The sequence below is a fragment of the Triturus cristatus genome, chromosome 8, assembly GCF_964204655.1.
Source record: "Triturus cristatus chromosome 8, aTriCri1.1, whole genome shotgun sequence".
Lineage (NCBI taxonomy): Eukaryota > Metazoa > Chordata > Amphibia > Caudata > Salamandridae > Triturus > Triturus cristatus.
Genome location: NC_140591.1, coordinates 515,528,779 through 515,600,867, shown reverse-complemented (window position 1 = coordinate 515,600,867; position 72,089 = coordinate 515,528,779).

The following is a 72,089-nucleotide window of genomic DNA, read 5'->3' as shown; positions in this document are numbered from 1 at the left end:
AAATCCTCAAATTTATACGAACTCTTGGAGCCCAAAAATGATACAGTAAGGGTGCCAACATTAGAGGTACGTAGTGCCAAATTCAGGCTCTTCTCTTTGAAGAGCCCTGCCAAGGTCCTGCGGGATAACTCTAAACATACCCTCTCCGGATCACTCCACATATCATGCAAACCCAAGCGTTGGAGTTCTCGTTTTGCAAAAGCCAGCCAAGGTATTTTATCTGGATTACAGAGGCTCAATACCTGCTTCAGCTCCTGTCTATAGTGTGACAATTCCACAGTGGTCCATAGCCTATGCCAGAACCTTAATGGTTTTAGTGCTAATTCATCTCCTATAGGTAGGAGTCCCAGATCTAACCTGAGCGGGAAAAGTGGGGTACTTTGTGGGAGTGACAACAGCCGTCTGACATAATTGGATTCCAATTTAGAAAATTCAGGACAAGCAAAATGACCCCACAGCTCACCACCATAAAGTGCTGCAGCCCTGGCTTGAGTTTTATAAATCTCCAGGGCTGGACTTACAGGCTTGAATGTAGATGAATTTGAGGCCTTCAAAATGCCACCCACCAATTGGGACAACTTTAAACGGGATTTTGCTTGTTGTGGTCCCCAGGAGAAGCTTTCATGTAATGTTACCCCAAGATACTGAAACGTATTAACCCTTTCCAACCCTACAGACCCCAGGGTCGGGTTTAAACATCTAGAAGCCGTAGGATTGAATATCATAAACTTTGTTTAGTCGGCATTTATCTCAAGGCCCCTGGATCTACAAAAATCCCCAAACCCATCCAATATCCGCTGTATACCCATAGGGGATTTGGGGAGCAGGAGGGTATCATCAGCATACATGATTGCTGGTACCCTCCTGCCCACCAACCTTGGTGCGTCATTATTGGGGACACCGTTAAGATATGAAATTACACCATTGACATAGAGGCAAAACAGGGTTGGTGCTAAGACACAACCCTGTCTCACCCCCCTGCCAATCGGGAACCTAGATGACAATGCCCCATTCCTTCCGCATCTGACCTGGGCAAAATTCCCATCATGAAGCCTTATCAATATATGCAAAATTTGTGGTGGGACACCCAACTCCTGAAGAACCCACCACAATTTCTTCCTTGGTACTAGATCGAACGCGGACCTGAGGTCCACAAATACCATGTAGAGGCTGCCACCCTCTATCTTTGCCGTTTTCCAATAAAGGAGAATAAGGCGAAAGACCTGGTCCATGGTAGATGTGTTCCTCCTAAACCCTGCTTGAAGTGGACTTAGGACCTTATGTTCCTCCATCCAATCCAGAAGATGGTCCAATACTAGGCGTGCAAAAAGTTTTTGAGGGACATCGATAAGGCTTCTTGGCCTGTAATTGGCTGGGAGCAGAGGAGAGCCCTTTTTGAAAATTGGCACTATCTCCGCTCCCAGCCATGTACGAGGAATCTCCATACCTCTTGCAATTGCATCAAAGAGAATAAGTAGGTAGGGGGCCCAGATCTCAGGTTCGTGCTTGAATAAGTCCCCAGGAAGTCTATCTAAACCTGGGGCCTTACCCCTCGCAAGTCTCCCTATAGCTTTGTGCACTTCACCCAACGTAAACTCTAAGGGGTCATATTGTGCGTTTGAATCCATTGAGCCAGTAAGAATTTGTGTACAGGGTTCTTCACAATAAAGATCCTTGAAATGGGACTCCCAAATCAAGGCATCAATATTTGGATCTACCACAACTTTAGGTTCCTCTGACCCTGTGTTAATTAAAGACCAGAACCTGCGTGCATCTCTTGAGTCCAGAACTTGTGTTAAATTTTGCCATCTATCCCAGTCCCATTCTCTCTTTGCATGTGTCATCACATCTTTGTGACGCCGTCTGAGATAGTGTATTTTGTTTTTCTCAGTATCGGACTTGACTGCGAGGATCAGCTCAGTCTTAGCTTTTCTACATGCAGAGTTGTACCATGCCGATACAGGAGACTTATTCTTCCTTATGGGTGCCAAGGGATTGAAGACATCTCCTAGCCCAGTAACTAAATTTGCGTGGATAAAAACCTAGTTTCTCATTATATTCTAAAGACTTGGGTTGGCTGATCAGACTGTCTATCTCTGTAAATCGTGAATGGACCAAATCATACATTTTTGCTATTTTCTTTGGTGAGTCGACTATTCTGCCCCAATTACCCTTCGCCTGTTGTTAGATAATACTAGCGTTCCTTCCCCCAAATCCTCCATTCCTGGAGTAAAGGTTGTCTTGGGGCCCGGGAACGCCATATCCAGACAAAGAGCATTGTGGTCACTATCGGCCCTAGAAATTACTCTAAAATCAAGAACCTTAGACCACATGCTCACCTCCACTAGCATATAGTCTATCTGCGATTCCTGCCCCTTCCTATTAAAAGTACACACTGAGGGGCTATCAGACAGGGTACGCCCGTTACAGGCCCTCAAGGAATTATTTAATGTGAGGGACATGATCTGAACTGCCAGGGGAGACCACGATTTTAGACATGGTGATTGATATGGAGGAATCCCCCAATGGTCATCCTCGCCCAAAAGGGCACCCTCACTCACCCCTAATAGCGGCTCAAACTGGCAGTTGACGTCTCCCGCCACTAGAAGGCGACAACTACCAGAAAGTGAGCTAATGAAATGTGACAATTCAGTTATAGTGGGTGAGTCCAAATTCAAACCAACTGGGCGTGAGTACACATTCACAATGGCCAGTTTATAAGCATTTGGCAATTTGAGGAGTATACACTGAAGATCTGCAGAGTGCGTAGTCATAATCTCTGCTGTACAGCCCAAGTGGACAGCTACCCAGATTGCAAGACCACCTGACGGCCGCCCTCTACCAGCCCACCTGGCGGGGACATAGAATGTTGCAAAACCCTCTCTGGAATGTTCCTCCCTGACCCAAGTCTCCTGAAAGAGACAAATATCCTTGTGGTCTACTAAGGATCTCCACTCTGTGCAATTCAACTTATTTGACAAGCCCGCAACATTCCAAGACAATATAGTCATTTTCTTTATCTTTGGAAGGGGCGGGCTACCTAGGTTACCCCCTTCCCCAAAAGTCAGCTGGGGAGATAGTATTTCATGGGATAATGCTAAGCTGTCCGAGTTCTCATTGCCTGTTTCCAGTATAAGTCCCCCTATTTATATGTGTGAATCTATCTGGAAGCTAGGGGGATCCCACTTGAGCATCTCTACCTCTCCACCTCGGCTAGCTTTATGACCCAATGGAATTCTTGTGGCTGCATTCTACTTGCTACAATGCAGTCAATCTATCGCATCCAGGGTACTAAACCTGTTCTGTAGGGTTGGGTAGGTGTGCATAAGTGGCTGACCATGCGTGCCCCTCTCTGGCCTGGGCCCACGACGGTGTGGCACTAAAGTCCACCCGCCATTTCGTTCATTGAAGTTACCCGGAGGATAGAAAAAAGATAAGAAAAGGGGGTATGACCCAATAGTTGACCCAGTACTATGTTGATTCCAGTTGCAAATGTACTCAACAGTGCGAGGGTCCCTAAAATTTACCAAAACGCAGTCACCTGCAATAGTTTTGGGAGAGGGGCCCACCCAGGGAATCCTTCATACCATCAATATTTCGCTTGTAATATGTGGAGGTAGTGGTCTATTGAGATTTAGCCAGTGCGTTACCTTATTTCTTAAAGACCTGTACGATTCCCGGTCTGTTTTACTTAATACGGGGATGCCAGTTAAAACCACCACATACGGGCTAGTTTCCGGTGGTAGGTCAGGTCTAAGGGCCACCCGAGCAAGTGCATCGGGCGGAATTTGGCCGCTCTCATTTAGTTGTCCTGGGCCAAACAGTGTGTGCTTAATCAAGCTAAGATGAGGGGTTTCACAAAAATCCTGGGTTCTCAATGGCAGTGCATTGTTATTATCAATGGCATCTGCAACATTAGAAGGGGGTTTATATACCGGTGCCCCATCAGGTCTAGAAGTAGTTACAAAATTTCCCTGCTCCAAAATATTAGAATTAGTTTTGGACAAAGAGCCCTGTATGTCTTGGTCTAATTGCATAAGCCTTTTTTCAATACAGTCCATTCTTTCCTCTATCGGACCAAGCCAGGCCCTAAATAAGTCACCCATTTTTTCCATGATAAGGTCTAGAATCGCAGTAGTGTTTGACGCGGGGCAGGACACAGCCCCAGGGCTGTGGCCAGTGTCTAAATCTTTCAATAGGCATGATCCCTGAGCAGGCTGATTATTCAGAGCGCAGCCCCCCTTGTCTGCAGTTATTCTGTTGTTATCAGCATGGGCTTTAACACGTTTCGATTTTTTCCCACCAACCACGGTTGTTACAACACGCTTTCGTTTAGAATTATTCCCCTTGATATTTTTCTGTGCTTGATTTATTGGGGACTTCACTGAGGGGACCACCGTGTTAACAGTTTCTTCAGTCAAGGGAGCCTCAGTTACTAGTTGGGAGGCCAGTGGCGAGGAGCAGATCTGTTCAAAAGCTAGGGGCGGAGTATGCACGGTGACTTGGACTAACAATGAACCCTGGGAACAAACGCGATCCGGGGTACGTGCATTGGCGATATGTCCCATTGAAGAACGTTTGGCCAAGGCAAGGTCTTGCGATACACGTCGCTCCATCAGAATTATCCCCTGGTCAATCACAGAGTTTGCCCTGGTAATACAATTATCCAGGGTGCCTGTGATCTGGTTCCTGGGGATCAATGTTTTCTTTCGCAGCTCCCGAGCTGCCATACCAGTATAAGCTATACACTTTTTAGTCGTAGAGGAGCGAATAGGAGCCTACTTACTTACTTACTATAGCCAGAGACTCACAACATAATAGGAGTAAAAGGGCACAGGTAGCAAACCCACAATTGAAGATAAATAGCCCGGTCTGGTCTCTCACGGGCTTGACCGGGCTACAACGGGCCCGCCCTTGAGCCGGGCTTTGCCCGGCTCACACCCCCGCGCGTCCCGCGTTGCGTGCAATGGGCGGGAATTTATTTACAGCCTGGATGCAGGAACCAATCAGGGGGAGAGTCAGCAGCTGTGTGCGAGCTGAGGCTGCTGGACCTCGCAGTCCCTCAGTAAATGCCCAAGCCGACAAAGTCCGTGACACCTTTGCTTCTGCGAACGGCTCCCGCGAAGCGGGGGCCGTGAGTGGTTATATATGCAGGCTGAATACTGGAACCAATCAGGGGAAGGGGCAGCAGCTGTGTGCGAGCTGAGGCTGCTGGACCTCGCAGTCCCTCAGTAAATGCCCAAGCCGACAAAGTCCGTGACACCTTTGCTTCTGCGAACGGCTCCCGTGAAGTGGGGGTCGTGAGTAGTTATATATGCAGGCTGAATACTGGAACCAATCAGGGGAAGAGTCAGCAGCTGTGTGCGAGCTGAGGCTGCTGGACCTTGCAGTCCCTCAGTATATGCCCAAGCCGACAAAGTCCGTGACACCTTTGCTTCTGCGAACGGCTCCCGCGAAGCGGGGGTCGTGAGTAGTTATATATGCAGGCTGAATACTGGAACCAATCGGGGGAAGAGGCAGCAGCTGTGTGCGAGCTGAGGCTGCTGGACCTCGCAGTCCCTCAGTAAATGCCCAAGCCGACAAAGTCCGTGACACCTTTGCTTCTGCGAACGGCTCCCGCGAAGCGGGGGCCGTGAGTAGTTATATATGCAGGCTGAATACTGGAACCAATCAGGGGAAGAGGCAGCAGCTGTGTGCGAGCTGAGGCTGCTGGACCTCGCAGTCCCTCAGTAAATGCCCAAGCCGACAAAGTCCGTGACACCTTTGCTTCTGCGAACGGCTCCCGGGAAGCGGGGGCCGTGAGTAGTTATATATGCAGGCTGAATACTGGAACCAATCAGGGGAAGAGTCAGCAGCTGTGTGCGAGCTGAGGCTGCTGGACCTCGCAGTCCCTCAGTAAATGCCCAAGCCGACAAAGTCCGTGACACCTTTGCTTCTGCGAACGGCTCCCGCGAAGCGGGGGCCGTGAGTAGTTATATATGCAGGCTGAATACTGGAACCAATCAGGGGAAGAGGCAGCAGCTGTGTGCGAGCTGAGGCTGCTGGACCTCGCAGTCCCTCAGTAAATGCCCAAGCCGACAAAGTCCGTGACACCTTTGCTTCTGCGAACGGCTCCCGCGAAGCGGGGGCCGTGAGTAGTTATATATGCAGGCTGAATACTGGAACCAATCAGGGGAAGAGGCAGCAGCTGTGTGCGAGCTGAGGCTGCTGGACCTCGCAGTCCCTCAGTAAATGCCCAAGCCGACAAAGTCCGTGACACCTTTGCTTCTGCGAACGGCTCCCGCGAAGCGGGGGCCGTGAGTAGTTATATATGCAGGCTGAATACTGGAACCAATCGGGGGAAGAGTCAGCAGCTGTGTGCGAGCTGAGGCTGCTGGACCTTGCAGTCCCTCAGTATATGCCCAAGCCGACAAAGTCCGTGACACCTTTGCTTCTGCGAACGGCTCCCGCGAAGCGGGGGTCGTGAGTAGTTATATATGCAGGCTGAATACTGGAACCAATCGGGGGAAGAGGCAGCAGCTGTGTGCGAGCTGAGGCTGCTGGACCTCGCAGTCCCTCAGTAAATGCCCAAGCCGACAAAGTCCGTGACACCTTTGCTTCTGCGAACGGCTCCCGCGAAGCGGGGGCCGTGAGTAGTTATATATGCAGGCTGAATACTGGAACCAATCAGGGGAAGAGTCAGCAGCTGTGTGCGAGCTGAGGCTGCTGGACCTCGCAGTCCCTCAGTAAATGCCCAAGCCGACAAAGTCCGTGACACCTTTGCTTCTGCGAACGGCTCCCGCGAAGCGGGGGCCGTGAGTAGTTATATATGCAGGCTGAATACTGGAACCAATCAGGGGAAGAGTCAGCAGCTGTGTGCGAGCTGAGGCTGCTGGACCTCGCAGTCCCTCAGTAAATGCCCAAGCCGACAAAGTCCGTGACACCTTTGCTTCTGCGAACGGCAAGAGAGCAAAAAAGATGCACATTGGTAGAATTATTCATTAGTGTCGACTGTTTTAGTCCCTATTAGCAGACTAATAATCTCAATAGATTACATACACTGTGAAATTCATTGAGCATAACCGTTCGTTTAAAATGAAAAACACGGGATGGTAACCATAACGTAATCATGCATCCTTTGCAAAGCGTGAACAATGCTATTTGCAGAAATAGCAATGTTTAGCTCCGCACTGCCTTCAAAGCAAGGATGAGTCATTCATATGCATCGATAGTCAGTCGTAGGGCCCAGCCGTCTGTTAAAACATGTGCCATGTTTTTGTTAATTCCACATCAGCAGCAAATAGTGGAGAAGATAGCACGACGTATTTAGCTATAAATCTGAGATCAGCGAAAATAATTTTCTATTTGCCTTTCATTGTCACATCTCCGATAACCATAGTAATTTACTTGAAACCAATGAAGGTTTATATTGTGAAATGGAGCAAAATTATTCCAAGAGCACATTACCCTTGAGCAGTGTGCTCATAAAGGGGCTGATTCACTCAAAAAGGATAATTCTCGAAATTGTAGACTTCGGATGAAAACTCATTTACGTAGAACTGCTTCTTGTTTGGAATGTACAAAACCGATAGTCAGAAGTGTAGGTAAACTACGACTTCACGTTTTCCAAGACATACCCCTGTCAATTACTTGAATGAAGCACAATCTGCAGTGGGAGCGTTGGCATGAATGTGAGGTGCACCTTTTGTTACCCTGTGGAGAGAACCCGTCATCGTCACTACAGTGATAAAATCGGGTGTCCCTTTTCATTTTGAAATTTGGGTTTCCCTGTCCTTCCTTAGTCAGTGCCTTTTTATTCCTCAAATAAATTTGTGAGGCTGCTTTTGGCAGATGGCACCAGCACCACAAACTTTGGGAATGAAAAATAGATACACAGAAGGCTTGAATATAAATACAAAAATAATAATAATCACAGGGAACAGTTTTAACGGCACAGAGACACTTTTCACAAGGGCACTTAAAGGTTGCACTTTTGTAAGTGCCTGTGTTTGCATGTGTTACCACAGTAAAAAGCCAACCCTGTTTACTTTATCTAACCTTATTGTCAATGTCTTTGAGATCACTTGATTTTACCATTTGAATCTTTGATTTAGCTTCTCTAGGGTTTGTTAAAGTCAGAATTTTGAAAGTAATAAAGAAGTGGTTTGATCTTTCAATCTGGAAAGTCTTAAATATTTTCATATGGTGTTTTCAAATGGTGTTTTTATTTGGTGTTTTCTTTTACAGATCGAGACGTAGGTAGATCCCTTATTGTCTGTAGGAATGTGCAATATGTTTTTTTTTTTTAAAGAACGTGGGGGAATGTGTTTGCCTTTCTCTTTATGAAGACTGGCAGCTCTGTAGACAAGCAAACTACCTGCAACACTTCTTGTTTCCAGGTGAGAGACCTCAGTGTTCAGTATGGTGTATGTGTTCTCCACAGTGAGGCAATAGGTCAACGAGACTTTTATTGAATTATTCAATTTGTTTTTAGGGGACTCACTGTACATAAAGATTACGCCCTACTAACTTTGTCTGTCCTACCGTAGTCACAATATAATAATAGCAATTGTAAGCAGAAATACGTTTCTGTAGGTGCAATAAAAAGAACGTCAGTCTTAGATGAAGGCAGATATGACAGTTTCATTAGACTATCCTTGCCCAGAGTTCAGGAGGATAACATTGATGTAAAGTGTGAAGATGGAACACAGGGGTCAAAGGTGGAAATTCCAATAATAGGCAGACAGATTCATCTTTCTGTTTAGAAAGTGTATCTTTGGAATTTACTATAATATGTGCTGTGGGATAAGTGATCACAGACTACTTGGGCGAGTTGGGTACTTTAGGGCAACATATGTAAAAGAATGCGGCAAAACATTAGGGTGTGCATCTTGGACTTTTTAGGTGCAGCTGTGTTGAGTGAGGTGTCCCAAAGAGAACAGAAGTCCCTGGAGAATTGTTCTCCTAAAAGAGAGATGGGGAATTTTGTTTGCAGGCTTTGGGGCATATTTGTGAGAGGCTTGCTTCACGTTTCCACCAGGCAATGTGGTACATGTGCGGCGCAAACCTCTAAGCCAGATTGACGGCTCTAAGTGGCTTCATAAATGTGGAGTAATACAATTCAGCATAAATTGCTGAGTTGCGTTACTCTGTCCTGGGAAGGCGTTCCATGTCATTGCGTGGGTGTTCCCATATAAAAGAACTTGTAAACCTGGGAATGCACCAGAATCTTAGGCCTTCCCAGGGGAGATGTAACAATGTGAAATATCTCCATTTCTCCTCGCTTGCTCCTCTTTCTATGTCTGCTTCAGAATGCAGCACACATAGAAAGAGGTATATTCCTCCCAGGATTGTTTCTGTGCAGAAAGATATCCCTTCCTGCACAAAAACAATCCTGTATGCAACACAGGCACCCTTGCACTATGGTGCAAGGGTGCCTGCTTTATACAGCGCCTGGGAAAGTAAAAGAATGAGCTGTATTCCATTAAATATTGTGCATTCCTGCTCTTTACTTGTCACGCAGTGCAAAGCAGCGCAGCAAGGTGACTTGCTGCTCTGTATGACATATTCATAAATCTACCCCGTTATATCATCTTATGCCTGTGATCCAGCTTCAGTCTGATATAAAGCAGTTTATTTTTTAGAGTATTTAAGAAATTTTAGGGGATTTGTTCTCTGGTCAGCGTTAGGTGGCTGTAATGATTTATGTGGTGAGTATCGCATTGTTCCCATCAATCATGCCTGTGGGTTGTTTAGTCTTTTTGTGGAGATCCAGTTTGTATGCTTTTGTTTGGGTGTCATTGGGCTGGACTGGAGGGTTGGTTGACAGAGGAAGGCTGTATTGAAGGCTGTGGGTTTGATTCATGTCTGTTTTTGGTCTGTGTTACTGTAAGGGAAGCTTTGTTCCAAGTTATAAACCAGACTACCTTGATTTATGTTGCCAATAAACCATCTAGTTTCATTCCCAGGTTGGTGGTAGGTTATAATGGGGAAATGGGGGAAGTGGAGGAAGGTGTGTGATTGTTGTTGTAGTGCATTGCGGCAACAAGTTGCCTTTGTCAAAATTGCGTATATTATGTTGGCATAGACAACTTGTTGACAAAATGCGTCCAAGGTTATTTTCTGCTGAAGCCAAGCATTAAATTAATTTATATATGCATTCTGAGTACCGACCTTCTTTTCAGCACAGAGTACGTTGTACGTTTTGTTTGGTTGAGTTACGGCTACCCAGCAGTGTGACACATCATATGGCACCTCCCACTGTCAGACTCTGACTGGCAGAGCCATATCAGGAAGTAAAATGAATGTGCGTCCAGGCACAGAAACAGACACAGACCTCAGTGGATGCTTAATAAGTTTATTGCTGTTGCGTGGTCATATATATACACACACACATATTAAAAAAACATAAAGGCTTAAAATTAGTTACAGTTAGGAAGACAAAGTCGATTATTTCTATTCAGAACCTACTTAAACTACACAGTGTTGCCAAGCTCCTAGCCACGCATTGGCCCATATGTATGAAGGCATTTTGAATTTCATATGGTGCCATTCGTAGTTGCAGGCTGTTCGGAGAAGCAAAATGCCATTTTGGTATAAACTAAAGGCATTTTCAGTAGTGCAAAATCTGTTTTCCATCATGTATAAATCCCATTTTGGGAATCCCTAAATAGGGCATCTCGAATTGTGATTTCCAAATAGCAAATCTCTAACACTATATACAAAGTATTTCCTAATTGCGAATAATTGCAAAATGGCCATTTTGGAAATGCAATTACCATCAATGTGTAACAGGTGGTAACCAAGTGTAAACTATTAAAAGTCCCCCGAAATGCATCTGCTCATTCAGAATGGCCGCTCTGTATATCTTGGAGACGAGAATGAGGATTTTGGCTGCAAGGAAGAGAGGGAGGAGAAGACAGGAGAGGATATTTTGGGTGAGGGTCACCCTTTTTGAACAGACTGAGGAAAAGATATATGAGAAGTACAGACTCAGTACTGAGGTAATTCTGGAATTAATTGCTAAGTTACAACCCCAGTTACAGACCCCAAAATTCAGAAGCAATGCACATGTGCAGGTATTGAGTTGGCTACACCTTTTAGCTTCTGGAAGTTACCATGCTGTCATAGCTGTGGGACTGTCATACCATTCATTTTCCAGGTTTTTTCACAGATTTCTCAACATCATGTTTAGCAGAGGGCACCAATATATAATTTTTCCAAATAATCCCCAATATTTGCAACAGGTCGAATTAACGTTTTTACCGGGTAGCACAGTTTCCCAATATAATTGCCAGTGTTGATAGCACACAAAGTGCCACATCTCCCCCCTCTGCAAATGAATTAATTATAGAAATAGGAAAATCATCCATCCACTGAATGCACAGCAGCTCATGTGTGATGCCTTATGCATAATAACTGACCTTGTAGCCAGATTCCAAGAGAGCACACATGACGTCTTTATGTTTCGTCACAGTGGAATACATAACTCCACTCCACATAACAGTCTGCCTCAGGGTGATTTTGGCAATGACTTTTCAGTTGGCAAGAGAATTGCAAACTCAATTTATACAGTGTCCAAAAGTGTGTTTGTAATATGACCTAATAGTTTTGCCTTCTCATAGTCTTTAAAGTGAAAGTGCATATGCCTTGAACCCTTGGATACCGACACCAGACTTGAATCCGAGAAGCAGACGCTAAAGGCAGGGCACATAAGACAACATGATCAATAATAGAATGTAACTTGGGAATACTCAAGTCTCAATTCAGTTGTCTCCACAAAACTGGTGGAGCGCTACTGTACAAGCCTGAGACATGTTGTAAAATCATTGCCACATGTGCCACTTTCCACTACATAGCCATGAGGAAAAGTCTGAACGCCAGCATAGAGAGAGAATCAAACTCATATGAGGAACTTCCAGCACTCAAGATTTAGCAGAAGTGGACATGTGCAGCAAAGGGTCGGGCTCTACGCACAAAGATCACCAACAACATACAACATCTTGGTAACAGTGCCCCAGGCCATTTTGGATATTGACAGTTCTCCTAGCAAGTGGTTGTGGCTACTGCCAAATCAATTAATCGATTTCATGAAAGCATCATAGCGTGTCATGTGCTGCCTGCGTCTTTGCAAATATTGGTCATTCTCCATGGCTGCAAGCCAATGGTCTTGTCCTTTCTGCAATTGCAGCATTGACAATGGCATGCTTTGTAGATGCCTATTAACAGTTTTTATCTGTTTGGCTTGCAGGTGCTGTACTGTGTTGATGGATTTTTTTCTGGCCACCAAACAATGGAGAACTGTCTGCCATGTTATTAGAGACATTATCACTGTGGACTGTTGGTTGTTGGACTTCATGGTGTCTGTGCGTCCTGCACACAAATGTAGTTGTGGTCCTGCTTTGTGATAGCTCATCATCACCTTTCGCAAAGTCTGGTAGTGGTGACACGTTTGCTGTCCTATAAGTTGGAGTAGAAGTAATGGGTGTGAGAGCTGTAATTGTGCTGTCATTCATTTACACATGTGTGTCAATAGTTTCAGACAGGTACTGGGTCTGATCTTTGGAAATGTATGTATATAGTTTATGTAAATAAATGGTTAATTAATTTGTGGAATATTGTTGAAAACTGCTTTTTATGTATTTGTGACATGGAGATTATATATAGGTATGTGTAGTTTAACCATAAGCACACAGTACACCATGTAACTTAGATGTACTATAACTTCCATAAGGCATTTCCAGAGAACAGCAAACATCTCACTAGAGTTTTATTAGCTAAGATGTTGTATTTGAGGACTTACAAACAACGTGTTATGGTTAGAAATTAACAGGAAAATTACTTACCTTGGCTGGAGCCTGCAGGACTGGAGGTGTCAATGTCTTACAGTTGAATGATTGAATGAAATAGTTTTGTATAGCGTGCAATACCCTAAGGTGTGTCAGCGTTGAGGCGATCCAAACCAGGTTCTAAACACGGATGGCCATCAGGTCAGGGGGCTACCTTTGGCATAGCTCAGTTACCTATTGTAAAAACAACCAGGTCTTCAGCTGTCTCCTATATTGCTGCAAGATCGGTTGGGAGCGTAGTGCATTGGGCAGGGATTTCCATAACTTTCAACCACAGAACTGAATCGTTCTACTGCCCCATTTTGCTTTGCTGACTCTTGGGACGGTGACCATTTGCACGGAGCTCGATCTGAGGTGTCTGCTAGGAGTGAACCAAGAAAACCGATCCTGAAAGAAGGACGGACCGGCTCTATAAAGAGCCTTGTGTATTATACACAGAGCCTTGAAAGAAATCCTCTTCTGCACCGGCAACCTGTGCAGGTCATGCATTAAATGAGAAATGGGTTTAAACTCGGGGACCTTCAACAGCGTTCTAGCTGCCGCATTTTGTACGGACTGAAGTTTCTTTATCACGTATTTAGATGCACCCATTTAGAGGGCATTGCAGTAGTCTAACTTTGAGAAGATGAGGGCCATCATCAATGTTTTCTGACGCTCAAACGGGATGAACGGAAGAATTTTCTTGAGCATATGAAAACCTGCCGAGTTTACAGTGTTAATTTGGGCAGAGAAACATAATTTGGTGTAAGAGATAACTCCCAGGTTTTTTGGCTTTTGCACTGGTTTTGGTAGTGAACCCAGCTCAAGTTCTTTGGAATAGTTTTCAGGAAAAAAACAGAATTGCAGAAAAGATGGTGGACTGGACAGATGGAATTCTTCAGGGATTGGATTAGCCATTGTCACTTATCACTTGTTATTATGCATTACAAAGCTGACTTCTAACCACCAGTCATTCAGAAAATAACTGGACCTGAGTATGAAAAAGAATCCAAAGGGGTGTTATATCTGGATCTGCCTGTAAAAAGGACTGGTGTGGGACCTCTCTACAACCGTGCCCTGTGACTGGAAGCTCACTACAAGTATTGTTTGTCTGGCAACCTGTTAAGCTTAGGGACGGAAGAGCTCCCCAGCTGGAGCTTCACCTGAAATACTAAGAAATGCAGGAAAGCCCAGAAGTACATTTAGTAAAACCTGCAGAAAGGTGGGTCTTTGTTATATTTGGAACTCTGGTGGACCTGAGTAAGGTGCTAAGATTACTGGGGAAAGACACAACCTCATAAGGCCAGATTTCCAGATTCATACCTGTTCAATGGGTTTGACTTTGCTGCAAAGAAACCTTTGCTGTGTCCCATGGTGAAGGATTCTGGCTTTGTTGAGCACTGTCTTTCTACAGCAATCAAATTTGTCTTGCTGAAGGATTGCAAACTCCAAATATGACTAACTCCGTATGTAAAACTTGACAGTAAATGACTGAAACAACCTTGCTTTCTTTAGAATGTGGCTTTGTCCAGCAAGGAGCTTCTAATTTGAACATTGAAGGTCTTCAGCAGGAACCTGGGAAAATGTAAGTGACTCTACACTGGCTACAGCATGATGCCTAGATAGGTTATGCCTTGATGAGTGGGGTAATAAGACCTCCAAAAAAGAATAAGGGCCCTATTTAGAGTATGATGGCTGGTCCACTAGGACAGCAAAGAGACCTAGTAGAAGACCCACTGCAATAATTTAAAATCTTCACCAGGCAGGTGAAGATATCTGGGCGTTCAGGAGAGCTTTTGTTGCAATGGCTCAGCATTACAGCTTTTTAAGTGAGCTGTGTTTAAAGCAAACACTCAGCAAAGTGATGTGCTCTTCATCCGGTGAAGTCAGTATGAGTTACGCCAACATAAACATAGCAGATACTCTGACTCTAAGTACAGCTGGCAAATCATGAGTTTGGCGTATGGGACATCCACTGCACTTCTGCCAGTTTTTTTTGGGATGACCCACAGCGACAAAACTCAACATGAAGCCAAACCCAAAGGTAAAACATTTGGGGGCAGATTTACAAGCCCCGTACGCCACATTTGTGCCGCCGTTGCGTCACTTTTGTGACGCAGCGGTGGCGCAAAGCCAGCGCCATGCTACGGGGTATTTACAACGTGACGCATCTAGGGAGATGCGTCACGTTGTAAAGCCCTGCGCCATATGTGGGCGTTCCAGCGCATTGGGGGGCGTTCCAGCGCAGGAACGCCTCCTAAAAGTGGCTGAGTGAAATCTACAAGATTAACTTTTACAGCCATGCTGCGTCAAAACCCTGCGCCTGCTTGAAGCAGGCGTAACGATTGACGCAGCATGTTAGGCATAGGGGCACCCCGAGCCTTGCTGGAGCTGCTTCACGCTCGCGACGCGACTCCAGCAATGCGTCCCCTTTACGGCAGCAGATGCGTCTCTCATCTGTCTATTCTTGCATCCATGGTGGCGCAAGAGGTGTCTGCCGTGACGCAAAATAACTGGCGCATCCCTGCTGATATGCAGGGATGCACCAGTTATTGTAAATCTGCCCCTTGATGACGACAACCAGCAAGACTTACTTAACTCATCCACCATCAGTTTGAAATCATGCTAAAGGCATAGCTAGTAAACAAAACCATAGATTTTTATTGGCTATTAATGTTTTTCTGGGGCTTTTTCACCCAACCTTTAAACACTTTTATCTCTTGATCCCTCCAATTCGATTTTAACCATTTTTGTGTCTTTGCTTTATTTGAAAATGTATTTTTTTCCCAAGTTCATTTTTGATTTTTTTGATAATGTTTCATTATTGTTTTGCGCATGATTACTTAAAATTCATTTCTCCGGGGAAAATGCCTGCTGCTTTCTGTCTAGGGTTAAGCCTCTCTTTTGCAGTGAACTGTGTTTTGATCTAGCAAAATACATTTGACCTGTTTTGAACTAGCAAAACATTTGTTTTTAAATCGGAGGGGTCACTTCCCCCAAATTAATAGTCAAATAAATACATAAACTCCCAAAATGCAAGTACACCAACACTAGATTCTTTTACACATCATCTGATGTCTGAAACCAATGGAAGACTGCCAATAGTGAATCAGATGAAAGCCAATGTTGCCTTCTAGAAGATGTTTCCTGTACCCCTGCTTAAGATCTTTAAGATATGGCTGACAGTTTCCTGCTGTATGATGAGGATAACAAAATTCCCCAATGTCTGGTACTACATGCAATATTTATTTGAGGATATTTATGCTGCTAAATCCCAGAAACCATTCACCTTTGAAAATAGGCTCTATTTATGTCCTTGGTCGTTGGTGCAAACACATTTACTAACATGTTTACCAACATGTATGCAACAGGTTTGTGGAGGTGGTAATGTGTGACAAGAATTTTATGTACATATTTGTTGAGTGGCATCTTGTTGCTATGCATATAATATTTGGTAGGTTTTGTTGTTTACTCTCGATAAGTCAACAATTGCTGCCACATTTCAGGCCAAGGGCAGAAAATGCCCCTAATGTTCTCTATACAGGCAACAAATTGACTACTGCCTAAGGTGGCAAACTCACTCTTCTCCAGCTCTTGAACTATTTAAGACACCTGTCAGATGAGTACTCTGGCAGAGACCTGTCTTAAATGAGCACTTGTAGAGTTTATTTGTGATACAGCCCTTAAAAGTCTTTAGACCTGCTGGTCATGATGGATTATTAAATGTGTTTTGAAGGCATGCCCACAATGTACAACTATTCTTCTTTCTTCTTTGATACACGTAAATGAGATGCCAATGCTACCAGCAGAATGGAAAGCATTATTTCCAAGTCCCCAATTTTATCCTGCAAATCAGTTCTATGCTAAACCCTGTTGGTAATATGTTGGAAGGCAAGCTTCATACCATCTGGACTACTGAGCGATCATAAAGTATCTCCACTATGCACGATGTGGCATTGGCTACTATTGTCAGTAATCCAAAGAAATGGTAGTATTATCAATGCATTGTTCATTTATGGACCTTTAAATGCTATTTGACAAATCAGACAGAAACCAATTCTGGAAGAATTTACATACTGGGTCATTTTAAAAGAGCTGTGGATGCTCACAAATAATTTAGACAATAATATTAGGCAACAGCATTAGTCATGCCTAGGAAGTGGATGTGTGTTAGTAAGTTGCAATGTCAGGAAAGGATCTTAGCTTCTCCCTGAAGCAGTGTTGGCTCTTCTTCATAAGCATCTTTTGCTGTAAAAGAAGTGCTACATTATCACTATATGTTCTGCACGTAAGAAAGGTTTTTGAAAGTGCTACTTTCTGAACTCTCAAGTTTCCCAGTTAATGTGTAAGTAGTTTATTCAGTACAAGTGTTTTTCTTTGCATTCTTAGATATGTAGTCCTGCCCGTCCATGATGCAATCAAGACAAAAAGTCCCAGAATGCAAATAAAAATACAAACCTTTAAAATGTTGGAATGCTGCCGTTTTTTCCCTGTAGCTTGTGCCTTTTTGTTGACCTGTTTCAGTTAGGTTTTGGCTTTTTATAGAGTTCACGTTCAACAACCGTTTCTTGGCGCTTCAATAGTCGCATTTAGACCATTATGGGCTGAATGTACGAAGCATTTTTGCTGTTGGAAACGGACGACTGAGTCATTTCCGACTGCAAAAATGATTTTACAAATGTGCAAAACTCAAATTGCGTATCGGTGGCTTGTTACCAAATCGCAATTTGTGTTTGTAATTCACTATTTGCAAAGGGCGTGTTTAGGGCGTCACTTACAAAAACCAAATTTGAATGGGATGTATGAATGTTTTGCGACCGAATTACGGTCACAAATTATTCATATTTTACTGACTCCTTGAGGGAGGTGCTAACCCATTCGCAAATGGGAAGGGGTCCACAGGGGACCCCTTCCCTTTTCAGAGCAGCACTGCCTAATCTTTTCCATGCATCCCATTTTCTTTTGAGGAAAACAGACTGCAATAATTAAACAAAAAAGATTATTTTATTAAACAGCAATCACAGACATGGTGGTCTGGTGACCTCAGAAGCCCACCATCCCTCTGAGGTCTGTGATTCCTAATGAGGAGAAAATTGCCACCGACCTCATTAGTATGCATGAGGTAGGTATATTTGAGACCTACTAGGAATCGTTAATGAAACTCAAAACAGTTTCATACATTAGGATTACCATTTTCCTAAATGTGATTCAGAGAGAATAGCAATCAGGAAATCGGTATTCCTAATGTTAGTACATCTGGCCTGATGTTGGTTGATATCCATGGATAATTATATCTGGTGATGCAATTTGCTAGCCATGTTGTTCTGTTTGTTAAAAGTATCACTTCTTCCAGACGGCCTTAAAAGTGAAACATTACATTCAATAATTAGTTAACCAGCAAGTATTAAATGTTATAATTAATAAAATATGGAAGTCAAATGCATTTCTTTTGCCCCACCGGTTATGTTTTTCAAAGCTTCACAATGAATACCTCTTGAGGACAGATGTGCTTTTCGAATTTCTCCTCTGGTTATGTTTGACTCCTCTGACTCTCAAAGTGAAACTCAAAGCTTAGTGAGATATATATATTTTGTTGTTGTGATTTGCTTTGCCATTCTGTGAACTCTTTTGCCTACTGAAGGACAGCCCTTTGTGCACAGTAATAAAATGCACTCTACCTTAAGCAATGCGTTTGTATGAGCTGAGGCCATTAAGTTTCATTTAGAACAGAGGGGAAACTGAAATGGATGAGGACCAAGAATGCAGTTTCTGCAGCTTTCTCTGTAAAACCTAGTCTCTTGAAATGGATACCCTTGCCAAAGCCTTTACCTCCTGGTCCTTTTATTACTTCATTGTATATTCTGATAAATACATTTCTAATCAATCTGTTAACTGCAATAAGCATTTGAGAACAATAACTGTACCAGTTGTAGGGAGAGGAAAGAAGCATCATTTCAAAAGTTGTTCTTCTGTTAAAAGCAGAAAAAGTGGGGTCATATGGCTCCTGTGTTTGGTGGAACATTTAGGGTCAGATGCACAAAGCATTTTACCTCTCTCAAATAGCCCATTGTGCCGTTTGTGACAGCTAAAACACTTTTTGTCATGTACCAACCATATTTTGTGAGTTGGTAACCTACTACCGACTTGCAAAATAGGGTTTTTGAGACGCTTTTGGAAGGGACCTGTTATGAGCATCCCTTCCTTATAGTGAGAAGGACTGGTATGTAGGAATGTATTGCTACCGGGAATGCAGTGGAAAATCATTCACAGTTACCACCAACTTCAAGTTGGTGGTAACCCATTGGCAAACTGGAAGTGGTCCCAATGGACCCCTTCCCCTTTGTGAATTTGGGTGCCACCATTTATTAAGAGCAGGTAGTGGTCCCACAGAAAAAAATAGCTTTATTTAATATGCAATCACAGACATGGTCATCTGCTGACCCCAGCAGGCTCCCATTCCTGTGAATGGAGCCATTTACAATGGGTTGCAAATTGCAACCGGCCTCATGAATATTGATGAGGCTGTTCCATGTGGGACCGACTTTGTATTGTTAACAGTGTCAAACATACTGTTGTACATTGCAGTTTGCAATTTTCTAAAAGCGAGTCACTAAAATTAGCTATTAGGAAATCGCAAACACACAGTTTTGTACATCTAGCCCTTAGTGAGGACATGTGAGTTTGTACAGCGGACTAAATTCTGACTTTTGCAAGTAATATGCACTGTGCAATTTTCCCCTGACAAATTCGGCCTGTCGAACTTACCAAAATGAATCATGGGAAAATGTGTGGAAACCAGAAACTTCTGTGAGAACCACTAAACATTTACATTTGTGACACTCCCACTGTCACTGGTATGACACCCTGGTAACTGGCAGAAGCTAGAAGGTGTAGACAAAACAATACCTGCACATGTGGTGGGATGCACATTGCTTCTGAGTGTTTGAGTCTGACGCTGAGGCTGTAACTCAGCAATAAATTCCAGGATTACCTCACTACTGAGTCTGTACTGTATTCTGTACTATCTCCTCCTGCTTCTCTGCCTGCCAAACAAAATTCTCATCCTCCTCACCAAGACATACAGAGTCGTCATTCTGAAAGAGCCTCATGCATTTTGGGTACCTTTTTATAGTTTGCAAGGTTACCACCTATTTCAGATTGATGGTAATTGCATTTACTAAATGGCCACTTTGTGACTATTTGCAATGAGGAAATCCTTTGGACATGGTGTTTGCGAATCGCTATTTGTAAATTCCTATTTGGGATTTCCTATTTAGCAAATTCCAAATTGAGAGTTCTAGGAGATATAAATTGTATTTGCACCACCAAAAAATGCCTTTTGTACATTCCAAAATGGCATTTTGCTTTTCCTAATGACCTGGAATTGCGAATCGCACAGTTCAGAAATGCAAAATGCCCCCGTACATATGGCTCCACATCCTCAGATTACCAGAAACCTTTCTCAGATCATTAAGACAGAAACAGATTCTGGGTAACAGTACAGATATATCAGTAAGGTGTATCGCCCAGTTACAGTGGATCCTACCATCAAATTAGCTGCATGTACTGTGGGCAACTTGGAGAAATAAACCTAAGCTAGAAGTATATATTTCATAATGATAAATCAACAATGGTTTTCATTTACCATTGAAGTTCAGTGAAGTAGGAAAATTTGCTTTGGAAAAGGTAATGATATTTCCCAACTTTGCCATCCATGCCCCATTGACCTTGCTGTTTCCAGCTTCAGGAAGTGCTGTACATGAAGGATGGGCCATCCTGCTTTTAGGAAGGCCCAGCGACACATGGCAAGAAAGGGGATAGTGCAGTGGATAAAAGATATGGTTTCCGGGGGTGTGGGGCTTGAAATCAGAGATGGTCACGGCAGAGCAGATCAGGAGAAATCCATGAACCATCAAAGTGAAAAAAAAACTTGTCTATCCCCAATCAGCGCCAATAAAACCAGATAAGACACTAGAAGGGCGGGTCATATCATTTGTTTTTCCACGTCCATATTGTCACTGACATAAAATGTAGGGATTCATTTTTTCCAGCATAGGGGTGGGCCACAGCTCCTCATGGGTGTACAATAACTCTCCTCTCTCAAAGAACACTTCTACAGCCACTGACATGACCATAGAACATAAACACTACAAATTCCACTGAAAGAGCACAGAATAATACATTTCACGTATCTTAAAATTTACTTAGCTTAACAGACCATGGCTGGCAAATGTTAGGAGTTTGAAAACATAGCACAGATTTAAATGGATTTATTAGATGTTCAGTTTGTCATTCTTAGTATTTATTACACGGGAAGAGATAGTTCCTATTCAAAGAGATTTTTCTTTTCTTATTAACTGTGGCACTGTTTGACCAATCTGCACCAAACTTTCTAAAGAAAAATCCACTTTGGGTTATTATGGCAAGGTTTGAGCATCTCCATTAAGCAGGGCCTAAAAATAGGGGGTCTCAATAAAGACATTCCCATTTTAACCCCCATAGAATTCTTTGCTCCCCGATACAGGAAAAAATGGCTGAACTGAATCACACCAAACTTGACCCTTTACTCATGGACATGTGCTTAGTTTGGTGTAAATCTGTTTTTCTAGCATAAAGAAAGTAGCTCTGAAAAAGGTCATAAAGATGTTACATTTTAGATTAGATTTTAGGTTAAAGTTTCAATATACCTGCATCGAATGAGTGAAATCAGTCAAGTGAGAGCAATTACTCTGGAAGGCCAGCATAGTCCTACCCCTTATTATAGACTGCTGTAAAAAAAATTGTTGTCAGGAGATTTTCATTTTGATTTGTGTTTTTGTATCATTAGAGAAGTAATTTTGCTTGGGTAGACATTGCTAATCCGGGCTGAATTTTTCTGGACAACATTTTTAAAAATGGCAGATGTGTTGCAGTGATTATGTACTATTTCAGGAACCATGAGACTATATACTTAATTTTGGTGTCAAAACATAGGTTTTGGGATTCAAGTATTCATAAAGAGACAGAAAATAAAGTAAACCTTCTGCAACTTTCCTAAATGGCAGCTCTATAATGATGTGTTTTAGCCATCATATTGCTAATTAATTTTAATATTGTTTTTGTTTCAGATTTTCCATTGATTCAAATTCATAAACATGAGTGAAGCAGGTAGTAGCAGAGGATCTTTACCTCCTGACAGAGTGTTGCTAACATCAGCTGCAGGCTAAACGGAAGAGAGTTTGAAATGCTACAGAAATAAAGCAAAACAAAGTTCACAAAAGATTGAAACTGATGGGTGAAGAGGATCAAATACTTTATTATTAAAACAGCAAGTGCTGCAAGTCGTGTACGATGGAAAAAAGCCTAAAAAAAATTATTTAAAAAAAAATAGGAAACCAGTGAATTTCAACAAGAAATCTGAGTATTCTTAGAAAGCAAAGACAACCAAATTCAATGCCCATCCATTTGGAAGATCGATAGCTAGACCTCATCCACCTCCAACAACTGATCAGAAAGCAAAGGATCTTCAATGTGTTATCTGTGGTTTAGCCAGAGCACTGCCCAAAGGGATTGAGGAAAGAACAATGTACAGAGTATGTGAGTCTCAAAGGGCAAATATGTTTGTATCTGCAGCTAGTTTGTCCCAAGATGGCGTTTTCAGCTGAGTAGCTGATTTAAACAGCAAGGTGAATGTATTGGCAGTGGATTTGTATGCCCACCCGAGCTGCGTGTATGTAAGCATTAGAAAATATGAATGTACAATGAGCTTCCAACAGCAATGTAAACAACTGTGATAGAGCATGGATGTTATCTTTCGTCTAGCTCTAAGAATTAACCCTGGAAAAATTATTTGGGACATTCATTTACAAACATGACAAATGTGTGTTAGGTAACCACGTTTTAAAAAATGCACAAATTAAGTTTGATTTAGATACTGCATTGTAAAACCATGCAGAATGTTAGACGTGGGTTTGTGATAATATTTAACTGCAAACAAGCTAATTTAAAGTTTAACAATTACATTGATATATGTTTCTCTATGCATGAATGAATGTAATAAACACATGATAACAGAAATTTCTATATATAATTTAAACTCATTTTATGTGTTAGGAAGATGGTCATAAACATTAGAAGGTGTAATGTGAGCACTGACATTGCTGAGAAAAAACTGCTAAAAAAATTTGTGCTTTGTAAAAGCTTATTTTAAATGTGCTTTCGAATCCTGAATGATGTATTAACCTATAATGTGAAAAGATGCTTGCTAATTACTATTTGAAATAATAATGAAGTGTTAAAATAGTTTTTTAGGGGTACTTTATACTTACATGATGTAGATGCAAATCATTATTCTGCCTGATTGAAGAACTAATGCATTGTATTGAAAAGTATGAGATTCATATTGTAGCACAAATTCATCATGCACAGGCTGTGTTTCATGGCGGCCTCAAAACCTTTTTTCCTATCATGAACTTATAAACTGAACAGTCTAAAGCCTATGGGAACCTTTCATAAAGTTTCTTCTTGTGCTCTACACTCAATAATTCTTTCACATTTGTAGCATACTTGACTGAACTTGCAACAAAATTGTTACTTCCTAGAGCACATGCTTGAGAAAGAACTGACAAAGGAGGTGGACATGAACTCGCCTATTTCATAAATGCACAATAAATCATATGACAAAGTACAGTGGTCCTAAGGAAAATGCAAAGCACTGGATTACTTAACTATTCTGGCTTTGTATCCTTTTACCAACGACATCATCTCATCCTTACTGAAACTGACCAATGGGACAGAGTGGTCTGATAAATTTGGTGATGTCAAAGGGTGTAAACTAAATAACCATGGAGTATAATTGCCCAAACTCTGGACAAGGGCGGTTCTACCATGTCTACTCCTCCCATATTGCTGTACAGAGACTGACGAATTGGACTTTCAGAAATAATGCTAACTGTGATAAAATACTGCGCTTGCTGCTTGCGTATCTTTCCGGCTAAAAGGTTCCCAACAACAGCTGTGGCATTGACGCTGCAGTACAGATAGGTGCTACCATCCTACTTAGGGTGAAAAGTGCTACGCAAACAAATGATGGACGGAATGCTGAATAAATCATACATTCACCCCGAGTCAAGAGATCTGGGTTAAATCCATCTTTCTTTTGCTCACCATACTACCCCAATTTAGACCCAGCCATATGCAAATCAGTCTTGACCCTGTGCCTCATGGGAACAGTCCAGACCGAACTGCCAAGCCAGGTCCTTCCTGGACCGGAAACAAGCATCCTGGGACCGGTTTCTGGGTATTACCCTTTAGCAGCCAGGCTAGCTTGAATCCAGTGGCACAGTGAGCAAGGGACCCATGTCTGGTCATACCCATCCCACATAGGGTGAAAAGTGCTACGCAAATAAATAATGGACGGAATGCTGAATAAATCATACATTCACCCCCAGTCAAGAGATCTGGGTTAAATCCATTGTTTTTTTGCTCACCATGCCACCCCAGTTTACACCCAGCCATATGCAAATCAGCCTTGACTCTGTGTCTCATGTGAACAGTCCAGACCAAACTGCCAAGCTAGGTCCTCCCTGGGCCGGAAACAAGCATCCTGGGACCGGTTTCTGGGTATTACCCTTCATCAGCCAGACTAGCTTGAATCCACTGGCACAGTGAGAAAGGGACTCACGTCTTGGCATACCCATCCCACATAGGGAAAAAAATGCTAGGCAAAAAAATGATGGACGAAATGCTGAATAAATCATACATTCACCACCAGTCAAGAGATCTGCATTAAATCCATCGTTATTTTGCTCCCCATGCCACCCCAGTTTAGACCCAGTCATATGCAAATCAGTCTTGACCCTGTGCCTCATGGGAACAGTCCAGACCGAACTGCCAAGCCAGGTCCTCCCTTGATCGGAAACAAGCATCCTGGGACCTGTTCCTGGGTATTGCCCTTCATCAGCCAGGCTAGCTTGAATCCAGTATCACAGTGAGCAAGGGATCCACATCTGGGCATACCCATCCCACTTAGGGTGAAAAGTGCTACGCAAACAAATGATGGACAGAATGCTGAATAAATTATAAATTCACCCCCAGTCAAGAGATCTGGGTTAAATCCATCGCTTTTTTTGCTCACCATGCCACCCCAGTTTAGACCCAGCCATAGGCAAATCAGTCTTGACTCTGTGCCTCATGGGAACAGTCCCAGACCCAACTGCCAAGCTAGGTCCTCCCTGGGCCGGAAACAAGCATCCTGGGACCGGTTTCTGGGTATTACCCTTCATCAGCCAGATTAGCTTGAATCCACTGGCACAGTGAGCAAGGGACCCATGTCTTGGCATACCCATCCCACATAGGGTAAAACATGCTATGCAAAAAAATGATGGACGAAATGCTGAATAAATCACACATTCACCACCAGTCAAGAGATCTGGGTTAAATCCATTGTTCTTTTGCTCACCATGCCACCCCAGTTTAGACCCAGTCATATGCAAATCAGTCTTGACCCTGTGCCTCAAGGGAGCAGTCCAGACCAAACTGCCAAGCCAGGTCCTCCCTTGACCAGAAGCAAGCATCCTGAGACCTGTTCCTGGGTATTACCCTTCATCAGCCAGGCTAGCTTGAAGCCAGTGGCACAGTGAGCAAGGGACCCACATCTGGGATACACATCGCACTTAGGGTGAAAAGTGCTATGCAAACAAATGATGGATGACATGCTGAATAAATCATACATTCATCCCCAGTCAAGAGATTAGGGTTAAATCCATCTTTCTTTTAATCACCATGCCACCTGTTTACACTCAGCCATATGCAAATCAGTCTGGACCCTGTGCCTCCTGGGAACAGTCCAGGCTGAACTACTAAGCCAGGTCCTACCTGGACCGGAAACAAGCATCCTGGCACCGGTTTCTGGGTATTACCCTTCATCAGCCAGACTAGCTTGAATCCAGTGGCAGAGTGAGCAAGGGACCCACATCTGGGCATACCCATCCCACTTAGGGTGAAAAGTGCTACACAAACAAATGATGGACTAAATGCTGAATAAATCATACATTCAACCCCAGTCAAGAGATCTGGGTTAAATCCATTGTTCTTTTGCTCACCATGCCAACCCAGTTTAGACCCAGTCATATGCAAATCAGTCTTGACCCTGTGCCTCATTGGAACAGTCCAGACCGAACTGCCAAGCCAGGTCCTCCCTGGACCGGAAACAAGCATTCTGGGACCAGTTTCTTGGTATTACCCTTCATCAGCCAGGCTAGCTTGAATCCACTTGCAGAGTGAGCAAGGGACCCACGTCTTGGCATACCCTTCCCACTGAGGGTGAAAAGTGCTACGCAAACACCTGATGGATGGAATGCTGAATAAATCATACATTCACCCCCAGTCAAGAGATTTGGGTGAAATCCATATTTCTTTTTCTCACCATGCCACCCCAGTTTAGACCCAGCCATATGCAAATCAGTCTTGACCCTGTGCCTCATGGAAACAGCCCAGACCGAACTGCTGAGCCAGGTCCTCCCTTGACCGGAAACAAACATCCTGGGACAGGTTTCTTGGTATTACCCTTCATCAGCCAGGCTAGCTTGAATCCAGTGGCACAGTGAGCAAGGGACCCACGTCTTGGCATACCCATCCCACTTAGGATGAAAAGTTCTACACAAACAAATGATGGAGGGCATGCTGAATCAATCAATCAATCAATCAATCAATCAATCAGGGGTTTGTATAGCGTGCTACTCACCTGTGAGGATCTCAAGGTGCTCTGGGGGGGGGAGACGGATCCCGATAAGTCGAATAGCCAGGTCTTGAGGTCCTTCCTGAACATGTTTAGGGTTGGGGAGCCTCTGATGTTCACCAGGAGTTCGTTCCAGGTCTTGGCTGCGATGTATGAGACGGCTCGTCCTCCTGTTTTGTTTCTGCGGATGCGGGGGACCGCTGCCAGGGTGAGGTCGGTGGAGTGGAGCTTTCTCTTGGGTGCGTGGAAGGAGACTCTCTCGTTGAGGTATTCGGGTATGATATTGTTGAGGGCTTTGTAGGCGTGGATGAGGAGTTTGAAAGTGACTCTCTTCTCTACGGGGAGCCAGTGGAGGCCGCGTAGGTGTTGGGTCATGTGCTTGTGCCGTGGGGTTCCGAGTACGAGTCTGGCTGCGGCGTTCTGGATGGTTTGGAGTCTGTGTAGAAGAGTTCTGTTGATTCCGGCGTAGAGGGCATTGCCATAGTCAAGTCTGCTGGTTATGAGTGCGTGTGTGACGGTCCTTCTACAGTCGGGAGGGATCCATTTGAATAAATCATACATTCACCTCCAGTCAAGAGATCTGGGTTAAATCCATCTTTCTTTTGCTCACCATGCCACCCCAGTTTAGACCGAGCCATATGCAAATAAGTCTTGACCCTGTGCCTCATGGGAACAGTCCAGACCGAACTGCCAAGCCAGGTCCACTCTGGAACGGAAACAAGCATCCTGGGACCGGTTTCTGTGTATTACCCATCATTAGCCAGGCTAGCTTGAATCCCGTGGCACAGTGAGCAAGGGACCCACGTCTGGGGATACCCGTCCCACTTAGGGTGCAAAGTGCTAAGCAAACAAATGATGGACGGAATGCTGAATATATCATACATTCACCCCCAGTCAAGAGATCAGTGTTAAATCCATCAATTCATCGTTCCATTGGACAGGGGCAGACAATCCTGTACATGAACTGGAACTGGTCATTTTGTGATTTACGAAGCTTTCCTCAATAGGGTTTGTATGAGAAGATTATTGCTTTCCTATAGACTCTTTTCCTCAGGCTAAAATCTCCCTCGGCTGAGAAAGATAGCATCCCTCAGATTGAAACATCTAAATTGTTAATGCTTTTCAAATCTGTTCAATTCTTACATTTCGATTTTATGCTAATCATTTTGAAATTGAATAAAGGTAGAATTTGAGATAAAAATACTCAGCAGATCCTGTTTCATTATTTGTTGTTGCCAATAAATCTGTTTCATAATTTACTGACCTAAATGTAAATTGAATCTGGTAAATTCCATCAGTAATAAATGAATGAAAACAATTATTTTATTCCAGGTCCTCATATGATAATTGTTCATCCCCTAAGAATTCTGGTCCCTTTGAGCACAGAGCGAGATCCATAGGAGGACTTAATGAGATTAGTGTGGTAGCTGAGATTGTTCTGAGATAGATAATTGATCAACTAAAATTATTTATATTGCCCAACCTGTTTACGCAACAACAGTTTTTCTAATAGTGTGTCGAATGGTTTACTCTCTGAAATAATTTGATTTAGGGGGTATTTGTAATGAGGTTACCGCAGATTTTGCCAAATCCAGAGTTCTGTGATCTCTTGACCAAAATGCCAGTTCTGAAGAGGACGAGACAAGTGGTGTGAGTATTAATAGGGTTGTGCAAATATTATGTTTATATGCATTACTAAGGATAACCAGTAAAGGGTATGTTTTAGAGTTTGATGTTGAATAGAGTTGATGTTGCATTGAAGTTGTTATCAGGTCTGAATTGGACTAAGATCCTGGTATATACACCTAAGGGTGGTATCAGTTTGGCATACACTGAGTACGTTTGTCTGCTGTTTCGAAGGTGCTGTACGTGAGACATCATCGGCACTGCCACCAGAGAAAGGAAATCTTTGGGATTTTTCTTGAGTGCTCAGATATTAATCGTAAGGATTTTCTTTTTCCAGGTGAAGTCGCACTTGTCGAGATTTTGCTTAGGTTAGATGAATGATTCTTGGTTGTAAGGAGATCTATAATTCCTTTAAGTGGAGCACACAAGAGCTTATCTGTATTTTTTGTTATTTATTTACCATTTTCATCCATATTCGCAACAATACAAGGCATATTCACAAGGTATCTACATAGTATCAGTGGTACTAAAGAACAGCAATTGGCTTACGAGGGAACATATATATTGCAGAATGGAACACATGCATGGCATTTGCTGTGAGCCTTGCCATCTGTCTCCAACTTTAATTAACCCAGTATCTTACACCGATCAGTACCAATGCATTACCGAGTAGCTCACTGGTTAGAGTAGGCAGACCTGGAAGCAGAGGTCAGCCCGGGACCAGGGTTCAATTCCCGGCTCAGCTGGGTCTTGAGTCCATAAATTGTCCATGGACTCGATAATTCTCGCTCCAGTGCATACTCGATTCATGGGTTCACACTCTGCGACTCTGGGCAATAGCTTGCTTAATCTCCACAATGGCCCCTCGCGGCGGGATGCCTGGCTTTCACCTTGTGGATGCCCTGCTGGGTTGTCTCACAGGGGAATACCAGGACGGGTTCCCTAAGCAAGCGCTTAGAGACCGGTTGGTGATTTGCGCTATATAAATATCTGCACATTTACATTTACATTTAAGCGCAGGAAGGGTTCATCCAACTACAGTGGGGACCACTCTGGCAGGAGGCAGTAGTGGGCTGGCAGAATTCAACTCCATCATGTACGCTTTCAAAGGTTCCCAAATATCCTTGGGCCTTGATGTAACAGGTGAAGTTGATGCAAACAGCTCACATTTAGTATTACAATTTAACCAAGCTTTAGTGGTGGGTTGCCCCAATTAAGTGCTATTTCACGTTTAGCCAACAACATCGATATTGCAGCAAATCGACGGGTCTGTTTGGGGATGTTGTGTACATATCCTAATAGAGCCACCTCCGGGGTGGGATGGAGATCAAGGCATGTCACAGTTGAAAGAATTGCATATACTGCTCTCCAGTACGCACCTATCTTCTCACTGTTACAATTTATCTGTATTTAGCAGATTTTTTAAGATTGAAGTTGAAAAAGCTGGATTGTAAGGGAGGGTCAGTTGCTGTGAGGAGTTGGTCTGAAGTCATAAAGTGCCACGCTGTCATAGGATGGGTGGTGTAGTGCCGCACTTCGTTTTTGAAGGTGTCGGAAAAAGCTGCGCAGTGATTGGAAGCTAGAACGATAAAAATTAAGTGAATTTCTCTCACAAACGAGTGGAATAATTATAAAGGACATTAGAATAATTTGATTGGAAAATATAAAAATCCTAAAAGGGTTTAAAAACATTGATATATGCGGATGTGCCTGTACCCACTAGAGAAGGAGTACCAGTAGCACCTGAAGGAACACCTACACTGTACTTGTCTTTAGAGAAAGGATAACATATATGTACATGGTTAGTAAATTGGATGAAATATACTGAAAAATATGGACCTTTAGCTTTCCCTTAATATGGTACCTTTAATGTACGAATATTTGAAAATTTTAGGAGACAAATTAATGATTATAAGCCATCACCTAGACCTATGCAATTTGAAGCCGTTGAAGAATGGGAACATGTGGCTCATCAGAAAGAGAAGGAGAAGTATTGAGGATGATATAAAAATGCTTTGAACAAGTACGTGGAGGCAAAAAGGGATCCACAACAAAAAATGTGGAGAAAAGATATTGCAGAGGGAGGTGGAATTTATCATGTATTCTTCGCCAAAAAGAATGAGGGAGAAAAATGCAAAGGAAAATAGAAACATTTAGAGAACCCTAAATCTCTCATGTTAACCGAGGAGAGTGATGATAAGATAGATGATGAGTTTCTGGGTGAATTACTAATGAATCGATCACCACCATATAATGAGGAACAGTCAAAAACAGGGTCATATTCATTTGTGGGCATTCAATCAGATGCATCTGCGTTGCCAATTAGTCTAAATTCAGTAAATCCCTTGTTTACTGAAGAGCAAATGCCCAGAGGAGTAGGGTTTAATAACCCCATAATACCTAATTCTCTAGATGCTCTTTCCGTACCAGAAACTATAGGGCTGATAGTTCCTCCATATCAGACAGGCATGGGAGGACAGCAAAAACGCACGTTAACCGTTTACCTTCCCAATATGTTAATAGGAGCAAATACTGTATACCAAGAATTGAATAAGAGTCAAACAAATTTGAATTTAACATTTCCAAATTAAGGTACCTCACAACAAGGGAATGAATCAGGAGTTAGTGAAGGGGCCATACAGACTACTGTACCCCCTAATGAAGAGAGAACAAACCTATAATCTAGTACTACAGAAAGACTCATGGAAACTCCCACTAGAGGACCACAGGCCCAGACAGCTAAAAATGTACTATTGGGAACTCGAGGTTCTGAAACTCATGTAACTCCCCAAATGGAGGGAGTTTGTGGCAGGTGACAATAGGGTGTGTTGAATCAGGCAGTAGGTCCTACCCCACAGGAACATGATGACCAGATTAAGGATATAGCTCCTTCCACCTTTGAAAGAGGTGCTGCAGGAAGGGTAAATTCAAACATAGGACATTTAAATGAAAACACACTTAACTTAACTACTAAACTTAAGGTGGAATTGGAAGCAATGATTTTAAGAACTGTTAGTCCAGGAAGGATTGCTAATTACCATGACAACTAATCATTGTTCATATGTAAGGATATTACTAGGAGAGCTAAAACTACACACAAGAAATTTGCTAAAATGGCTCAAAAATACGGAGTGGATATACGAAGTCAAAAGCATTGCAAAAAAAGTATCGATTGGATTTTAGTGACAAGGATCTAGAGAGTTTAAACCCATCAGGAAAGGGATTACTTATTAAAAAATGACTATCAACACTTAGGAAATGAGGTGAGTTACAAATATGGGAAGGCAGATGGGCTAAAATGATGTAAATGATAAAGGCAACCGTGCCAATGTACCAAATGTTCAAAGGGGAAACTGAAAATGTAGAAACAAAAGTTTTTCCAATGAGGGAAGTGCCAGTAAGAGGGTATGTTTATGTTTCTTGGACTAGACCAGACATATTGTCCTTTACAATTGATTTCCTGGAGCTGGGAGGGAAACTAGTCGAATGGTATAGCCAAGTGGAGAGATAAAGGATTTGTTTAAAGATTTAGATACATTGTTTGACATTGTGGTTCCAAGTAATTTATGGACTGAATGTAAGATTGCAGTAGGTTGGCCAGACACAAAACATGCTAGAGATATGAGAACTGGTGCACTATCACCTGAAGTAAAGAGAAAATATAATCAGGTAATTACTTATTTAAAGGGCAAAATTTCCCCAAAGGGGTCGGATTGGGTAACAATTGACCGGACGACACAAGAATAGTAGGAGACAGTGCATGTGAATTATGAGATACTTCTGCAGGCATTTAAACAATATAGTGGAATGGAGAATGTGACTGCTAAAGATATGGGACATTTTGTATATAGATTTGTGTATGGATTACGACTCAAAATTAGTGCAATGACACAGCAGCATTGGATTTGCTGGCAGAGCAAGCCCAGAGATGAGATTCTTCAGTATGCAAAGTAATGTGGAGATGAAGTGGATTCTAAGCATAGAGGATTGAAGGAAAAATTCATGCTGGAACAGATGAGGGCAGCGAAGAAAGGTTATATAGGAGTTTTTACCAATTGTTCTACTGTAGTACAGGGAAATGAGCAAACAAACACTGGTATGCGAGGAGTAGCCAGAGGACAGCAGCAAAATGTGACAGCGCAAGGAAGAGGAACAGGAGTTTCAATAGGAATGTTGAAAAAGACTAACTTGTCTCATATTTATGGAAAGTTCAGTCATTGGAAGCACAAGTGCAGGTTCAATCCATTGAATCAGATGAATGGGCAAGTAGCACAAGGTAAAATTACACAGGCCCAAGCAGGTGATATGATGCAGAATCAGCAGATTCAAAGGCAGAAACATTTAAACTTGACTATGCCACAAGCCCCTGTGCCTCAGTTGAATTGCCAGATGCAAAAGTATACCGTGAACAAGGGATTTCACCCAAATCATCAAATAGATACAAATAAAATGTAATAATACCTAATACAGGTTGGAGACAGTGATTCTGATTTGTCCCAGTGATGGTGCCTGAGGGGGGATGAGGAAGGCATACTTGACGCATCCTCAGAGGTAGTCCAGAGTGGTCCTTACCTGGATGGCAAGGTAATTGAAACACCTATTTCATTTCTTGTCGACACCCGTGCTATCCATTCCACTGTTATAGCAGCAGAAGTTTCAAACCTACCCTTTTCAGGAAAAAGGATCCAAGTTGTAGGAGATTCAAACCAATTAATGCCAACACCTGTATTCAAACCTGTTAAACTACACATTGGATCATTTGAGGATCTGCACAAATTTGTGATATGTGATTCCAGCCCAGTGAATCTTTTAGGTCGAGACCTACTACGCAAAAGGAATTGTTCTATCTATTGTACTCCGAAAGGAATATAATTCCATGCCAATGATGAGGATATTGTATTCAAAATGTCAAAAAAAGGACAGGAGTTTAGGGGTTATTTCCATTAAGAACAAGTAATGATTTACCTCTAGAATTGAGAGACACCATGCTCCCAGGGGTTTGGGATTTCACAGGAAAGGATAATGGGCTTATTAAAGGAATAGCTTCAATATGAATCACTTTGAAACCAAATGCAGAATTTCCTTGAACCCCATCATATAATCTGAGTCCTGGGGCCATCGCAGGTATAACACCTTTGATTTGAGTCGTTGTTCAAACAAGGAATTTTGAGAGAAATCATGGGAAGTCTATGTAATTCACCTATTATGGGAATTCAGAAACCAAACAGAAAGTATAAGATTGTGCAGGATTTGCGTAAAATTAACCAGAGTGGGATAATATGTTCTCCACTGGTGCCATTTGATGCTATACAGATTCCTTGTGAAGCTGATTGGTTTTCTGTAACTTCATTTGTGTCAAGCCTTCTTTTCCATCCCTTTGAACCCGGATAGCCATTTTTTATTTGCTTTCTGGTTCAGAAACCATGTCTTGGCATGGTGCTGAGTTCTGCAAGGGTATACAGAGAGTCCTTCCATTTTCAATCAAATATTGAAAAGGAATTTGGTGTCATTGGTAATGCCAACCCACTGTGGTCTGGTACAGTACATTGATGACTTATTGGTAGTGTCAGGTACGCATGAGGCTTGCATATGTGATACTATAGCATTACTGAATCATCTGGCAGTGAGTGGGCAGTTTTGAAGGAGGGAGGTCCTTTAACTAGGACATCACAGTGAGAAGGAAGTCAGAAATGAGTTACAAGATCGGATTACTGCTATTTTGCAGATGATCCCTCCAAGAACTCAAAAAGAGGATCGATGTTTCTGAGAATGGTTGGCTATTGACACCAGTGGATTCCAAATTTCTCATTTAGTGCTAAGCTACTTCAGAGGCTAACAAAAAAGGATGTGCCAGATCCAGTTCCATTGAGTGATGAATGCATGTGCTCTTTTAACAAACTGCAAGAGAGTCTGTGTCTAGCTCCAGCATTGGGAATGCCAAATTTAACAAAAGCTTCACTCTAGTCTGCAGTGAGCACGAAGGCTGTGCATTGTCAGTTCTAACTCAGATGCATGGAACTGACAGCAGACTTGTTGCATACATCTCAGCTACATTAGATCCTGTAGCTGCAGCATTGCCTGGATGTTTAAAAGCATATGCTGCCACAAGTGTGAGTTTGGAGCAGTATGAGAGCATTGTGATGGGTCACCCACTGTTGGGATTTTGTTTACTCTTACTCGGACACAACATCTCACGACTAGCTGGTAAACGAAGTATGAGCAGGTGATATTGGGTGCTGAGACTGTAACTTTGATGAGATGCATGAGTCTAATCCCAGCTATGCCATTTGTACGGTTTTGGGGGTGGTGGAAGCATCATGGTTGCATGGAGCGTATTTGGTCAGGTAGCCGAGCTGATTGCATTGACCCAGGCTTGCAGCATTACTGAACAGTCGAGAGTTACCATCTTCACCGATAACCAATATGGATTTTGGGTTGTCCATGATTTTTGGCAGTTGTGGTCTCAGCATGGGTTCCTGGCCTCTTTGGGTCCACGTTTCCAAAATGAAGAGAGCGTGGAAAACATACTGCTGTCATTAGAATTGCTAGCCCAAAGTGCAGTGGTGAAGTGCCCAGCCCACCGACAAGAAAATGAATATGTGATGGTCGGCAACGGCTATGAGGATGAGACTGCACGCTATTGCACCCTAAATTCTTACACCTTCAATCGGGATTAATTAAAAGAACAAGCAGATGTCGCAGAATGCAGGCTGATGCTTTCAGTTGTGGAAATATGGGAGGAGAAAAAAGCATTACAGGATAAAGTTTTAGAAACCAAAAGACAGGGGTGGATCAAAGCAAGTTGCAGACAAAGACAAGAGGATGAGGTGTGATTATACACAGATGGGAGACCAGTCTTGCCTGATACTTTGCTGTCACCAACAGCAAGAAACTTCCATGGACCTGCACATGTTGGGAGAGATGCTATGATGCATCTTTTCCGACAGACATAGTTCAACCCCTGATTCCGAGCTGTTGCAGAGGTGTTGTGCCAGAGGTGTGTAATATGCCAACAACAACACATGGGAAAGAAAACACTAGTCACAATAAGTCATGTAGGGAAATCTGGAGGACCTTTTAATAGAATGCAGATCAATTGCATTGAGATGCCCCCTTGCAACAAACTAAAATATGTTTTAGTGATAGTGTGTCTGTTCTCTCGTTGGGTGGAAGCCTATCCAACCAGGTGTAATGACAGTCTAATTGTAGCAGAACTACTCCTTAAAGAGCTTATACCACGGTTTGGATTTCTGACCTCTTTGGAATCAGATAGGGGGACAAATTTCAGTAATGAGGTGATACGAATGCTTTGGGCAGCATTACAAATTAAACGGAAGTTACACTGTGCATCTCGACCAGAGGCGTCTTGAGTGGTCAAACAAGTAAATGGAACACTAAAGTCTTGTTGGGCAAAGTTGTGTGCGTCCAGGTCTCTGAAATGGCAGGATGATTTTCCCTTGGTGTTGATGAGTTTGAGAAGTATCCCAGACAGAAGAACTGGACTGTCTCCACATGAGATCATAATGGGGAGGGCTATGAGACAGCCTGCAGTCCCTGCCAAGCAGCTAGTGAAGATAACTGATGGTGTGGTACATGATTACTGTAAAGGATTAGCTAGTGTGGTCCATTCTGTATCTCACCAGGTTGGGGAAGCTGCCAACTCACCACAACTCTCCCTTTGAAAATACAGTACCTGCAGTGGATGTGCCGGTGTTTACAGAGTGACGTCCAATTCAGGTCAGTCACAGAGTAGAGGGGGTACCAGCTTTTGAGTCTCGAAGCACTGGTTCAAAAGAGGATCCAAGAGAGTTAGTCCCTCTAGGTAACAAGAGTCATGTGCAGAGGACCCTGGCTAAGTGAAGTGATGACTTAGCTGTTGTAAACATTGCCAGCAAAAAGGAAGTGATAAATGGAGACCATTGGCCCAGAAGAACTGGCAGGTCGAGACGCATCTTGACGGAAGGCAAAATACCTTCAACTGTAATCAAAGCCTCAAGTCAAACTGACCAAGGTGACACAGATGATGATGAGACTACAGTGAGAAAATTGAAAAGAGCTAAAGTACCATGTCAGAGATAGGACTCATTTAGCAGCAGCTAATGAATGGGAAAGAGCATTTCAAGCTTTTTGCTTCAAGAATTTGAACTCACAAAAACCACTTTCAGGAAATGGTACGAAAAGAGACATTTTTGCAAAGCAAAAGAATAAAAGGAAATGGCTTATGAATAACAGAAGAGACAAAATACGCTAGATTATTCCAAACCTGGAAACTTGTGAACTGTGGCCATGGGAGAAGCAAAGAAAAGGTTGCTTCCCAAGCTTAAATATTCTTGCTGCAAAATCCTACGTTATAAAGCATTCCCAATATTCAACAGAAAATATGAATGCCTTTTTTGGAGAGATGGGAGATCCAAACCTGGTATCGTTAAAACGTAAAAGTATATGTGCGTGCTTTTTAGCTGCTTTTTCTACAAATTATCTTATTGTTACTTATTGTTCTAAACCTTCCTCATCATGTTTATGTGAAGCATGACATTAACCCTACCCCTGTTACTAAACCACCGGTAGAAAATAATGATGGAATTGAAACTAATGACCTAACTGACAAGACTTTGCTCCATGAACAATCAATTAATTACTTTTCTTTAAATGTCTTTACTAAACTTGTATATGAGTATGTGGACACTATTGATGCTAGAGATTGTTATGTATACATGCAACTACCTACCTCAGTATCAGAGGGAGTGGCCTACCATCACTTATCTCTTATTTATGGCATTTCTTGCAGTGCACTAACCAGTTTGTACTATTGCAAAGGGCAATTTCAATATTATTACTCAAATTATGGTTTGATCTTTTCGGAAATACCTATTAGGAAAAATCTAAATATTGTACTAGATACACAAACTACTGGAAATAATGGATGAATTCTTCCAACCTATACAAAGCATAGATACAGTATATCTACATAGACATAATTCAACTTTTTCTTAACATAATGTAGACAACGATTTTATAAATTCAGTTGAGGATAGATGTGGGGAAATTAAGAAAAACTGAAATACAATCAAAAATCCCACCTTGGGCACACCGAGAGGAGGAAATAATAAATGGTGAAACACACTCTGCCATGGCTTTGGATTGGCAACATAAAGGGAAGCTACGCATATTTAGACACAAAACTGCATTTAACAAAACATTTGTTGGTTCCAGTAAATGTGATCAAACTTTCCAAATTGTGGGAAGTTGGGGTTTATATCTCGGAATTTCTAATCCGGTTTTACCAGGAGTGTAATATATTTGTGGGAGAAATGTCTATTATAGGTTGCCAAAACATTGGTACCGATGTTGTCATATGGGAATCTTATTTCCAAAAACGTATCATGTGGGTCAAGCTAGTGGAACCAAAGAATTTAAACACACTTGTTTAAGAAGGGGAATAAGTGCTGCTGAAATAAATAGGGATGTTTTTAGTGCAAAAATATTGTCAGTTGGGGTAATTCTAAATTCTCACAAAATTTGAAAACCCTCTACTGTAGTTGATTGTTTATCAACTGATATAGCAGTATAGCAGTAGGGTTCTTTGTCATAGATACTGAAATGGTCGCTATGAGACGTATGGTATTTCAAAACAGACTTGCATTAGACATCCTACTCGCAAAAATGGCTGGCATCTGTTGCATGCTAAAAGTCCAACAGTGCTGTACTTATATCCCTGACAGAAGTAAAGATTTATGGGGATACATATTAGCAACATTACTAAACTGGAAAAGGATTTGACTGAATTGAAAGCTGATGGTGCCTGGGAATCAATTGGTGAGGGATTCAGATCTGTTGGAAAATGTTTTGAGACACTGGGATGTAGTTTAGTGGGAAAATATTAACACCTATACTGACTATTGCTATTGGCATATTAATAATAATTATGATTTTTAGATATTGCAAACATACAAAATTTGAGAAAGAAACTAGGGTAATAAAGCAAAAGAAAGCAGAAATTTAACTAGAAGATAGACACTATGGATACTATGATGAATTAAAAGCCTTAGAAAAACTAGGCTAAAACTATTGAAGACATCTGCCTTATAAATATGACATCAGATAAAAAACTAAGAATGTGATAGCTCGATTAGACTTCAAGGGCAGAATTGATAGAGCATGGATATTATCTTTCGTGTTACTTCCTAGAGCACATGCTTGTGGAAGAACTGACATAGGATGAGAACATGAACATGCCTATTTCCTAAATTTCACAACCAATCATATGACAAAGTGCAGTGGTCTTAAGGAACACAAAAAGTAATTGATTACTTAATTCTTCTGGCTTTGTATACTTTTAGCTACTACATCATCTCATCCTACTGAAACTGACCAATGGGACAGAGTGGTCTAACAAATGTGCTGATGTCAAGGGATGTAAATCAGAGATAAATGGCATATAATTGCCCAAACTCTGGACAAGGGTAGTTCCTATCTTGTCCATCTCTCCTCTACCCATCTTGCAGTACAAATACTGATGATTTGGACTTCCAAAAACAATGCAAACTGTGACGTAGTGGAATCTATCCAACTTGAAGGTTCCTGACAAAAGCTGTGGCATTACTGCAGTACAGATGGGGCAGACAAGCCTGTCCATGAACTTGAACTGGTCATTTGGTGATTTACTGAACTTTCCTCAATAAGAGAAATAACTTCTTTCCTATAGACTTACTTACTTACGATAAAATCTCCATTCGGCTGAGGAAGATAGCTCCCCTCAGATTTAAACATCCAAGGGTATATTTACAAGCAGGCGATAAAAAATTATTGCCGCTTTTGCGGCCGTTTTCGGCCGAAAAGCGGCGACAATTTTTATCGCCTAATTAGCAGAGCCACGCTAACGCATGAAACCTTGCTTTAGCGTGGGGATTCTTTACGCCCATCTTTGCATCTCTAATGAGATGCAAAGTGGGCGTTCCTGACCTAACATGACAGGAGAAATGTCGCTAAGTGACATTTCTCCTATCATCAAACCCCACGCTATGAAGCATAGCATCAGGAAAAGTAGCGATAACCCCTGTTATCGCTACTTTCCTTACGCCTGCTTCAGGACTGACTTAGCCATGATATCCTATGGAGGGTGGATATCATGGCTAAGTTTGTGAGTCCCTATCAGCAAGCTAACGCCACATTGCGTGAGATTATCGCTGGGTTTCCAGCGATAATCTCATGTTAGGCAGTTAGCGTGAGGATTTTTATCGCTGAGGAGATAAGCGTTGCTAATAGCACGCTATCTCAGCGATAAAAATCCACGTTACCCGGCGATAATTATCCTCACGCTAAGAGCGCTGAGCGATAATTATCGCCGGGTGTTGCTGATATGCCCCTAAATTGTTAATGGATATTAAATCTGTTTAATTCTTAAATTTAGAACTGTATCCTTATCATTTTGAAGTTTGATAAAGGTACATTTTGAGATAAAAATACTCTTCTGATCCTATTTCATTATTTTGTTATGCCCAATTAATCTAAAGGTTTATGTAATCTGGGAAAATTCCAACAGTAATAAATGAATGTTAACAATTATCTTATTCCAGGTCCTCATATGACAATTGTTCCTTCTCTAAGTATTCTGGTCCCTTTCAGCACAGAGCAAGATCCATCGGAGGACCTAATGGGATTAGTGTGGTAGCTGAGGTTATTCTGAGATAGAAAATTGATCAACTAAAACAATTTATGAGGCCCGACATGTTTACAGTACGACACCTGCCTTCAGTTAAGTTTGCACTCTTTGATCAAGCAAATTAAGTTTTAAAGTCACCCTTGAGTGCTGGCTACAGGTTCACACTCAGTGAGATCAGAGAAATAATGGTCAACATTGATGAAACTGTACTTAGCCATAATAATCAAATTAAGATTTTTCTGGTGAGAATGTACAGCGACAGAATTCATTTTTGTCAGTCTAACAAAAAGAATGAGCCACCTATGATGTTCTCACCTATTTTGAAGTTCTTGCTGCCAAAATAATAAATCACAGGATGCAGTAAAATCAGCAAGAACCGCTTTAAGAAATGTCCTGAAAGATTTACTTTTTGGACTTAATGACAAATTTCGTGATTCCACAGGAGCTCCGCAAATCATCGGAGTCAACAAGAATGCCTGATGTTGTCTTAACATTTTTCACATCATTGTATTGGCAAAGCAAAACGGTTACAATCTAAAGTTCTTGTGTTCGAAACAGAAGCCGACAACATTGATGATGGCTTTGAAGATATAAGCAAAGAAGTAGAAGACAATCCCATGAACACACCGGCTTATGCTGTGCAAATGTACTCTTTTCCAGATCATGTTTAATTAATTACATCATGGCAAAAAGAGAATTCTCCTACACATGATACCTGCCCAAACAATCTATGACAAGTGCAAAAGTAGAGAGCTAATCACGTCAATGCAAAGGATTGGTGTATCAACAAGTTATAATTACATAGTACTGAGCAGGAACTTGTTAGCAGCTCATGCTGTAAAGTTTTGTGAAAAAGACAGCATACCACTTCCAAGTCACTTTACCACGAAGGGACTTACAATTGCTGCTCTTGATAATTTTGATTTTAAAGACAGTAGAACATCCAGCACACATGATGCTGCCATGGTGCTTTTTCAAGACTGTACCAATGAAGTAGCTGCTGGTATACAAGCTGTGTCAGCTGTAAGCATAAACAAACAAAGCTTCAAACTTATAACCCTACCAGGGCCGGACTGAGAACCAAAACCGGCCCTGGCAAAGTGATCGGCTGGCCCCTCCCGGGGTTGGGGGGGTTGAGAGGGGAGGGTTGGTGGGGGGCGGCTGAGCTCTTTGCCAGGGCCAGTTCGGCCAATTTTGTTACAGGGCCGATATTGCAGCTATGCTGCAAAAATGTACCTGTAGCAAAATCGGCCCCCCAGAGGCCCAAAACTGGCCCCCACCCTGGCGGCCTACCGGGGAAACGCCCGGGGCCCGCCACAGCCAGTCCGGCCCTGAACCCAACTGCCTTGCCAACCTATCCAAATCACTACAAGCCATCAACACGTCCCAGTCTACCAGAAAGTTTTCAAGTGGCTGAGGACATGTATCTTCTTCTACCTGATACTGAAGTCTGCAAAACTGATTTAACTGAATTTATCATATTGCATATTTGGAGCGGACTGAAAGATGAAGAAAAGCCAGTTCCTCTGTGGGCTGGAATTCATGCTCTAATCTGCCAGAATACTGTCCCACTGAAGAACTTTTTACCAGTAATACCATCTCTAGTCACAAACTATGAAACAGTATACACAGCTCTAAGAATTGTCCAAAACGTGCATACTCAGCTTGATGACCAATCCATCCAGCCAATTGTCTGCGATGAAGGTGTTTTTCTTATTGTCGCTGACAATATTTGAGCAATCCGTTGATGCTCTTTATCCAATGATGGGCATTTTCAACATGACAAAAGTCGCATTGTGATGTGCAGGGTTTCTACTGTTGTAGCTGACGCTCTTTTTTTGGTCCCAGCTACTCGACGCCTTACTCTGGTGGGACCGTAGTCCCAGGGTATCCATTTGCCTCCAACACTGCCGTTTCCCGCATTATCACCCTGGTGAGAACTCCAGCGTCCAGGGTGCAACGCGAGTACCATCAGGTGTTGCTGACGAGGGGGAGGCACCGGAACATCCCCGTGCATAAAGCGCAGCCTCTACCCCCGCAACGCGGGACGTGTGCGACATGTGCCGGGCGATGCGCAGGCCAAGGGCGGGCCCGTCAGAGACCGAAGGAGACCGGGCTGGGCCACCGTCCTGACATTGTACACATTGCGTAAGCCGCTTAGTTGCTTGTGTAATTTTTTTATCTGTATTTTTTTCTCCTACTTAAAGTCAGGGGATAATGAGTAAGAACAAGCTTAAGGGGTGTGGGGGTTCAGGAGTAGTGGGGACTTTGGATGCGTTTCCTTCCCAGGCTGAATCTGCGTTAATTCATCAGATTCAACTCACAGAACGCAGACTTTTGCTAGAACCCCCACAACTCCTCACTGCAACGGCACTAACTCCTGTACCTGAACAAAATGCAACAGCTGACTGTACTTACCAACAAAGTCACACACCCTCGGTGCATTTGCAACCTGGGCTATCCATAGTATCCAGTTTGGATAGCACTTCTTCTACATTGCCTGCCTTCCCAGCCAAGGTACTCACCGGGCGGCAATGGTCTACTCAGGCTCTTGGTGGCGAACTTCCACAAAAAAAGAGGAAAGCACGTGGTCTACCTAAGTCTTGCTACCAGGCTTCCAAAATTGTGAAACGTAAGTCCGCCACAACAGGAAGCGAGGGGGGTCCTACATCTGCACCTATACTTACAAATTTGGGTGCTGGTCAGATTAACACCATTGTTACAGAGGAACAGCCATCCCGTAATATTGAAGCTGTTTTTTTAAATCAGGTGGAAAAGAAGCTCATAGCCCTGATTGATCCCCTGATGCTGAAATTGTCATCAATAGATTTGAGCCTAGCCAAAATAGAGCAGTATATTTTTAATGCCCCTCAACCTTCTTGTGGGGATCGGCAGGAAGGAATCGTAGACATTCGACAGGAGAGTAGTTCTGATAATAGATCACTTACCAATTTAGTATTATGTCCTCCCCCTCCGGTGGTAGTAGTTTCTGTGGCCATCCCTTTGGTAAACCCCCTACAAGGTGGCATATTGGCACATTCTGTGGGGCCAGTGGGTCCTCGGGCTTCATTGCAAAGTATTGGTGGTGTCACGAATACCCATATGTCGCCCCACCTCCCCCCTGAAGCAACACCATACACAATTGTATTGGCAAATGTTCCAGTGCTCCCAGTTAATGCCCAGGAACCTTGGTCTTCCTTAAAGAATTAGGCATTACACCTGTTGAGTACTAGTACTGGAGTAAGGGACCATCTTTTTTTCAGAATTTAAGACGGTATGAAGAATATCTTGGATTGGTAAATCCCACAAGGCTCTTAGCAGAGACTGCGTGGTTTTAGGTTTTAGGTCCCCAGGCCTGGTCCAGCTTATATTAGATAGGGCAGGGTCCGGTCACCTAAGCAAGGATGACATCAACATACTTCCGCTGGGCTTTTTTTATCAAACATTTGTTAACCGCGGAAGGGGAGTATTGAGGGAACCTGCTTTAGATTCAGGTCCCTACAGCTATGCGGTCCCTACTTTTAATAGGTTTGAAGCCTTTGCCTCACTGGATGGAATTTATTGACTCAGATTAAACTCCAGTTCCATTAGTTTCGGTACACATGCACAAAGGGTGGTCTGTGTAGCCGATCCTGAAGTAGATAATCATAAACTAGGAGTCTCCCAATTATCAAAGGCAACTGTTCAGAGGGGAGTTAGTAATGGGGGCGACAATACTGTGGGCGAAGTTAGGGATGGCAGGCTCTCTCAGACCAATGTTCTTTTTGGTGAGGGAGACTTGGGCTATGTCCATGTAATTAATGGCCAGTATACCCCCCACAGCATAAATAAGAGTTCCCTCAAACCAAATCTACTGCTAGTATCTTGGAACATAGCAGGGTTATTGTCAAAGTTACCCTCAGTAGAGTGGTCCACATTTATTGAAGGCCATGATATTATGGCCTTTCAGGAAACCTGGTCCATGGATCACGTTTGTCGACAGGGTTTTTAAAAATGTTCTAAAATAGCTCAGGGCGATCAGAGGGGAAGACCCATGGGGGGCCTAACCACTTGGGTAAGACAGTCAGCTTGTTACAAGGTAGAGGAACTGTATATCGATAGCAGGGATATTTTAATAATTAAATTACAGATGCCCAATGTCCCTGATCTGTTGATTATCAATGTATACGCTAGAGGGCTGCCTGGTGGAAAAGCTTCTAGTACTGTTGCGCTCTTAGACACTTTTTTAGATCAGCATAAAGGCGTAAGTTACTCGATTACTTCTGGGGACTTCAATTGTTCTTTTGAACCATTAGACAATAATGACGTCAATCTTAGTTCAGAGGAGGAGGCTCAGTGGGACATTCCGTCCCTGGACCTTCCTCCAATAAAAAAATGGACCGGAGCAGCGTTGCAGCTAAAAGTGTTGTGTTTGGAACGGGGGGTTAGGGCTGTTAACGGGAGGTCCGTTTCCGATAGGCAGGGCTCGCATACTTATAATAATGGCTTGAGAAGCAGTCGTATAGACTTCATTTTTCTCAATAAGGAATTCTGGCCCTATCTAGTAGATATGGTAGTTCAGGAGCGGACTGAAAGTGATCACAACCCCCTAGTACTATCCATGCAGCTTAAAGGATCTCCTGTTGATGATTGTCAGGCATCTGAGCATGCCTTCGTAGAAGTGCAGCTTACTAACGATACAAGGAGAGTCAAATGTACTAAAGTTATTAATAACGAAAAAAACTTGGAGCAGATGAGGGAGCTGGTGGCACGTGCAATACCTACCATTCAAAATTGTGTTACACAAGAAGAAGTTAATTTAATGGTTTTACAGGCCCACAATGAATTGTTTAATAAGTTTAAAGGTTTTTTTATTACAAAGGTTAAAAACTTTCAGAAAAATCCTGGCCCTAAGGTGGCCGCATGGTACGGGAAATCCTGTAGAGAGGCTTATAGAACCCTAGCCAAGGCAATTAGATTAAAGAACATGGAAGACATCAAAATGGCAAGGGCTAGGTATAAGTTAGCCCAACAGCAAGCTAAAAGGGACTAGGATGAGCAACATTGGGATGAGTTGCTCAAGGCCAGCAAAGGGAGAAACATGGTTATTTGTTGGCATCTTGTGAAATGGGGCAGTAGCAATTTGAGCCAAGCTCCAGTTAACCATGTAGCCCTCGAGATGTGGGTATCACACTTTAAGGCCCAGTTTGCCGTTGCGGAACATGACTTAGAACAGTTTAAAATGCCTCTCTTTAATTCCTCTCTGAATTTTACAAAGCAAGAGGTGGAAATAGCATTAAAGTCAGTTCCGAGAGGTAGGCCATCTGGGTTGGGTTGTATTCCAGCTGACCTGTTTCTGCACGACAAATCGAACTGGGTAACATATATCCAGCTACTTGCAAATGCCATTGCTAGTGGTATCCCTATGCCAGACACATGGTCAGGAGTGGAAATTCTCCCAATGTTTAAGAAAGGGGACCGTTCCAACCCAGGCAACTACAGGCCTATAAGCCTCATTGATTGTATTAAAAAAGTCACAGCTAGGCTGGTATTAAGTCAAATCCAGGCCTGGATAGATGAATTAGACATGTTGTCTCCAATGCAGGTGGTGTTTCAATCACACACCAGTACTATTGACCAGGTTTTTAGGTTTATTTTAATTTACTGGCGAGTGGTAATTATAGGAGGGGGTACCATTTATGCGGCTTTTATTGATCTTAAGTCGGCTTTCGATCTTGTCCCACGCACCAAGATGTGGAGAGCATTTGCGGAACAGGGCATGCCATTGTAATTATTGGCCATTTTAGTTACATTACATGACTCTAATTATGCACAGGTACGTTGGGGCCTGCAGGGGAGCGTCACCGATAGGTTTCCCATTGCAAAGGGGGTTCGACAGGGGTGCATTTTAGCACCAACCCTCTTCTCTTTACTCATCAATAGGGTAGTGCTGTACTTCCAGAATCATCCCACTGATGCTCCTACCCTAGCAGGCATGAAGATTCCTTTGCTCATGTTTGCGGATGATACTTTGATAATCTCCAAGACACACAAAGGACTCCAGTCAGCTATTGTTAGATTTGAGGAGTTTTGTCAGGACCACGACCTTGTAGTTAATGTGGAGAAAACAAAAGTTATGATTCTACACAAATACTAGGTTATAAAAGGTAGAGTTGCTATGAATGAAGTTACCCTAGAGCAGACTCACGTATTTACATATTTGGGGATTACATTAGGTAGAAAACTTAATTGGAAGCCCCACATTGATTTATTGGTCCTTAAACATACCCAACGTCCGGTGCCCTATTGAAGGAACAGCGTCTCTCCTATACCAAACCTGTTGCACCTGTCCTAAAAATATATAATTCTAAAATGAGTGCCTCGGTTTTATATGGGGCAGAATTATTGGGATTTGACAACTTAGTTCCCCTGGTTATAGCCCAAAACAAATTCCTGAGGGCAATTACTGGTCTTCCTCAATCAACACCTTTATTGCCCCTCTTCTTAGATTTGGGTTGCTATTCAATTGAGGTCACGGCACGATTTAGACCAGTGGCTTATTGGAGAAGGTTCTGGGTTACACCAGAGTTGTCCCTGTACGCTCAGGCTCTTCTTGAAGTCAGGGAGGTAGACCGTATGTGTAAAATCCCCTGGCTGAGACGGGTAATTGATACTTTGAGCAAGATGGGGATGAGTAGACTGTGGGAGAATCCCTTTGATAATCCTTTCCCTTCAAAGAAGGAATTTAAGGCGGTGTACTGGAACATGGTTAAAATGAAGCGCTTTTCCTCTCTAACAAGGCCATCACTAACAAGGGAATTCTTAGAGTATAAACATGACATAGAGTATGAGAACTATTGGAATTTTATTACTGTCTTTATTGATAGGAAACTCTATCATCAATTTAGAGTGGGTTCCCTTCCGTTTAATTTGTTTGTTAGTAAATGGTATGCCCTGAACCATAGCAAATGCCCCTTCTGTCTAACACAGAACGAATCCTTAGCTCACATTTTATTTGTATGCCCTGATTATAAAATTCCTAGGCACAAATGGCTCAATCCAATTTGTTTGATTTTGGGCATTAGTTCCGGCAACAAAGCAATCAGGATTTAAAAAAATGACACTAATGAAACCATAGTGATTGCAGTTGCCAAATTTTTAAGTTGGATGTGGGCCATACGTGCAAAGAAGATGAGGCCAAGTTAGTTGTTTTTTGAAAAAATAAAACAAAGTTTTAGATGAATTTAATAAAGAGGGAGTAGTACACATTGTTTTGTTTTGTACTAGAATTTAGTGTACTTACCTGGTTACTTTTATATATAAGATGACATTCACTGGTATTGATTTCTGTGGCACAATGGTCAGAATTTGTATTAGTTTTAATTATTTATTACATACTAAGCTACTTCAACATTGTGGATCTACCTTTTTTTATGACTGTTATTCTATTGTATAAATATGTAAAAATCTATGAAAATGAAATGATTATTATGTTTTAAATGTAAATGTATTTTATGATTTTTAATCGAAATAAACACATATTGAATTGAATTGATGTGCAGGAAGATGTCTCTGTGTATGTGGCATAGATGATGCACTTATTGAGGCTGAAATCATTGGAAGCAAAGCTGTCCAGTCATTATTGAGCTGAACTCATTTTTTTAATTCATTACAAGGTATGCTCATCAAATCTGAGGCTATAGAAACATTGCATTGGAGTGATTTCTATAACAAGAATGACAGATGAGGCTTTGTATATCATATCTCAGACGTGAACAAGACACAGGGTACACTTCATTCAAAAGACATAATGAAAAGCCAGGCAATGTTCAATACAGTCAGTTCAAAATTAAAACACCTGAAAACCAGGTTCGTAGAGTTTGCCAAAGAATGTGATGAAAAATCAGAACTTTGTAAGTACTGGGAAAATGTTTACACTTGATAGCTCGAGTGAAAAACTTGGTGAATGCCGATCAGGAAGATGATTGAGAGCTGCACATGAAGACTTTGAAGTTACTGATTACTGTGTTTCATGAATTCGGTTGCATAAACTACCTGAGATATGGTTCCTGGTATTTGGAAAGAGTGAAGAAGCTAGAGATGGAGACACCATACCGATACACAAAATTCATGCAAAGGCATTTTGTGGTGTAAGACAGAGAGAGAAGGTTCAATGCTGTGTTTCATATATGAACCTGCAGCAGATGATCCCGAGATCACAGAAAAGCTCCAAGGGAATTGTTGGTCAGACACGTAAAAGTGAACATGTTGTTAATGGCAGCTAGTTTAACATGAAGTCCTTTATATTTGCAATGTTTTCAGAGAGATGACAAATTCAAAATTAATGGACCATTGTGAAACTCTTCCTTACCATAAACTTGCGGGAAAGAGAGGGAAACGTTTTAATAAACATGTTGACATGAAGATAGCAACACTGCAAGTAGCCCAGAACACTGCAGCTCGCTTGGTATCCAATGCTCCCCTCGAAGAGCCTCCCTCCCACTTTTGCTACAGCTACATTGGCTTCCAGTGCGGAAGCGGATTAGTTTTAAGATCTGTTGCATAGTGCAAAAAACTCTGAATGGTGAAGGTCCAAGTTATTTAGCAGATATATATGCCAAATATATACTGCCCAGGTCTCTTCGATCAGGGTCCAAATCTCTACTTTCTGTTCCTTGTTACAAAAAATCTTGCTTAGGTGGTAAAGCTTTTTCCCACCTGGCCCGCTTCTTTTGGAATGCACTCCCTATCCACTTGCGACAATACCCAGATCACCTGCAGTTTAAAACCGTACTGTTCTAATTTGTCTCTTTTCTGTGGCTGGCAGGAGCAATCCTACAGAGTGGAGATACCCCTTGATGGGTGATTCAAGCGCTTTACAAATAAATAAATCAGATCAAATCAAACACGTTAGGTAGATGATCAACCATTGCGTAGTTTGCAGACTATTAACTGCGTTTGTGTTTTTGAAACACCCAAAATTAGCCTCTGCAGTCCTTGAAACAGGATGGTGTAATAAAAGAGCCATTTTATTCTGTGGACGTTTTTGGGGTCTGAAATATCTAATATGGCACTTGGGTTCTCAGCGAAGTATAAGCAAACAGAGGTGTTTTAGAATTACGGACCCCAAAAACATTCTAAACCATTCCTGATATGATTTAATGTTCAATTGCAAAAATGCCAACACATTTGCTTGAGAAGTCTGACTTCACTGGTATTGATGTATCCTGTATTTATCTATTGTTACATCTAAGGGTTATGTTTGAAGATGGTATGTTTTCTTGTCAAAATGTGTTACAACGATGAGGCCACACCAGCAAATCACCCTTGGAGTGTGGGGTTACTTTTTCCAGTCTCAGGAATGGTTTTGCAACTATGACAGGTTCTTCTCCCACCTGCCCACAACCACCACTGGAGGTTGAGCACCGTTGCACCGAAAAGGCCTTGGTCATGAACGTACAACCTAAATATATATATATATATATTTCCATCCACATCGTTTTGGGTTTTGAGGAATGGCTGGAATGTATGGCAGGGCTTGCCTGGCAGCTGCAACATATGTGTGACTGAAATACTTCCAAACACAGTCATGGCAGGGCTGTGGCAGACCAATAAACATGATGCAATATAAGAATAGACCAACATCAGGAGCATGCCAACAGTTGTGTAATCTGCAATTGAGGTAAGCAGAACATTCAAAGTAAAAAAAGCTCCACAGAAGCTGCTCCTCCTTTTTATTGCCAATCATGACAGAGGGAGGCTATTATAACTGTCCAATTTAGGCCCTTGACTGCAACTTATGATTCACATAGCAGTTTAGGCTGGAAAGTTGCCAAACATATGGCCACTTTCTCGCAGGAATAGAGGACCGTATGAGGAGGTCTTTCCTCCTCTGCCCCTAAAAGAAGAAACAATAATGAAAACCAAGGGCAAATATATTCAGAAGAATTCCCTGTTGTGATTATGTATCATGCCGTTAAAAAAGTGAGACCAGAAGAGATGGGGTCATCAGCTGAAAATGTTTCCATAAGTCAGTACCTTTGTTGGTGCCGTCAAAGAGACGTTAGTGCATGAATGAAAGGTCCTACGCCAGCTGTTAATACCCAGTAATATGTTCTGGTTGCATCCAGGGTAATAGGTAACCTAAGTGTCTTCAAAATTACTTTTTGTAAATTTGGCAGAGAACTCAACTTTGGTTACGTAGAACTCGGTACCATGCGCTTTAGTGGTAAAAAGTGTACAATTGAAAAAAGCTATACTGTGTTCTACACAGCCATCCTTTCTGATACATATGATATATATATAGCTCTGACCTGCAAACAGTGGCGTAGCTAGAGGTTCTGGTGCCCGGGGCTATCCCTTAGATTCCTGCCCATGGCCAGGGGGCTGGGGAAAAAGGACGGCGAGCAGCGGGGGTTGATTGGCAGGGTTCAAGTTACAACGCCACTCTCTACTCCACTGCAGGTGAAAGCAAAAGTCGGAGCGGAGGTGCTGCGTGGGTCCACCCACTATTTTCACAGGGTGAACGCCATCCACCCTGCCAAGAAGTTGGGCCACACATAAATATGCTGAACTTGTCCCTGTGTCATTTTCAGACGTTCAGCAGCACCTGCACATTGTCTGCTTTTCATTCCCATCAGCAACGTGCTGGCAGCGATGGGGGATTTTTTATCTTCACCTCCAGCTGGGCCAAAGATAAAGGCCAAGTTAAGGGACCATTAGGCCTCCTTTTGATGGAGTGGCCTGGAACCTCACACTTAAATGTAAATGCAACAGAGGGAAGTAAAAGCACACAGCTTGTTATCTCTTCACATGTACTTAAGAGAGGCATGCTTTTGACTTTGTTAGGTCCCTTTATGTAAGTGCATGAACTGTAAGAATGTCATATGTGTTGGTCTGTCCCAATATTTACACACATTTTAAATAGCACTATTTTTATGCAAGTGTGTAAATCAGTGTACAAGATGTGTTGCATGAGTAAGTGAGGGTTAAAAGGTGTAGCAGTCACATATCCTACATAGCTCACTGTGCTATATTGAAAGGCTTACTATTTATGAACTGCAAGTAACAAAAGGATATGTGTTCAAAGCAGTAACCCACTTACCTTGCTACATTAAAAAAACATTCTATCATCTATGTTATGCCCTGCATAGTATTTTCATATCTTGCAGTTTACCAGTTCACCTGCTGTTCAGCCACAGTGTGTGTTTGGAGTAGAATGTTGAGAATGCTGTGATGCATAGAACGTTGGGAGTCTGACTGGGTGAGGTATGACAGTTACAGATGGGCTGAGCAGCAGGCAGGCTGCTCCTGGTGGGGTTTGCTGTGGCATGTTACCAAGGACTGACTACTGGGCTAACCTACTTTACCTTAACCTGTTACCTGTACTACCTGTTGGATGTACCAGTAAACCAACTTGCTGTACAACTGGAATAAAGGTACTAAAGAACTTACATGACTATCAGCGTCTACTTCATGTAAGAGTACAACAATCTGCATATTACATGATGTGCTTTGCAAGCACATTAACCATCTATTCTACTTCGAGTCAGATCTGGGACTACACAAAACAGAAATCTCTCCAAGAAATACTTTAACCGCCTGGGTTATCTCAACAATTATTATTCCATGATATAAACTGGGCACCTCTGCAGATGTCTTTCCCCATAAAAATATTAGAAAACGCAGAATTTGTAACCAAATAAGCATAAAAGATCTACCAACATGCTTCTCCTTGCGGCCAATTTCTTTCAGGCAGGGTTTTCGAAAATGTGTAAAATTAGTTGAGGCATCAGGATTGGTCCACTTTGTTTTAGCAGAACCCCAAAGCAAAATCTAAATTGTTAAATCTCATAATGAGATTAAATGCACTCATGATATGTGATGTCACTTACTGTGATGCCACATGTGAGGTCATGCATTGTAATATCACAGGCTGAGATGGCACACACTATGATGTTTCTTGCATACTGACTAAGTAGGTTAGTCCCCCCCCCACATGCTGGAGCTGCAAGAAAGTCCATAGCGTAAATAAATACAATTTACATATTATTCCCCACAGCGCAGGCAGTTTCATGTCTCTCATCCACCACATGCATTCCAAAAGGCCTGTCCCGGGCCCTTGCCTCCGGGTAACTTAATGTGGTGTTAGTCAGCCAGAACTGCAGTCCAGCAGTCATTCGAGACTCCTTTGAAAAGCCCCACCACCGACCCATTTGTTGCCGCCAGGTCAAAACTAGAGAACCTTCCAACTGTCAGTCTCACCCATATCCAACAAGTGATACCTTAAACTGACAGCCACCCTTAAGTTAAGTTCCTACTGCTGCTGTATAGAACAGAGGAATACAAATTCTAATTTTATTCATTTTCACTTACCTTATTTAGGCTGTCAGTGTCATAGCTGCCAAGGTTTCAGATTGCTATGTGTGACATTTTCACAATTTCAGTGTAATTATGAGTGACATTTCAACGACTAGGAGTGACACTTTCTCCCGAGCAAAATCCAGCAATGAAGAGGGAAATATATTAAATTAAATTAGAGCAACAAGAAAATCGTAAAAATGTTGCAAAGCATCAGAAATGCATTAAGCTTCAGGCTCTGAGACAGAGAAGTCTAAGGCATAGCCAGCAGCTAAGGCACTGTAGTGTTTATCATTTTAAAAACGATTCTCTCTCAACACTTACACAGTTGTTTTGAAGTTCTTCAAGGAATGGCTGGTTCAACTTAAGACCGCCAGCATGAATTAGTTAATATACAGATAAAAACGTCCTGCTCCACTTTCCATCCGCGTGCTCCAATAACTAGCGTATTTTTGATGCGCTTCAACTGCAGTTTAGTTAGCCATTCACAAACATGGGCACCACCTTCAAGAGACACACACCAGCCTCTCCTGAGCCGCATTTAATTGCCTATCATGACTAAAGTAAAGCACAGTTGTTGGCTGGCCCACCGCGAAGTGAAAGCGAATTGTGGCAGACTGCAGCATGCATGCTGGGCATCTGGGACAAGGGAGCCTCGAGCGAGTGGGCAATTATATGGAAGATTATGTGTAGTGGCATTAGTAGATGTTAAGTGACTGTTTAGGCCAGCACAGAGAAATCATGTTACATTAGCTGAACCGCCTGAGAGAGGTGTCATGTCGTGCATGTTGTGCGTGTTCGCAAGCATCACTGACTGGCCGCTATTTGCAAGTCACTCTTAGTCATTGAATGTCACTCATATTACACAAAAATTATTAAAAAGTCACACAAAAGTAATCTGAAACCTTGGCAGCTAAGCATTATTGCCAGCAAGGACTCTTATTTTAAGCTGTTCTTTAACTTCCAGGGCAGCTAAGCACACACTTACTTGAAAATAAATTGTAGCTGTGGCCATCTCGAGAGCAGCTCCATTTCACAAGATGCCGACCGCCTGGCTCGCCTCTCTCCCCCTGCAGCGACGGGCCACCCACATCAGGCTCACTCTGGCCGGAGGCTCAGCTGCACAGGCCATCATGGTGGGACAGGCTGGGTCTTAGGGTGCAGGTGATGCAGCGAGCCATTTCCGAGTTCAGCTGCTGCCCAACTGAACGAAAGTGAAAGCAGTGACTCTCGAGTCGACTTGAGGTGTCACTGTAGTAGCGCGTGGGCTGGCCAAAAAAAGATGCCCAGAGCCGTCATTGGCAGCACTTTCGCACGCTACAAGATTGACGGCCCTGGGACCCACATACACTGTACGGCGCATGGCGCACCGGCGCCGCACCACCACTATGCTAGGTGGTGCAGGACTTGCTTGCAAGCAGGTGCTCTTGCACTTTCAGATACACGTGCATAGTGGCTGCTCAGCAACAGCTGCCACACATGTGCCCGCTGCCCCCTAAATAGTTCCACCTTGGAAAAATAGGGTGTTAGGGGCACGCATAAAAGAGGTCAACCACCTCCCGGGGCACATCTCAGGCCACTCAGAAATTACTGTTTTTTTGTTTACATTTTTGTATTGAATTTTAACACTTTAGATACAGTGAATCATGGAAAATGGTTCCGATCTCAAGGTACATGCATAGGCAGACAGATATTTTTTGTCATTCAGGTGTACATAAGTATATATTGACTCTCACAGCTGTCATAATATATCAATACAATCCCAGCATTACACATAGATGGAAGTAATCAGTGTGAGACTTATGGGTCCTTGGATATGGTTGCTAATCAAAATATTGGTGACGAAGCTAGGTCTGCCCATGGTTCTCATGGGAGCTTTGAGCCTGCTACTATTACTATGTTATTACAATCTCCTGGAAATAGGCCCAATTTAGGGTGGACCCTAAAACGCACTATTCATTTGGATAATGTGGTGGCGCTTCTGCTAAAAAGGCCCACAGCTGAACTTTTTGGGGATAATACATGCACAGCCCCCCGCCCCCCAGGAGTTGTGTGGGGCACATATAAAGCATTTAATCAGGGTGTATTGAAACGCCAGGTGTGTTCAAAGAATAGGGAGGAGAGGGTGGAACAGGCAAAACTGAAGCAAGTTGTTGGGGCTTTGGAGGCCACCTTACAGATGCCGAGTGGATGGGAGGATAAGGAAACAGTATTAACACAGCATGAAGAGGCACAGCTAAAGTATAAAATCAAGCTGGATTCCAAATGTAGGGAGAGGTGGCAGGCTGGATGCATGAAGCAGTTTGAGTATGGGGAGCGAGCTGGGGCCGAAAGATGGTCAGGTTATTCGCTTTAGTTCATCACATTTTAATAATGAAATCACATTGTACACAAATGATTTCATACTTTATACCTCAGATCCTACTCATACTATTCCTAGGGTGGAAATCGCAGTGAAGAAATTTGGGGCCCTTTTGGGATATTTAGTAAACTTTTTGAAGTCGCAGGTGATATGTTGGAATGTAACAGATTGAAAGGGGGAAGTACAAGCAGAGATCAGGCACCTTGGCATTACATTTTAATCTACTGGAGGAAACACCACTGTATAACTTGGGGAGGGTGGCCGAGGTGGTAGATGCTTTGCTCATTAGATGGAGGAACCTACCCCTGATAATACACAGGTGAGTAAATTTGATCAAGATGGTGATATGACCAAAATTGACATATATTTTTTAATTGCATACATTTGACATTCCCAAGATTTGCAAAAGGTTAGATTCAGGGGCAAATAGTGAGTTTTATATGGGCTTCTAGAGGCTGGCATGGATAAAACTGAGGCGTACGGGTGGTTTAGCTCTCCCAGACCTAAATCTGTATTGCATAGCTTTCCAGTTTAAAAAGTTGTAGGATGATCCTGGGTAACCAGAGGCCTCAATCTGGGGAAATGTAATAGGGGAGATGGTAAGGGAGTGGGGCTCTGAAGGATTTTTGTACAAGTTTGTGGTGGAGAAAATCTTCAAAAAGGTCTGGCTGAAGGTTTTAAAGGCAGCATTGTCCCTTTGGCTTGGAGTCAGGAGGATATAGGGCATGGGTTATTTCTCAGACTTCTCACCAATTTGGGATTCCTCGGGTACACCAGATGGGTTGAGCATTCCGCTACGGAGAGCAGGGATAGAAGTTTGGGGAGAATTGGTAACAGCACAGGGTATATCACCCTGGAACGTTTTAGCAGCCAAGACTCATAGCTCCCTCTCCAGATTTAAATATCTTCAGTTGTCTTCTTGGTTTGCAGCCAACTTACAGGAGATAGGGGCTGTGTGGGAATTTGAGTCAGAATTGCAGGATGTGTCTCCCAAGGATAAAGAGGTCGCTCTGTGGTACTGGAAATTACACAATGCTGAGGATTGGAAATTGAAGGTGCCATACTCTGGGAATGAGTCATTCAGGGGACTGAGCTTCAAACAGTAAGGCAAACCGCATTAAAACTGCTCTATTCAGTGGTAAAGTCAGCCAATCTTAAGCGTCATTACTTCTTCATTATCAGTATTAAATTGGACCCCCTCAAAGATAGCAAAGTTTGTACAAGAGCCTACTTCCAGATGGTATAGGTGTGGCCTCATAAGAGCTGATGACCAACACGTCTTTTTGACGTGCCCAGAAATTAAGGCTTACTGGCAGGATGTGGTCAACAACATTTTTTAGATTAATATAACATTAAGTCTAACATTGGTTTTAATGGGATTGGTAATCTCTTCCAGCCAACCTCAGATTAGATTGCAGCAGACTCTGTCGTTTTATCTGATGCTTTTAGCTAGGAGGGAGATCTGTAAGCATTGAGCAGATCCGTTACCTCCTAGAGCAGTGGATTGGCTTCAAGCTGTTAGATGTAGCAGATGTAGCAGCCAAATGGATACTGACTGTACACCCAGTGTGGCCAATTGAAGTATGATTTGGGGAGAGGAGTTGACCTAATGGCTAGAGCGGTTGATCTCGAATCTGAGGAACTGGGTTCAAGTTTCGGTAACGACGCTGAACATCTTGTGATTCTGGGCAGATCACTTAATTTCGCAGTGCCTAACAAAAAAATGAATGTGTCCTCATGTAACGCAACTGGTGCTATGTAAAGCTCTCTGATACCCGATACCTTCAAGTCAAGTTTGCGATATATAAAACTCTGAAAAATATATTTTTTTTTAAATGATGTGGGTTGATTTCCAAAGATGGAGTGGTATGAGGGTTTCGACAACAATTTAATGGTTCGACCTTCTATAACACCTGGGTGCAGACAGAAACCAGGTACCTGGTCTTGACTGGCATGGTGAGGGCCAGCGAAAGTATGCAGCATGCAGAGGGCTGGAAAGTATTTAAAGAAGTAGCCTGATCTTGCTGATAAGTTGTTATGAGGACAGAAAACTAAAAAAGGAATGAGTAATAATAATTCCAAGGAGAAAGAAAAGGGCATTATGAATCTAAGCAAATTATGTGAGAACCCTTTTGGGTCCTGGGGCTCCTAAATTATACTCTGTTCATCATTTTGCACAGACAGCTTCTTTAGAAAGCATATGCTTGAGGATTGTAGCCAATATAGGCCCCAGGAGGTTGAGGACATATGAAAATTTTGCTACGCCAGACTGTGGAAATTTAGCTTGTAACTGAACATTATCTGCGCCATCTTGCCTCTCCCCAGCGCCACGCACAGCGAACGCACGGCCACCATTTTAGGCACCCCACTCTCTCCCCCGCTCATTGTCGATCGCCAGCGCGTTCCCCTGGCGCTGCAAGCATCCCCCGAGCGCCGACCACCCCCGCTCTCTCATACACGGGCCATAAACCCTCTCCTTCTGCGCGACCCTGCCATGGAATCACACCCCGCGCCTGACCGACATCCCGTACATGGTCATGCATCTCTTTGATAACCCCCCTCCTCTGCGCCCCATTGTCCGAACCGATCCCAGGCCATCACCTAGCCCTGCGGATGCAGTTTATTGACCCTACTGTAAGGGAAACACCCCACATCAAAGGGATTACAGTAGATCAAAGCCCCTACCCCCTGAGACCCGGCCGGTCGCACACACCCCCTGGAATTGGCGGAATGTCCAGCTGTGTGATAGCCATCTCCTACTGTGGATGGGGTGGGGACTCCTACTGTAGATATGTGTGGGAACGAGTTCGAAGTGGGGATTCCGAGGATGTTCTTTCATGTTCCAAGACAATCTCAAGAATGTGCCATGTACGATAACCCTGCAATAAAGTCATAAACCTGTGTATAAGAGGCCAGGCCTCAGAGATGCAGGGAGAGCACCTCGTGACGATACCTTGCTGTCTGATCTGATGTGTTCTGCTCCGACGGAATAAAAACTTTGTTTCCTGCCTTCCAGTCTCCGGCGCCTGCCTCTTTCATTGGTAAATTATCGAATGGTATGAGAGGCGATTACCGCCGGGCAATACTTGAAAGGTTATCGACTGAAACTGCCGCTACCATTTAACGATTGGCGTCCCAAGCGTGGGGCCCATCAGCGACACGTGGATCCAGTGGGAGAGGTCCTGACGACAGAGTGAACAACTGCAACGATCGGGAGAGCTCCTGCCCGATAGACCCTCGTCTGGCAGCCGATCATCCGAACTTCACTGGTTCCGAGCAGACCTCTCTCGAGTGATCTACGGTCCTGACTGGGAACCATCAGGAGTGCCGCGGCAAATACGGAGAGTAGAGGACGATCGGGCGCTGGAGGCGGAAGACGAGAAACTGTCCACGCGGTCCGGGTAAGGTCGTGAAACACGACAAATTGCGAAATAATTGATTGATTGTTTGAAATACTAGTATTGCTCATTGATTGTTCTCTTTAAGATATTCGCTGTCTACAAACGGGGAGGAGTAGAAATACTCTCTCTCTCTCTCTCTCCCTTTGCAGATAGTGAAGGGTAGGTAACGCAGACTTTTGTCCCCGTTGTAACCCGTCGTGCCTATCTTTATCTCCCCACTGATTGATTGTCCGAACATTGATTGTTTTGAAGAATAGTGCTCTTTGAGGTATTCTCTGTTTGCAAATAACGTAGAATAGAAATATTCTGTCTAGTCTTTGCAAATAGTGAAGGGTAGGTAACGCAGACCTTTGTCCCCGTTGTAACCCGTCGTGCCTATCTTTATCTCCCCATTGATTGATTGATTGATTGTCTGAACACTAGTTGTTCGATATTGGTTCTTTGGAGGTATTCTCTGCTTACAAATAACGAGGAATAGAGATATTCTGTCTAGTCTTTGCAAGCAGTGAAAAGATAGGTAGTGCTGACTTTTGTCCCCGTTGAAACCCGTCATGCCTATCTTCTCCCCACTGATTGGTAGTTGGTTCTGCCCGGACCGCTTATTAGAGGTGAACCATCCGGCTCCTCCGGAAGGCACCCCTAATAAGGACATGTTCACTAAAATACGAACTAATCGCCGTAGTTTATAGCAAGCTATGGCATAAAATATACAAAGGGGGACCCCGAGAGTCAGTGGCCACTGGTAGGATCCTTTTTGACCCTACAAAACTAAAGAAACGCTAGGAAATAGCCCTTTGTGGGATATATGGAACTAGGGGAAGGAACCAAGCTCACGGTCAAGACGGCCACGAGGTAGCCCGGCTCCATCGCTCCCGCTGCCTAAACATGTCTGCCCTACCACCCACCCCGCACAGTAGACACAATGCCATTTTCCGATAACACTAACTAGATTGCAAATATGTACAACACTCCAACAAAGTAGTATGGTTAAACATTTTAATAACTTATAGGTATAACAACATTCCGACAAGATGAACAGGTTAAAACACGTTTTAAACAACTATTTACATGACAGTCTGCTGCGACCTGCATCCCAAAGCATTTACGTCCACGTGACACCGTCCTCGCCTCTCCTTCCTCGAGGTTGCAACATTGGCCTGTTTTGGGCGGTCCTTTTAGTTGGTTTTGGGCTATAAAAGCCATGCAAAAATCCATTGACATCAGTGGCGGACGACTGTGCGAATAGGCCGGAGGCTGCACGAAGCGCCGAAGCTCTGGCAGCGCCAAGGCGGAGTCTGCCACGCTGTGCGGATCTTCCCATTCTCTTCTTCCTTCAATAACGGAGGGTGCCCTGGCGGGGGGAAGCGACGCGGACGGGCCTCCCCAACCTCCCCAGGTGGAGGCTCGCCAGCAGATAAGGGCACCCCAACCGTCTCTTTCACCGGCCAGCCGAGTTGCGCCCTGCCACTTCATTCGCCGTTCGGCTGAGTTGGCGCCCCTGCACTCGACCGCCGGACAACCACCCAAGCACGGGTTCACCAGGATTGCCACTAGCGCCCAACGCGAGGAGTGGGCCCCCGCAGCCGAGTAATCGGGGACCCACCCCGGTGGCGATACCATCCGAACTGCTGCTGTCGCTGCTACTGGACCCACCCCGGTGGCTGTACCGAAGAGCTGCTGCTGTTGCTGCCTTTGGACTCCGGCGGTCGGTTCTTCGGATCCAGGCCTAGCCCACCGTGAGACAATTCTGGACTCGAAAGCTTGTCTGCTTGGGCGTGGGCCCCACCCTTGACAAAACGCCCCCTCAGCTTTGCAGAGTCTGCGGGAGTCATTGGCACTCGACTCCCGCGGACTTCCGGTAAGGACAAACCACCGCCATTGTTCTTTGCCCCGGGCGGCAGCCACCTTGCCTCCGCTTGGTGCAGTAAGAAAGACTGATTCAAGGCATCGGCGGAAGAACCCGCCTGCTGCCCCGCCCCAAGAACGGACCACGGCATTGCTACAAGATCGCGGTGATGCCATGCTGACGCAAGCTGGCGCTAACGAAAGTTCTCGAACTACCGAAAGGAATTCTGGTCCAACAGCTAATTCATGGAAAGACTTAGACTGTACACTGGCCCGACCTCGCCCCAAAATGGCGCCGATGTAGGAGAGGCCTACAACTCCTTGTGGCGTCCCAGTCACGTGGCATTTGTGTTAAAAAGAGATATGTATGCGATGTTTCCACACATGATGGTCGGGGGGGGCGGGGAGGGAACCGATTTTATGATAAAGTAGTGTTGCTCATGATACTCGACGCCTCTCACGCCGTGGCCGGCCTATAGCGGTTGTAGGCCCGTATTTGTATACTGACATTCTTTTAAATAAAGGGCTTCTTAAAAGGAATTACGGAATCAGTGTCATGACAAATCATCTAGGTTGGTAAAGGTTTTTTTCTTTTGAATAAATGATTGTTACTCCAAGCAATAGAAAACAGATAATGCAGACTCCATTTGCCTGAATCTTTTTGATTAACGGAATTTGTACCCATCACACCTGTCTTTTTCCAAGAGTTGTCAAACAATGGTCAACTATAGCTTAAGGTATAGGCCGAACGCAAGGTATGGTATCTTGCACCATAATACACGACCGATTGAGAAATGCATGTATGACCAGGGAACCCGAATTTAGGAGATGAATGAAATAGAGCATCTTTGTCTCGGACAAAAAGAATAATAGGTCTGTGGTATTACCCACTCCTGCGGCTAGCCTGGTACGTGGTAAGTAGAACTTTTTCGTGTCTACACGCGCTAAGGTACTTTGAATACTGCACATCCCCTCCCCTCTTTTTCCCCTCTATAGGTCACGACGAAGTTCTGACTGAAGAATGGAGTGGACATGGACCGCACCGTGTTCAATATCAGGAAAAACATAGACAAACGTTGTGGGATAGTGCGTAAAGTGCAGACCACCATTGGGAACATGAAAAACTGTATGGTATGATTGTGCGTGTGTGCTACGATTATACGGTATGAATGTGTATGCATTTCATGCTTGGGTCACTTGAAGAGAGCGTCACCGTATGATTGAAGTGCTCGTCCATCGATCAAAGGGAGGAGAGTAAAAGGTCCGACACCCCCCCCAAGATAAACTACAAAATACTGAAAATACGCAGCATGCATAGGAAAGAGGACAGGAAAGGAGAGGTCCCCATACTCAACGTAGCCCTGAGTCTCCGTCTTAAGTTTCTGCGCTTGATGCATGTACTGTCACACCCTATCCGGTATTTGTGTGTACGTGATCACCGAATTTATGTCTTTCCCCCGCTTGTGTTTTCTTACATAGAACAGACCCATGCTACTCCATGTTGTGTGTGCACCAAGTGGCCTATTATCATACACATGTCTCTCTCTCTCTCGTTTTGTGTCGTACATATGCCAAATAGCCTACTTGATGCACACGTCTCTCTCTCTCTCTCTCTCTCTCTCTCTCTCACTCTCACTCTCACTCTCACTCTCACCCTCACTCTCACTCTCACTCTCTCTCTCTCTCTCTCTCTCTCTCTCTCTCTTTCACTCTCTCCCCCTCCCTCACTAAAGGCTTTCTTGCCCTCTTTCTTTTTGAATAAATTTACGACACATACCTCTTCGGTAAGTGTATAATTGGCCTGAAACACGGTGGTGTTTGAACAAATTGACAGAAACAAAACGACCATACTTCACCACGTTACTACCTCTCCTTTCTGCAAATGTTGAGCTTAATTGGCTGAGAAAGAAAGGACAGGTAAGACGACTGATGTCTCCCAATTTGGCCCTCATCACGGGGACTATATGTCAGTGGTTTTCGTTTTTAGAGCTTTAACAACACCATCTCCACCGCCCAGAATTGCCCCCGCCCAATTACCCCGAAATAGAATGTCTAAAGCACCCCGTTCTCCCAAAATAACCCCAGCCCTATACTAGCCGTCTCAGAGTATTTCGAACGAAACAGCTGATGACCTTATTCTCTAAAAAAAAAAAAAAATACATCGCCTAAACTGATAAGGGTTACCTATTGTCTCCAGCAAGAATAATGTTTAGCTTATGTTCCTCCCCGAAATGGATACTCGTGAACCCATGACAGTAGCACATCGCACTTTTTCATAAATTTAACAGTTCTCGGAGGAAAATGTATATTAACAAAACTTGTGTTGAGATGAACGAGTCCCTACCGGAGAAGCCGGTTCGAATTTTTAATAGACCAGAAGGTTGACAGATGTCAGGCTTCCTGCAACGATTATAGGGTGCAGGAATCGACACCTAGAAGGCCAGACGATGGACAGGGACACCCACAGAAACCTGCACCACAGCTATGATTAATAGATTAGTAACACGCACACTAACATCAGAGTTAATAGACGTCAATCATACAGCAACCGATAAAAGCATTTCCGCAACTACTCGGTGGTTGGGAGAGAGGATGAAGTATGTAAATGTCTTCCCTGCCGACTCTCTAAGATTTTGTTTCTTGTACTCATTTAAAGATAACGTGCTGCCATCGGAAGAGAGGGGTCGGACGTGACGCACAGCCTGGCTGCGGACCATGGAACATCTATGGCATCGACCAAGGGGGAAGCGACAAAGCAAAAAGGGCGTAGGACAAGGCACCATTATCAGGATGATAAGCGATAAAACGAAGGGCTATATCGAGGCCCCCTGCTCACTGACCAGCGTGCCTGAAGTCCCAACCCGTCGGGCCCGATTGATGGGCCCAGTGCTGGAAGATTCTGCTCTCCTTGGTCTGCATTTTGATCCGATCCCACTCCACCCCCCTCTTCCCCCGTCATCCCGAAGCACGCCACACCCCTTCTCTCTCTCTCTCTCTCTCTCTTTTTATGGATTTTGAATTTGACTTAACTACCGAAGTACCTATGATGAACTATGCTAAGGGAACAGGACTGTGATCGGAGAACAGCGAATGGTCACACCCTGCCACGTGAGAAATTGGATTTGAGCTGGACCTTAGCTCCACCGCCGGTGCTCAACAGCGCCAACAAAAGAAGAACAACACTAAGAGCTTACCAGTGATGGCTCTTTATAATAGGACACTGGAAAGAAGAACCCATGTTAAGTTGAAATCCTCTCCCAACCACCTTTTTATATTAACTATCTTCCTATCGAGTTTTCATGATGTTGCATCAGTCACTTCCGACTGTACACTGAGAAGTTAAGAAAATCTAACTTTGTATAATGACATTTCATACAACACCAGCCATGCACACGACTATACTGACTATTTTTGATCCACACGAAGTCTGGGCCTTAAGTAATGTACGCAATATCCCTTGTTTTGCCAGAAACATTTTTTTTGCTTTACAGTATCCTATTTGTGCTCAAACAAGCTCCCCTCCTCCTATCCCTGGGCCTGACATGCGGTGCAGCTGATGTAATTTTGTATGTACTACCTCCTCGCCTACTTTATCAACTGTATGTAACTATGTACAAATGTGTCAGATTACTCCTGCCTGCCCTAAAAACTCTGTATCTTTAAGGAATGTATGAAAAACATTAACGATATTATAGCTGAAGGGTTAACGAAGGTGAATGTCGGCCAGGCAAGCTGGCGAGATATGTTAAAAGGGTGGACTGTGGAAATTTAGCTTGTAACTGAACATTATCTGCGCCATCTTGCCTCTCCCCAGCGCCACGCACAGCGAACGCACGGCCACCATTTTAGGCACCCCACTCTCTCCCCTGCTCATTGTCGATCGCCAGCGCGTTCCCCTGGCGCTGCAAGCATCCCCCGCGCCGACCACCCCCGCTCTCTCATACACGGGCCATAAACCCTCTCCTTCTGCGCGACCCTGCCATGGAATCACACCCCGCGCCTGACCGACATCCCGTACATGGTCATGCATCTCTTTGATAACCCCCCTCCTCTGCGCCCCATTGTCCGAACCGATCCCAGGCCATCACCTAGCCCTGCGGATGCAGTTTATTGACCCTACTGTAAGGGAAACACCCCACATCAAAGGGATTACAGTAGATCAAAGCCCCTACCCCCTGAGACCCGGCCGGTCGCACACACCCCCGGGAATTGGCGGAATGTCCAGCTGTGTGATAGCCATCTCCTACTGTGGATGGGGTGGGGACTCCTACTGTAGATATGTGTGGGAACGAGTTCGAAGTGGGGATTCCGAGGATGTTCTTTCATGTTCCAAGACAATCTCAAGAATGTGCCATGTACGATAACCCTGCAATAAAGTCATAAACCTGTGTATAAGAGGCCAGGCCTCAGAGATGCAGGGAGAGCACCTCGTGACGATACCTTGCTGTCTGATCTGATGTGTTCTGCTCCGACGGAATAAAAACTTTGTTTCCTGCCTTCCAGTCTCCGGCGCCTGCCTCTTTCATTGGTAAATTATCGAATGGTATGAGAGGCGATTACCGCCGGGCAATACTTGAAAGGTTATCGACTGAAACTGCCGCTACCATTTAACAAGACCTTTGACCAAATCTTCACCTTGGATTGAATTAATAATACATTTCTCCTGCTTTCCATTCATAATAATTATATTTATTAATTTCTCAAAATCTTTTCACTCTTTATCTTCTGTGTATGATGTAAAAGAGTGACATTTCCTGTAATAAAGGTTTTGTTTTTCTTCACTCAATTTTTTACAACTCTTTTCAAGGTCCATCCCAGCTCCACCCAGATCATGTTTATGAAGGAGCTTGTTTTCCCAAATGTGCTGTGATAAACTCTTTTGTGTTCCCCTGATACTGCACACCAGTTGTTGAAGCTGCGGGCTCCCTGTCTCTTTAGTAAGGTACACCTTAAGAGGTGATATATAAAACCTATTATGGACTGATGTGTGGTTAATCGAACTATCTAACAGTTCACCAACTGAACACACATTAGTTCACCGCAGGCATTGAAGGTCAGTCTATCTGTTAAACGCCCATGGTCTCAATCAATTGCCCAGTGATCATAGCATTCTTCACTGTAATGGGGCCAAATAAGATGACTAATCTTAATCAAGGAAATTCATTAGCCCCACTTTAAGGCTAAAAGAACCCTTATGCACCACATTATCACTTTTAACTCTACCCAATATTTCAACAAATTGGCAAATTGAAAGTCTGCCCCTTACAAATACGCTGTCCAGCCATTTCCCTTGTCTAAATGAAAAATGTGTTGGGTAAGTGGGAATATCAGGTTCTCTTCTGCCATTTAAACATCTATCTGAAAGGACACTTATGCCCCTCCACATTCTGCCAGTGTCCTTATTTCTCATTTAATTAGTGACATTGTTTCCAGTATTTCCCACTGATCATCTCCAATGCTTCTTTCATTTGCTGATAAAAGTGAAGGATCCAAAAATGTAATCCAGGCCGCCAGTCAAGACAATATCTATGTCCTTATTACTGGCATGCAATTTTTTCAACTTATTGAAAGCAATATTGTGGAAATTAGGTTTTATATCTTTAGCAGGACGATGGAAGTTAACTAGCACAGTTTTCTTTAATGAGACTTAGGGGCCTTCTTTAAGGATCAAATGATGAACTTGAATGCAAACTGATGGAACTTCAACTGCATTTTTCATAGTATGAATGAATGAATGATTTAATGCATGAATGAATGAACGTATTGTGTGATTAATTAAAACCATTACAATATACAAAATTAAAACATGTAGCAAAAGATTGGAGTCATTGGACAATGTGGAAGTTAAAAGCTTCTAATGTTTAGAACTAGGCCATTCAGGAGATGTATGGACAGCCGGTATTAGCATAGTAATTGAAATCACTAATACAAAATTGATGCTCGATGCTGCCCCTTGATCAAATTGACTGTTCAGGGATGAAGAGAGTGTTCCCTGCGCTCATCAGGCTGTTAGTCAGTCTCTGCCTGAGCCAACTTGTTTTTAAAAAGTGTCCGAGTATGATGTACAAATTTACCAAAGTTGGCCATGTTCTCCACAATGTCTAAAGAGTAGGGCTGGCAAACAGCCTCCTTTGCCTTGCAGGTGCCCAGTTGGAGTAGTATGGGTCTGAGGTAGATTGCATGTGCTTGCAGCATAACAAAATATGTGTCAGGGACTCCCTTTGAAGTTACATAGACGACATGCTGTAATGTTCAACAGAGCTTTCCAAGTTGTATATAGTTATTTTAATGGGAGCGGATGTAGTCTTGCAGCTAACATCCGGTTTAGTACTTGTCTCCCCATGGCCTGCGTGAGATGGAGCTTGTGAATATGTAAAATTTGTAGGAGGCATAAGGTTTCATGAAAGTCTCTGGCTGCCAAGGATTTCATGTTCAAAGTGCGAGAGCGGGAGCGTAATTGCCTTTTTATTACTGATTTCATGCTTGCATAGTTGATTAAGCTAGATTCCCAGTTCTCAGTATCTAATTGTAGAAGATCTTTATTTGTGGAAAGGTTGGCTGACCAGCAATTGCTCAGTTTTAAAAAGATGCATTTAATGAGGGCCTTAATGAAATTCTCAGGAGCCAAAGTTACCAGGTAAAAACATTTTTTGTCATGGTGCCTAGCCCCTCTAATTTTTTCTGGACGAGGTTGAGTTCAAGTTGAATCAAGGTGTTTCTTGTACAAGCGGGCAAGCAAAATATTCTTGGTATGCAGAGCAGTGTATTTTTTCCAGGTCGTGGGGGAACATTCACGGAAAGGCTTGTTGTGTATACTTGAGGTACGGTAATAATTTGACCCATGGTACCCTTTGGATTGCCATGGTTGTAGGGCTATATAAAGTGGCATGTAATTTGCAAAGGACTTGTGTGACCATCTTCGCTTTCTGCTGCAGTTTTTGTAGGTGGAGCAGTGGGAGGCCGGTCTCACTGAGCCAGGCACCCAGGTAGTTAGTTTATTTTCCTTGGGTAGCGCCCAAAGATCACAATTTTGGGCTAGGTTGCGTTTGCTACCAGCTTGTTCTTGTTGTTATAATCCAACAAGGCAGTGAGAGCTTTTTGGTGGCCTGGTTTAGTATGATCCAGAAGAACGAGATCGTCGGCATACAACATCAAATACATCTTTGTCTTCCCAATTTTTGGAGTGGCAAGAGAGGCTCCATGCAGTGTTCAGCCCACGTCTGCAGTGTATAAATTAAATAAAAGCGGAGCGATGACGCATCCCTGTTTAGCCCCCGATCTATGGCGATTTTTTTTGTGGCGGATTCTCTAGAAAGTTGACCCTTACCCAGGTTCCTGAGTACAGGGATGTAATGGCTCATAGTAATTTCGGGCATATGTTCCACTGTGCCAGATTTTGCCAAAGGATACTGCAAATAACCCAGACGAAAGCTGCTGAATAGTCATTAAAGTAGGCAAAGACCGGGGGGAGAGTGGCGGACTGCTGCTTGATGGGCTAAGTATTGCAATGCTATAATGTTGTCCACAGTTGAGCCCCCTGGTCTAAACCCCGTCTGGTAGCATGGCAGCAAGCATTCCGACTGTACCCAGTCCACTAGTTCCTGCAGAAGTGTACTCACATAAGCCTTTCCCTCGATATCCAGCAGGGCAATCATCTGATAGTTCTTTGGATCAGTGTCTGTCCCTTTTTTGAAAATTGGTTGCAGCAGTGAACCCTTCCATGAGTCCAGGACACCCTCCAGAGTCCTGCATTCTGCATATAGCAATGGAAGATTGGAGGACCAGAAACTGATGTCTTCCCAATGGGACCTGGAGTTCCATTTTTCTGGATCCTTTTTAAGATGGTGCAGACTGCTGCCTCACAACGAACTATGGAGTCTGCCGATGGCCTGGAAGGCGCGGCCCTGAAGTTTTCCGACTTCATCGGAGTGGTGTGACCATTTAAACTAATTGATTTCTGGGCATCAGAGTACAAAGACTTCACGGTCAGAGTACAGAGACTTCAAGTGGGCTACCAATGTCCCCATGAGGACCAATTTCTCTCTACTGGAGGCCCCATGAAGTAAGTTGTTTAAATATTACCAGAATTGTTGGGCCTTGCATAGTGCCACCAACTTGAAGATCTTTAACCATTTTAGTTTCCTAATGAGGAGCGTGTAGGTCTTCGCTGCTATTTTCAGCTGCTTTTTGGTGGTTTACATTCGAATATTTTATATGTCCTTTGTTTATTTTTAGTTGCTGCGTGCTTTGCTTGATCACTGGAGCTCGGCCTAAGTTGGATGTTGTTGTGCTTATTTTGTTGTGAGTGATGGTCCCTTGGAGCAGCATGCCTAGTTCATGTGCAAGTTTTTCCCTTTCCCCTATGATGGTCCCCATATTAGGCCCCGCCGGCCAGCCAGTCCACATGAGTGAAAAACATGTGTTTTCTAAAACAATCTTGACCTGAAGAAGGTGGTGTCAATTAACACAGGTCCACCAAAACGCAGCATTGTCAACTTGTTTTTACTGTATTGCGTTTTCATTATCTGTATTGTTTTCAATGGTTCTTGCAGAGATTCACAGTAAAGTTATTATCGGAATAGTGCTGTCCATGAATATACTTGAACTAAGAACAAAGTAATACAAGGCTCTCTGTTTATAAGGCAAACCTAAGCATCAACAAAGTAAAAATCCTATTGAAGGAAAAGGATTACCATGTAAATGCATTAATCATTCAGCATATAAGAATACATTTTTGTGATTTCTATGAACTATGAATTGTTGGATTTTAAATCAATTTTACTGTTGTATTTGCATTTATTTATTTTTTAAATAAAGGAGGAGTTATTTTTTTGTGTGTTAATTGTATGTGAGTGTGTGTGAAGTAAGAGTTGGGAGAATTAGGTAATAGACTAATAATTATACGGGGGACATATCATTTTTGTTGGTTACTTTTAACCCAGTTCCCTTTGTCTCAAAGGGTTACTTTCACATTTGTTTTCCTTATCCACCTCACACATTGACCATACAGTGTTAAACTGAGGTTTGATTAAATCATCAATTGGGGCTGTTAGCGTGAGTATTTTTTCAAATTTTCAATTATTTAAAAAATCAAAACTTTTACTTATACTTCCCATCAATCAATGCTTATAGTGTAAACTGGTGGGTACTTAATTTATCTTTAATAGGGTCACTGAAACAACAACATTGAATTGGACTATCTATGAAAACAGAGTCATTATTAAGATTATCTAATTTATTTTCTAAATTAGACAAAAATGTTGCAGGATTTTGTAGCAAATCCACTTGAACATTCATTTCCAGTGACTGTCATTATAAAACATCTCAATTGGTTTTAATATTGAAGACATTGATTTGTGAGTTGTCAAGATTGAACCTCTTCCATCTTTTAGATGCATTCAAAATTTATTTGCAGTTAGTATTATTTTGTAACCAAATATAATCTGTTTGCCTGTTACATTAACCAGTTATGTAACAGGTGGCTAAATGATGGGCACCCAAGCATGTCGCAATATTCTCAGATGGTTCTTGGGTGACCACTTAATCCATAACATTCTTTGAACAGATGGCTGCTCTTTCATTTAGATTTGAACTCTTTTCAATGTTACTATACATGTTTGTCTTTAACTGAAGCACTTTGGAAGTTACATTAAAGCTGTAGTTAAATCTGCATCTTCCACATAGGTGGTGAGTTGTGGTTGCATTCACCCCTTCTCCAGGCCAGCAGCATTATGAATTTGAATGAAGGTTATTTCATGGTGTTCACACTGAGGTAGTTTTGACACCATTCTGCACCCCTTGTGCATCCAGCATAAATTATCTGGAACTCCTTCCCACTGAGGCTGAGGCTACCTTAGTAGTACTATCTTACCAGAGTTGGATGTAAAAGCCCATGATACAGCATGTCACAAAAGTGTGGGTGAAACTTCTAAATCCATTTTCTTTGATGAAGTTCCTCATAGGTTATTAGGCAGTTGATTAACTTCTTAAAATGCAATCATACTCTTTTGTGTGGTTCATGCATTTGCAATCATTTCTAACAACACGGAGAAGACCTCAAACAAGTAAACTAGTACATTAAAAGCAGAGGGCAGGATCATTCCAGAGCCACAAAGGTCTACAGATAGCTTCTTGCAGAGCTATAATCTATGCCATAGATAAAGGCTTTTAGCTTGACCAAAATGTAGTAGTATCTATGAAGAAACTTATAAAGCAGTAGCCAGTGTTCACTGTTGTATGATATATCTTTGGCAGAATTCTTTGTATGAAGTGCAGGCAGCTGAAAGAGAGATTTAAGCCCTGCCATGAGTGGAATGCTACGGATATCCAGAATTGATATTTCTGTTATGTACATCACATGTAATCCCACCCATTCGATGCATGCAAGTGTGTCAATATTAAATACTGAGTGGGCCAGATAGGATAGTCATTGGTGGATTTGAAGATGTAACCTCTCTTTTTGTTTCTATATGGAGAAATGGAGGTGTTGAGTGGAACCAGAAGTAACAACAATATGCTTGTGCTACACAATTACATGTCTATATATCATGCTCTTAGACCTCTTCCTGTCTATAAGGAAGAGTCAGGGTTTCCCCGGCACAGCTTTGGCTGTCTTACCACACACATTAATCCTTAATGGCAGTGTTGACTTAAAAAAGGCCTTATGAAAGTGAATTCGTATGTTGACAAACTATTGTATGAAATACAGCCTACAGTCTATGATTGACAAAGAAATGACTTGCCTTCTTTATACAATCTCCTATATTGTTGATTCCACAGGGTCTCTATGAATTTGCTGTGAACTCTTGTATTTTTGATGAAATGGTGCATGGTTTTCTCAATTCACAAAAGCACCGTCTCAGTGAATTTGGACCCCCAATGCCTTCCACTGCACGGGAAGGTCAAAACTTAAGGCAATGACAACTAACGTCAACGGAAACCTCTCAGATTTGCTCCAGTTGATCTGAAGGCCATATCTACCTCTAAATCTAATATTCTCAAGGATGTATGAGGCCAAACTATTCTCTTTAGTGTAGAGCAAGATATTCATATATAATTATAACAGCATTTTACATTTTCTGAAATGCAGTCTGCACATAGTGTTTCCCGAGTACACATGCTCGGTAATCCTGCAAAATTGCATATAATAATGGTCACAATGGTAATCCCTGTTGGGTTTCCCTACAAATTTGTATCTCAATGTCAGTTCGCAATTTATTTTCACATGTGCCTTCGCATGACATATGGCGTCTATTTCTAGCCGACACATTTGCACCTTTGACCATCACTTTCTGGTAGAGTAAGCAAAAAGTTTAACTCTAAATTATTGAATCACTTCTTCATGTCTGAAAAACAGTAGCCACTTTAATGCTTGGGTAACTGTGATGGGAGAGGACAAATAATGTGCAAAGATTATTAGTAGTCAATTGACGAGTCATAAACCATACCTTATCTGGTGGACCAGCTACTTATATACGGGAGGAGTCTCAAATCAATTATCTTTGCCTATATTGTAGTTTTATTAGCACATCAAAATGTATTAAAGTCAATATTTGATACAATACAAATTGAATCGCCAGTTGACACAGCATGAGCAGCTGATTATAACAGTTTCTATAAGTGATGGTGGAAGTACTTCCTTTCGCTTTTCCTCCTCAAACATATTTAGCAGGTAATGGCCAGCAAATTATGATATTCATGATAAAACTCAACCAGTAATCTGCTAATTCTGAGCATGCTAACATTTCCCAATAAACCTTATTACCTTACAAATCTATGACACCATGATGGATCTGTATAAGGCTTCCCCTTCAGATTCCTCTAGCCATACTATTGTGCTTTTATCTGGAAATTCCACTGTCTCACATTTGTATACCTGTTGCCTAGCAATATACCAACTGCAATAATAGGTTGTGAATAATTCAAGCATAGAATGGGTATTTATCTTGTGTTTTCTTCATCATTTACTGTTTCTCCATTTGATCCTATTTACTGAGAAATCCAGCCACTATTATTGAGGGTCTGTCACCCTCTCCATATCACCTAGCCAGATATTTATTCATACATGTAATCTCACTCTCTGCAGTCTCAGAAAGCTCTCTTAAATTTTTGTCTTTCCTGCCTATCAAATCTACACACAGTTTCTATATGTGTTCTATTGAAATGTTTGATTTCACTTTCCAAATTTCTAAACCAAGGATTTATTTGAGTACACCTGCATGTTTGGAAAAGTATACCTCTCTAATTTGTGCATTAAAAGCTTCCTTTAAAATGCCATAGACACAGATAGCACGTGTATGTCAAAATATTCAACAATGACCTATCACACCTC